The sequence below is a fragment of the Mercenaria mercenaria genome, chromosome 11, assembly GCF_021730395.1.
Source record: "Mercenaria mercenaria strain notata chromosome 11, MADL_Memer_1, whole genome shotgun sequence".
Lineage (NCBI taxonomy): Eukaryota > Metazoa > Mollusca > Bivalvia > Venerida > Veneridae > Mercenaria > Mercenaria mercenaria.
In genome coordinates, this window is record NC_069371.1 from 68,763,664 (window position 1) to 68,835,752 (window position 72,089).

The following is a 72,089-nucleotide window of genomic DNA, read 5'->3' on the forward strand; positions in this document are numbered from 1 at the left end:
GGTTTTGTTTTGTGACCACTGTTAGGTCGTGGTCACTGTTACTAAGAATAAAATATGTTCAGAAGAATTTTCGCGTCTCTTGTTCAATTCTATTTATATCCCCAATTTATATATTGCCTGCAGTTAGAAAAGACATTTAATATATGCACAATCTATCCATAAACGACATTGAGAAACTAATAGGCAGATTTTCAACTGAACCAAGTCACATCACTTTCTGATCCATAACCGGCGGTTTGCTGCAATAATGACCATTGTATTCGTCTTTAGTATGACATATCGTGCATCTGATGTCCTATGTTTTAAATTTGTTATTAACAACGTATTAATGGAATTAACATTAACGTGATTTGTTTCGTTACTTTTTTTATTTTTATTGTTTAATAAAATCGGAAAGAACATCTTTTAGAACCATAGAATGAAGCCAACTAAAGTTATAGCAAACTCAGTTTAATTGAGTATGTTCAACTGAAATAATGAAGTGGCTTTGGCGGAATTCCAGATTATAGTAAACTTAAATGTACTCGAGGATCACAAACTTTTACAGTGGTTAAATAAACCTAGTACGGGGAGACTTTTTATTGCCATCATGTAAATTCACTCCATAAATTTACTCTGTGTCATTTAAGCACAACTGTATAATGATTCAATATTCAATTTCAAAGATTTTTAACAGTGGTTGGCTTTATGTTTGCTTGTCCACGACTTAAACTGATATTAATAAAAGTTCGTCGTAATTTATTATGTTAAATGTGAGAAATACCGTGTGAAATATAAGTGTAATAGAGTTATAAATCTAGTTTCAATGCTAAGATGGCTGCACTGATAATGTTTCGATAACGTCCGTACGCTCTTTTGATGTTTTACCTTGGAATTTAAGGTCCTTGCTTATTCATCTGTCATTGATTATTGTTTGTATTTGGTTAACTAATAATGATTGATATCATAGATAATGCTTAATAATAATATGTCCAAAAAATATGAAAGTATTCTCCTGTTGTTTTCTATGATACTTGTTAATTTCACATTCAAAAGGAAGTCATAGCTACAAGAACAGGATAGGATGTTCAAACTACTGAACATAATACAGAAAATGATACACAAGGGAATACTACGCATCCACAATATAAAGTTGAAAGTACCACTTCCAGTAAAATACCAATTTTTAATGAATATCGTCAAGTTGCATTTACTTCGTATATAGTATAATTTACGTAATGTACGTTAAGAGAACAGCTTTCAAGCAAAGAATTTAATGTATATAATTCAAAACACTACATTGATGTTACATTCACCATAAATTGAATATACATTTACGGATCAAAGCACAGTATATGAAGTTAAATCCGTATAAAATGCTTAAGAGTAGACACCGAATACACAATAATAAATATTGAAAAAGACTGTATATCAAGTTTAAACAGAAGCAGAGGTGAAGAATTGATGCCCTTAAGCTTGGTGCATTATCTTCGGCCAGTCATTATGGAGAACATAATTATTAATATTATTTGATGAAAAGATTTTTTCAATAGCTTCTACATTTATCTATTTTATTTTGTTGGGTTTAACGTCGCACCGACACAATAGCTTGTACAAGTAATAGGTTAAAACTTCAGACATATAATGCTATGCATATACAAAAGCAGCATGTCATACATAGCATGGTATGTAAATATCAGAAAACATAACGTCATACATAGCATGATAATTATGACATCATGATATGTATAAACTCTATATAAAGCATGATATGTGTATCCCATGACGTCATACATAGCAATGTACGCATTCGGGTAAGAATTACATCATATATGGCTAGGTATGTATATACAAGCATGGCCTCTTACATGGCATAGTTCGTGCAGCTGTCATACATTCAAACAGACATTAATTTCTGAACATTAAAAAAATTATAGTTCAATCTTTATGTGAATTCACAAATCTTAAGTTTTCGAATGGAGTTGTCACTGATGAAAGAAAAATCCTACTGGAAAAACTGTTCAGACTGAGTGATTCATTTCCAAATAATATTCCGATACTTGTCTTTTAAGTTTTAAGCAAGCAAAGCTATACTCATGTGAAAGAACATCGTCATCTTAAAACTTCTATGATGTCTATAGACCAAACATATCCGCTAGATTTGTACCAATTTCAAAATGATACATGAAAAGTATGGAAAAATTGATCAAATAGCACAAGGTGATATATCTCTCTAACCATATTGGGTCTCTATCAATCCTTTTACCACAAATACCGTTACTATAGCGCTCCAGTATACAACATTTACTTTCAAATGTGTTATTGCAGCACCCCATTTGTTCGATGAAAACGCAGCGCCCGCACGAGCATACAGGTGGAATACCTACCTCACATCCCCACTCAAGCTCAATGCATGCGCAACAAATACACTCGTTTTTAACCTCTTCAATTGGTACTTTGACCTTTACTACACCTTCACCTTCTTTTTTCTTTTTTACCTTAACTAAACTTCCATCAGGATAGTATTTTTGTGCGGCATGGAAACAACTGGAACAAAGAACGAAAGAGAAACACGTGAAGTTTAAGCAGCCAATATCAAACGCATATAGACAGCAAACACAACCTTTTCTTTGTTTACATGTTGTTTTTCGCACAAAATTTTTCACGAAAGAACCCATCATTGACGCACGTAACTTTAGTCCGTCTAGGCCATAACGCTTACAGGTCATGGAGTATAGAAGAAGCAAAAAGTTTTTTGGAAGGTCTTCAAACAAAAGAGAATAGAAAGTTTCTTCCCAGCCGTGTAACAACTGAAATCCAAAAGATTTCTGCTTCTTTTCACTCCTAAGCGATTTATTGTCCCGAATGTGGTGTTTCTGGTTCTTCTCGCAAATTTCACGTGTGGTTTCTCCAATGATATTAAGCAACTTCACCAGGGCAAAGACAGAGCCAAAGAGTACAAAACTGCCATACAAGATCGTTAGTTTAAAGGTAGAGGAACTGCAATCTGAAAAGAAACAAATTAACATCACTTCATTCTTCTCTAAGTATAAAACATATGAAAAAAAGACACTGGTTGCTTTGCACAATATTCAGGGGGTGCAAACCTTTTCGACATGGATCCCGGGACCTGGCAAGGGATCTCAGTTGCACTGAGTTATTCTGATGATAGGCATACGACTACGCGCTAATTGTCTAATTGTGATATAAAGTTGTAAAAATAATATTCCCCTTAAATAGACAATAAAAAAAGTAAATATATAATGTTTACATGCATAAACAGGCTAAATACTTACATCGTTTTTGCAGACGCTCAAACCGGAACTGTAGTGATGCGCTCGATATTATATCCTTTTTATAAAATATAATCAAACAATCTCCTTGGCGCGTACGAGGTTTAAATACTCACCTTACGGAAAGAGACAAGTCAGAATGCAAGGAAAAGCCAAATGCAATTCAGAAATCATGTTTAAAAGAATTATATGATACTAAATAAATGTTATATTAGACTGCAAGTTACATCTCTTTTCCAAAATATTGGGGAGAGGGGGAAAAACTATAGTTCGCCCCCCATCCTAGCTTTTGGAGGTCAGGCCCCCCTGCTTCTACGCCTATATGTATTTATAACATATAGTCCATTGCATATTTTGGTACATATTTATCGTTTTATCAGATTAACAGTTTCATGACTCGTATAGTGACATTCAGTGCCATACATATTCATTTTTCTACCTATATACCAATGACTGGAATTATCCAACCTGGTTCAAAATTGTATTTATCCATTTTGCCTAGAGTATTTCTTGTAATGTAACTCAGTCAGATCATGTAATACATATTCTATACTCACTATCCGTTTCAGCTGCATTCCTGTTAAATAATCGCTCAACATTGCCAAAGGCTTGAAAAGAGAAAAAGCATTTTCTATAGTTTGCAACACTAGCGTCAGAAATAGTTGCCGTCATTACATCAGACAATGACGTCCAGTCTATCAAAACATCTCCAACGATGAGAAGCGCAGAAAACACTCGTTTAAAGCTAGTGAAGTAGGCATTCAGGGTTCCATACCCTGCGCTAGACCTATCAGATGTTGGACCTTCATCCTCGTTAATGGACGAATAGATATTTTCTTGTTCATCAATAGTGGTATATAAATTGGTATAGGCAGAATTTTCTGGTCTGACACCTGTGATCTGCGGTAGATATTCGATGGCTGTAAATACCAATATGTTAATTTTAGTCTAATAAAGCATGCAGCTGATATAAGACTATGGTTTTATAAACAAACGTCATAAAAATGGGATGATTTTTTTTCTTTTTTTGTCTGTTTGTTTGTTTGTTTGTTTGTTTCGTTGTTGTTTTTTGTTGCTGTTGTTGTTTTTCTTGTCCGGTTTTCTTTCTTTTTTTTTCTTTATTTATTTTATTTCATTGTTGTTGTTGTTGTTGTTGTTGTTTTTCTTATTGATGATTTTTTCTTTAAATTTGAATTGTTATCATTCTTTATAACTACTTTATATCTGCTGTATAGTATTTTCATTGCCCTTTAAAATTTAGTCCTCCTTTGGGTCCAAAAGCTAAAAAGCCTAGTCCAACTCGTGACGTAATCATTACTGTCATTTCATTATGCTCTCCGAGGAGGAAATTAAAGTATATATTGCTTCAACCAAACTCAAAAATCTCTTCAACGAAATCAAGTTGACATGATTTCAGTTCTAAACTTCATAAAAGAGTGTCAGTTTCGAAGAAAACGGCTCTTATTTTATACTAATTAATTACCATTGCATTTTGTAAACTTTATATTTCGAATCTGACTAGAACTTAAAAATATTTACACACAAGTTAATGAAACGAAATATTTGAAATATATGGCTCTGGAATTTTCAAATTTTTAAATTCATTCCATTTAGAAAAGAAACACACCATCACGTAAGCTATATACATTAAAAGATTAAGATAATACCTTCAGGTTCTGGCACATCCAAACGACTCATCCGGACTTCCCCAGGATGAACGCTAAAATTTAAACCACTATCCTGTGAATAATTTCTTTGAACACTATGTTGGACAACAATTCCGGTTCCTTGCTGCTGGAAGTTGGCAGAGCTTATAGATGTCATCGATTGTCGTGAATCCATTTTTAGTTATCTTGCTGTGTTTCGAACCTGATAAAATGAAATTCTTTAAACATGATAAGTTATTTAACCTATTCGAAACCGATAACAGCTGTATGGACTATATACTGGGTTTACATTTACCGATACTAGAAATAAGCTGTGATAATCTGACACCACTTGCAGTCTTAAGGTGTGTCACATGGTTTTCTAAATTTTAATTTGGTAGCTACATTTACAGAACAGGCTCTACAGATTTTGGCTTATACTGCAGAAAACATAGATGAGTCAAAAGTAAAAGAAACGAAACTGTATCAATACGGGTAATATACCAGAACTAGTTACAAATTTTCCATATATACTTACAACTGAAAAGTTTCTGCTGCTTTCTTTGTTTCATTGGCCTTTTCTTGCTGTCACATAACGTATTTTGAGGTCATAGCATAACTGTAGCTAAATATATGTAACAGACAATATCTTTAGTGACAGCAATGTATGTACATTCTGGGGGAAGGTTTCAGGTTTTTGTAATTTGATATATTGTTCAGGAGGATGGCCCTGTAGTACTTGACAAAAATGAGGAATTGCAGTGTACGAGGGAAGCTATAAGGTTGTTACTGCAGCTGATAAATGTAGTACATGTACATATGATTTTGGACTTATTACAACCGATTAGTAACACATAAAATTGCCATCTCCTTTCTGAATTAGCTTATTATCCTGACAGTGAGGAAAATGTGTAATACATTCTATTTCACGACGCACGGCATCCTCTAAAGGTTCATTACATAAAATAGGTAATGCTCACCTTAATTATTCTTATTTTCTAAATAAAGAAGACCAACCTGAATGTAGTATGTCAAGAGAGTATGTGTAGTTCGCTTCGCAGCGTAGTATATACTTTGAAGTTCTGTTTGTTAAAAGGAGTTGTTTGAAACAATATATGTTCGTTTGATAATATTTTATAACAAAGGCATGTTTACTACTGTTATTTTAATATTATGTATGTTTTCATATATCAAATGATATTTCAGCGATGATTCTCAATTGATTTCTTCTCTGCGATAAATGTCCTTTTTCTATCGATTCATCGTAAAACTTAACTCTTTTTTTCCTCCAAGCCAAAAAAAGGGATGAATCTTTTGTGTTCGATATGCAGATCGTATTGTCATAGCTTATCTTGACCGCATTTGATTTATCGATGGATCAAATAACTGGTTATAGACAGAAACATGGTGCTACCGACTTTTGATATATAAAGTTCATAGAAACACGTCTTATGTCTAAACTTTTGCTGCTTGATTAACAAAAAGGCTTGAAATACGATGGCAGGCCTTCGTCAGGGGAGCTCTTTGTCGCCTTTGCTATTTGATTAATTCCTTGATCCTGTGGATTGTTTTGCTATATTTTGAAAAGTTAGGTTATTTTGACAACCTATGTATCATCAAGGATTTCATTTGTATCAGTTTTCGTCCATACTTATGATATCCATCTTGAGTTTCAAATTTGCCGCCATATTTCAATTGGTACCTTCAACCAGTTGTCCTTACTAAGGCACAGAAATCAATATTTCTAATGACGGTAATAGCTTGTTCTTTATTTGTCTGAAATTCAAGTTACATAATGAAAAGTGTTATTTTCAAGCACAAACTGAGGTTTAAATCTCGTCTTTCGTTACATGTCCACGTTTTATATTGTAAATCATTTGTTAAAGATGTAGAATGTTTGTTCATATACATGCTGTGGGCATTCATTTCAACCAAAATATCAATAACACGAAGACAATGTATTTATCACGTATGAGTTGCAGTATGTAGCAAAAGTCCCTGCTACAACGAAATGCCGATTAAAATGAAAGAAAACATGAATATGAAGCTGAAATTAGAGATACTTTCATACAATCATCATCGCTTAGAAATCTCTTTACAACTGAGGGATCAGCTTTTACAAAATGCTTACTTTTGCTACGATCTACAAATGCGTTCATATGACATCGATGACGAATAAAAATCACTGCCTTACTCTTGCATGATTGTAAGAGGAGGGATACTAGCTTTGTATTTCTGTGATTTAAGAATTCCACTCTCGTACCTTTATTTTGATGTTAATAAGATATGAAATCAAAATGTTTATTCCTGTATTGGCGCCATATAACGTGTACTATGTTGGGGCGCCGTAAAACCTACATCAGCAAATCAAAATCAAACTTCTAAACCCCTAGATAACGTGTTCAAAGCACATTTCGAAGATGGTATAATATAAATTAAAACTTGGCCATTATTTTATATCCTCCTGAAAGGTGCTTATCTTTTAAATATTTGCACAAGCAAAATTGCGGAAAGGTAATCTACAAAGGATAAAATTAAGCTATAATAAAGTACTGCTGTATTTACCTACAAAAAATAAAGATTTTATCAAAATAGGTTTTATGTATGCAGTCTGTATCTGGTGTACTTTATCGAAAGGGAGAAATGTCATAATATTATGTATATAACCTAAATTATATCAGTTCATTCAAACTGGAGGTTGTAAACCAAAAACAAGCATGTTTTCACATTCTCGATGAAAACTAAGATAATCAATTTAGTAACTCAAAAGACTGACCAAAAACTATGATACTATCTCCAGTTAACTGACAGCAGGTTGTTGAAGAAGAAAGGGCCCTTTGTTTGGTAATAACGTTATCCCAAGTAATATCCTAGCTACCCATTATTCGCTAAAAAAGGGTTCATTCAGGAAGTGTTCTATCGACACCTTGTGGTGTTCATAGAATGAAAAACGTATTATTATTATAATTTTACCAGATTTATATAGCGCCCTTTTCATGATAAACACGTTCAAATGCGCTTTACATATAGCAACTGCAGCCACACATGGCGCGAAATCATCCTCTACTAGTACAGACACAGAGCGATCTAACTAAAGAGACAGAGTGAGATAAAGCCCCCAGAACAGACAGAGAGAACTTATCAGATACAGACGTGTCCGGCCAACTTAGCCTAGCTCTTTTCGAATATACAGTCTGGTTCTTTAACGTGACCGGTGTATAGCACCGATACACGCGAAGCCGTTTTTCCTGGGAAGAACCAGTACAGGCCTCTCGCTAGGTGGGAGACACTCAAGAGCATTACAAACTGTTATAAGTATGTTGGCTGATTTCTGCCATTTCGTATTTCGTGTTGGCGGGGCGAAAACACGACAACACGAAAACTCGACAAAAATCTAATTTGTCGAGTTGTCGTATCGGCGGGGCGAAAACACGAAAACTTTCACGCGAAAACTCGACGTTTAAAGGGCGCCGACAAATTTATCTGTCAAGTTTTCGTGTTGGCGGGTAGAAATATGTCGGGTCGGAGCCCTTTATTTGTCGTGTTGTCGTGTTTTCGTCCCACCGACACAAAAAATCGAGAAATTAGGTATTTGTCGTGTTTTCATGTTGTCGTTTTATCGCCTCGCCGACACAAAAAATCGAGAAATTAGGTATTTGTCGTGTTTTCATTTTGTCGTTTTATCGCCTCGCCGATACGACAACACGAAAACACGACAAATACATTACGCGAAAACTCGTGTTTCGTGCTGGCGGGTATCAATATGTCGTGTCGACGCCCTTTATTTGTCGAGTTTTCGTGTTGTCGTGTTTTCGCCCCGCCGACACGAAGACATGAAAACTCGACAAATTAGGTATTTGTCGAGTTTTCATGTTGTCGTGTTTTCACCCCGCCGACACGAAAACACGACATTTTTTTCAGGTTAACCTTCTCCTGACAGTGGAGTAACAGGGTCTTTCCCTTCTCATTTTTGAAATATAGGTATTAAATGGTTGTCCCTGCTGCATTTTATCCGAGATACGTAGGGGTCATGCCCTCCTATTTAGGGGGTCAGAGGGTATCCCCACGGACATTTTTGAAATATAGGAATGAAATGATTGCCTCTGTTGCATTTTTGGGTCTTAATTGTAAAACAAATATTAATCCTTTGCCAAAATAGTTGGGTTGGGTGCAGTTTTGACGAGTACAGGTCACTTTGGGGGTTCGGGGTGGGGGATGGCACGGTCATCGGCCCCGGCCCAGTGCCCGAGCCTGTACAAATAGAAAAATAATTACGTATTTGCATGGGCCTCAATGAAGATTAACTTATTCACACGAAATACCCCCTTTAACCCCTGTACCTCAAAACTTTGGCTCAAAAATGCAGCAGAGGCCACCAGTTTTCGTGTTGGCGGTTATCAATATGTCGTGTCGACGCCCTTTATTTCGCCCCGCCAACACGCCAACACGAAATGGCAGAAATCAGCCACCATATATAAATTACGTTATTTGAAATCAAGCAGTGAGGGGGCTGCAGATTTTATTTCCTCTCATTTAAAGACTCCATTAAATTCTACATAGTAGAATAATGTTTAAACTGAATGTGCAGCTCTACCTAATTAATGAATTAAAACATGATTTTACACGAATAGTTGACAGCTGAATGTGGTTACCGCTATTTAGAAGTAATAAAATTGAAACTATATAAAACAATAGCTTCACCTAGGGCGTGGAAAGCATAGTATACCAGACGCTTGATGTATTTAATATATACAATAAAAGTATACATGAAAAAAATATTTAGACTACCAAGACAGACAAACAGGAACACAGTGGAGCACTGCTTTACAACACACTACTGGGGACTTTAAATTGATGTTTAAATTGGAATGTTTTTTGATATAACAGTATATTTAAAAGGACACTACAACGATATAAAAGGACGCATGGTTTCTGACCTACGAAGACTTCATAAATGGAACGTGTCCATTGTTAACATGAACACTTTTTAGACATAAAATATGCATTATGTATCGGCTTGAAATAGGCGATACAACCTTACATGTTTGTAATGGATGTGGGATATTTAACTCGAGCGAGCTTTACCATGCAAAGAATGTAATGGTTATGTCCCTTTCGACTTATGTGACTGAAACTAAGCCTTGCTCAACAGACATGTACAGAAATTCTTTCTCCTATTCTTTAATTTATAACGGAAAAGCACATATTGTATTATTCGTGGTCATTCTATTTACATGCTTTTATCACATGTTTGACGTCGCGTGAGTGTTATAAAGCCATTAAATAAAAACGATAATACACTAGTGTAATAAAGCTTTGACGTCAACGTCATTTATAGTGTAGGCGACGTCGGTCAAATTGTCTTGTTTATATAGTAAAAGAAAGTCGATTTTTTGATGTTTCGATAAGAAAGGTTAACATGTGATAAAAAGAATATTACATTTGTGACTTTCCACATTGAATTTATTAAACTCGTTGAGTAAAATTGATAAAATGCACGGCAGAGCCTCGCATTTTATCATTTTATTCAACGAGTTTAATAAATTCAATATGAAAACACACTCATATAATATCCTCTATATATGTGGAGATACTACAGGAGAACTGTGCACTCCGACTTCTGAGTAGTATCATCGAAGTTTACTGGACACCTTAATCAAAGTTAGACATTTCCTTTAATGTGTTATCAAATGCACCGGTTAGTACAAAAGAACTAATGATTTTTAAAAAGGTAAACTTAAACGTTGTGTTTCTTAATCGGTACTATTTTTTGTTGGAAACCAAATGCAAAATTCAGAAGTACACTTGTTTTTAAAAGATTTATCATCAGTTATTACATGAAAACATTGAAATAGATCAGCTTAATTTGGAAAAAAATATGTTCTATCCTTTTCTTACAGATGCCGAATAAACAAACTAAATTTTGGATTTAGATGATTTTCCATGATAAAATGTTATATCTGTAAAGGTAAAGGTAAAAATGGAGGTAAATTTTGTTAACCGTTGCTTTGTGAAACAATGAACATGAGCTCTGCAGAGTGTTTTAGCGACCAGATTTCGAGCACAGCTAAAACAAATTTTACATTACCTCCAGCAATTTGCTGGTACCCATTTACAGTTAGGGCGACTAAAGCAAACGCAATAAAGTGCCTTGCACAAGGACACACCGCAATTAGAGCAGTCGGGATTGCCAATCAAATATGTTTTCAACTGTTAGAATTCATGTTCTCGAATCCCACTGAGCTACAAAAGAAATAGTTTATCAGCTAGCCTTTCCGTTTCGTGCGGAACAACAGAAAATGGTAGTATTATCGTTAGACTGAACAGCGTAGTCCTGGTGTCCGGAAACAGCAAACTCTGTATTACCCTATACTACTTAAACTATGTACCTTCTACAGTTGAAGTAAAATGTAGAGGAATAAGTATAGGTAGAATAACTTCCTGATCAGTTACATGCGCTTGATGGCTGTAAATATATAACATTGTATTCCTCTTATAGTATCATATAGTGCTCAGCTAATAATAAATGTTCTGAAAAAAAATGACGAAATATTGTAGTTTACGTGATTTGATTTCTCTATTAATTTTCTTATTTTGGTTTGATAAAATCTGATAGAAAATACATAAATACATTTGAAGCATAGAACGCAACCAAGCAAAGTAAAAGCAAACTCAGTTTAATTGAGTATGTTCATGTGAGATAATGAAAATGCTTAAGTGGAACTCCATAATTATAGTAAAATTGCCACAATACATTTGTATGGAGACCGCTTACAAACGCAACATAAAACTACTCCAGTTTTAAGTGTCTCTATCTGTGAAGTCTAGCTTTCGCTTTCAAAGTTTTTAAAGTTTTTAAACAGGGGTGGCCTTTTCATATGTTTGCTTGCCTACGATTGAAACTGATATTAAATCAAAGTAATTTATTATGTCAAATTTGAGAAAACCGTTTGTAAATATCAGTAGAAAAAAGTATAAATCTACTTTCAATTACAGCAAAACTAGGCTTAGATAGCTGCAATAATATATTTTGATCTAATATCACAAATTTACAGGTTGGCAATTTAAGGTCTTCATCTGCCATCGAATATTGTTTGTATTGGTTTGGCCAAAATAATCGCATAAATAACGCTTAGTAATATTTTATACGACTATTTTGTTACCATTGCAATTACATTATGTATATAAAAAATTCTGGAAAGTAGATCCCTGAGAAACACCGAAAACAAGGCAAACAGTGAAAATTGCAGACTCGGTTTGATTGAGTCTGTTCATGAGCAGTAATGGAAAATGCAACACTGCCCACGCCCCCTAGCACCGGCTTAAGCAGAATTCAATCTTCAAATCTAAATGAGTTGAAATCAATGATCCCGAAGGACCAGAAAATATAACAACACTGAGATAAAGTCGGGGCGACTTTTTACGGCCGCCACACAGCATTTAAGGCTAGAGTCTTAGTTACTTCAGTGGTTTTACAGTTGTATGGATGTTCTGACTTGCTGATATTGAATTATATATAAATCAGCATGGTATTATTTTTTACTTTCAAGATGACTATTTAACCTTTTAAATTTCTTATGAAAAGAAGTGGTGTGCATATTATAATATTGCCATGCCCTCATATTTGAAGAACTCCGATGATCTAGATGTTGAATTTCAAAATGCAGATGTAATACTTAATGGGTGAACCTTATTGTATGAACATGAACCTTTTAACATGAATATTATGCACGTACCTTTTTGCACGAACTTTATAATATATGTACATGGTACATATTAATTGTGTAATACTCAGTTCACTCTCATATTTCGAGTTTGCACAGCTTAGATAAGTATGGTGGCATATTTCTGCTACGAGATAGCTAGGTAGCCATCGCGATGCTTCAAAAAATTATCTTGATAAAACGAAGTTTTCTGAAAAGACTATCTAAATAGTAGAAGGTTTCCTGGAAATATTGTTGCTTTAATTTACATTATTTTCTCCGTACATTTTGTGTAAATGCCCACAACTGCCATTTATTAGATATTACCTTTCTCGATACTTTCAGAAATTATCTCGATATTTCAAACTTTTCTGAAAGGTTTATCGTAATAGCCTAAAGTGTCCTGGAAATAAAAGGCAAATCGAGAAAAAAACATTATTGCGATAATGCTTTCAGAAAAATGCACAACTTTGCTGGATACTAGTAGTTTAAAGGATTAGTGTGATAGTTACCTAGCATCTTTTGGAAGTTCCAAGCATTAACGCGAAACTTTGCGCTAAAACATTTTCAGGAAATGAATAGAAAATATCTAGAAAATATTATTTATTGCTTAAATGTTTTCAGAAAAAATGCACACATTTCCTGTAAAGTTTACAAATTATCGTGATAGCTACCTAGCTATCTCGTGGCAGAAATATGCCGCCATAGATAAGGCAGTTGTACTATCACGCTGTCAAATAGGCCATACCCGTCTCTGACTAATTCGAAAACAGATCAGCCATGTCAAGCACCACTTACATGTTCATGGTTTAATAGCTAGATTTGGGCCTGTCATTCGCAAGTTCTGATCGTTGTCTTCCTAAACCTTGGTCACTTTGGCTACATAACAAAAAATGTATATGCTATAAAACATAAAACATCGTACCGGTGACACAGCATAAGAGGTAACAAATGCAGATCACAATTAGGAATGTGTGCATGCCGAGGAAGAATAGTGGCGATATTTCATTATTATATCTTAACATTTTTATACTATTTTATCTCAAACCAATAAATTAATTAATTTCTATTCCGTTGATGAGTGCGCATAGAAATATATATAACTATATATGAGGTAGCTATTCCGAGACGCTAGCACGAAGTGCATTTACTTTTTCAACTCTTTACGTAGTTGTTTATTATTGTACATCGCCTCTGGATATGTTTTATATGTAAAAGTAGACATTTAAGTGAATAAACAGCTTTCAAGTTTCCAGTTGCTCACTACGTTCTCTTTGATGGCAGAAGAGGTCAAGGAATCCATGGCTATAACTTCTTAAATCCCACTAAGGGACAGACTGATTTCATATTTGTCTTATCCTGCGTCGTTGCTTTTACTGGTGTTTCTCCTGGAGCCAAGGCTTCCGCAAGGTTATTGCTTACATGCTTTTTGTGGCTCCGTGGGGTTTGATTAATATGTTTTTTATGTTTACAATATATCTCTGTACTTACTGTAACATATGCTAGGAATTTACTTGGAGGGAAGGAATTGTTAGTACACTGACTTAGTCTCGGATACAAATGTTAAGAACGATTAAGCCCAACAACATTCTTAATAATGAATACATTATACAAATAATATGGGCGATTATTTCATCTTTGTTATTTCAATAAGATATAAGTATTGTCTATTATTGCTATATAACCGTGTGAAAAGTATCCTGCCATACAATCCTATGTGTGTTGTTTTCGGTGGTGCTTTTTCTACTTTCACAATTAACTAACTAACATAATATAGTTTGATCAAGGAAGAGCACCGCATATAATGTTGCAAGAACAGAACATGATATTCGAATGGCATATTACAGAAACATCATACACTGGCGAAAGCACCGCATACATAACATAGAGTTAAAAGCATAACATCCAGTAAATATTTACGCTAGGTTGCATTTACTTCATAAATGGTATAAATAGTAAAGTCGTAAAAGATGTTTGTTTCCGGTATACTACACTAAATTTTTGGCCCGACACTGGTTGCAACACTGTACTTTCTATGTTTTAAACACGGTCAGTGATGTTAATAGAAAAGGCATAACCGCCTTATTTGTATTCATTTTTGGCAAAAAAAAATTTCCAAAAAGTCTCACTTCAAAACATTAAAAAAAATCAATTTCCGACCTACCTTCCCTAATTTTTTAGCTTGTTACCGGAAACAAAGAATTTTTGAGGGAAAACGTCAAACGGACAGCTTTCCATAAATAGCTTAGTATGCTTATACCAGTAAGCATAACGTTTTCTATAGCCAAAATAAACACCTCTTTCCGTAGAAAATATATGACGAATGTAAATATATACCTGTAAGCATAATGTTTAACATAGCATCATATGTACATACGTACATGTAAGCATAGCATAATACAAAGCATGGTACGTGTATACAAGAAAGGAACATGTCATACAACAATAAGTTCTAAACATGAAAAGCTACAGTACAATCTTTAGTTGAATTCACAAATATCTAAAATTATTGGACTGGTGTTATTACTAACGACAAATTCTAAATAAAGAAACTGGTCGCAGTGATTTCAAAGTTCTTTTAATTTTGAAACGAGCAGAGCTGTAGTCACTTAAAATTAACCTTTTATGCTGTCTATAAACCAAACATATCAGCCAGATTTGTACCAAGAACATGCAAGATAAATATTGCAATGTTGATCAGATAACATAAGGTTATGTATTTCTGTAACCATATTGGGTCTTTATCGATCCTTTTACCACAACAACCGTTCCTACAGCACTCCAGTTCACAGCATTTACTTTCAAATTTGTTATTACAGCACCCCATTTGTTCGATTAAAACGCAGCGCCCACACGAGCAAACAGGTGGAAAATCTACCTCACACCCCCACTCAAGCTCAACACATTCGCAACACCTAAAATGATCTTCAGCATCTTCAATTCGCCATTTTTCCTCCTTGACCTTAACTAAACTTCCATCTGGATAGTAATTGTTTGCGGACGAACAACAGGAACAAACAACGCAAGCTAAGCAAGTGAAGTTCATGCAGCCAATATCGAAAGCATATAGACAGCAAACGCAGCCAGTTTTTTGTTTACATGTTGATTTTCGAAAGACATTTTTCACAAAAGAACCTATCATGGACGCAAATGTCTTTGTTTTGTTTAAGGCATTACTCTTACAGGACATCGAGTATAGGAGAAGCAAGAAGTTTTGTGGGAGATCTTCAAACAAAAGAGCAAAGAATGTTTCTACCCAGCCATGTAACAACTGAAATCCAAATGATTTTTGTTTTTTCTTTTCATTCTTTTGTGATTTATTGTCACGTTTATCGTACTTTGGGTTTTTCTCGCAAATTTCACGCCTGGTTTCTCCAACGATGTTCAGCAATTTCACTAGGGCAAAGACAGAGCCAAAAATGACAAAACCGCCGTACGAGATCGTTAGTTTAAAGGTAGAGGAGCCACAATCTGAAATGAAAAAGAAAATAACTTTTATCCATTCTGATTTACGTAGGAGCACATGAGAACAATATGCTGATTGCATTACACAATAAAACTAAGAAATGTTCACATTTTTCATAATTTACCGTATATTCTTTGTTCATCGGTAACGCAGTGAAACAGGTAAAATTTTTGAGTCCTCAAAAACGGGCCATTCTTTACAGTGAATGCCTATAACGCTTTTAAACGGGGCAAATGTTTCTATCCTCAAAACCTGATCCCTTTTAGCGTAAGAACCCTGAAACTTTTATTTTTTATTTTTAATTCCTTAAATTGAAACATTTATTACTTCTATGCTTCTAAAAAGCGGACTTAAAATTTTCTTTCACTGTCTTAATATTCTACCTGTTAAATTCATGATAAATATTTTTTTCGGAATGTCTTTATTTAAAATACCTATTTTTATCGATATAAATCAATCAACTGTCAAATTTGCATAATTTAAGCATTCTTGAGAAAAACCCTGATCTATTTAAATTCCAGCCACGCATAATAAGCCTTATAAGACAAACATAAGACTTATGTAGATTTGGAGGCAATATATGGATTATCTCGATTATAAAAGTGATCAATAAAAATCGATCTTAATGGTAATATCGATCATTATTGATTATTTTTAAAATACGTATTTGCACGTTGTGGGCATGTTGGCGAAAGTTAGAACTCTTCATCCGATAACATACACAACCGTATTTATTACGTTTATCGACATTCAACTTGTTACTAAAACACAACACAGATGACAATATTTGTTTGAACGTGAATACACAATACGATGGTTCACATACATGTTTTATAATACTGCCTACTTTATTTATACTATATAATTATAACAAATAATACGTGGATTGCCTGTAGCATATATAAGTGGTTTCTGTGTAAACAGCTTTTGCAATACCCGAAAGCACTGTATCGTTGAAGAACGTATATGTGGTTCTTAATTTAAAGAGCACTCTATCGTTGAAAAACGTATATATGGTTATTTATTCGCTTTTATACGGTAAATGAAGTCATTGTAATGAAAATCTGCTCCTGAGCTGAAGAAACAGCTGCAACCGAGAATTACGTATTCGGATTCATTTTCACGTTGTTAAAAGTATATTTATTTCAAAATACGCCAAAAAACCACGGTCCGGTTTTAAAACCTCAAAAAGGCACCCGTCTTATAACGTAACAGGCAATCGCTGAACATTAAGATTGGCCAGGCGCGCAAAGGATATATCACACAGTTTACTTTTAGGTCTATTGCCTTTTATGGTACATATAGTAATTATGGTTTATCAGTTATCATTCATACAATGGCATTTAATGCAATACTTTGTTTTTGTATATCCAAATAATGACTTGCATTATCCAAAACTTCATGTAATTATCTCAGGTCATGGAATTCTTATCTATTCACTTACTATCTGTTTCCGCTGAACTGCTGTTTAATGCAGCATCGTCGAACGCTGGAAAGGAGAACGTGAACTGTTCATTCTTTGTAAGTGTGCTTTCATTCGAAACCGTTCCCTTGATGACATCGGCCAATGATGTCCAGTCGATCAATACATCTCCAATGATGAGAAGTGCTGAGAACACACGTTTGAATACAGTGAAGCAGTTATTCTGGATTCCACAGCCTGCGCTTGGACTATTAGATGTTGGAACTTCATCCTCGTCTTGGGGAATACCCAAAGGTGAGCTCGGACAGACATTTTGTCGTGAATTTACATTCTTGGGTAAGTTGGCCAAAGCAGCACTTTCACGTCCGAAACCTCTAATTTGCGGTTGAATTTCGATGTCTGTAAATATTATGTGTATTTTATTTTAGTCTCATATTGCATGCAGCCAATATCCGTCTAAATATTTATCAACAAACGTCATGAATGTTTGTTTTTTTTTGTCCTTCAAACTGGTTTGTTCACATTCTTTATAACTACTTCATATTTTCTATTTTAAGCATAACAGTTTGTTTATCTGCAAAGATCTAGCTGCACATTAAGTCAATATTTGCTTTCAAAGCTTTTCAACTTAGGGTTGGTTATTTTCCCATATTTTGCACATGTTCGTATGTTTGCTTATCTATCACTCTAGCTGATATTACAAACTAAATATATTAATTGTGAGAAACTTATTTTATAAATATCAATGTAATAAAACTATAAATCTAGTTTCAAGGCATGCTAAGCTATCTTGACTGCAATAACAGACACTGATTCGTCAATTTCATCTGCTATAATACAAACAATAAAATAAAGAAATAATGCGAAAAACACTGATATACTTCCAAATTGGCAATTTAAAGCTCTTGTTTGTAGTAAAACCACATTATCTGCTATCGAATATTTTGTAACGGTTAAACCATAGATAATAACATCATAAATAATGCTTCCCGAATGTCAGCGTAATTACATAAGCTTGATACATTTTCACATGAATTATAAATGTGTTTTCGGACATCGAAACTGTTGGTTCGATAATTCGCCAAGGGTGTAGAATTTCTTTCATGTGACAAATCCATCCATCTGGTTCTCAAGGTTCCCAAATGCCTGCCCATGCCTTAAACAATGCATGGAGAGGCACCTAGGGTCTTCCGCGGCCCCAAAAATCTTAAAGGTCGCCTAGTTCAACTTATTATCTTCATTTTATAATACTCTCCGAAAATAGGAAGCATATACTAAGTAGTAGTTTTAAATTCGGAATTAATGAAAACTTCACAGGAAAATTCTCTTTCAATAGGAAACGCGCCTATTATTCTCCGGTTCACTACTCAACTATAGCGCCATCCTTGTCCGGTGTATTTCTCAGTAAACGCTAGCTAGCATTCAGCAAAAAAGCATAGAAAGCTTAACTGTCAATAGAAGATGCGCATATTGTTGTGAACGAAACGTCAGAGGAAGGAAGTAACTAGAGTCACTGACTGGAACTACGAAATCACCAAATGGTTTATAATTGTGTCGGTGTACAGTTACATATTTGTCCAAGTGTGGTCGTATTGGTCCAACATGACTGCCTGCCAGAGGACATTTAAAGTCACATTATTAATGATAATCTTATTAATCAACTTCGTATTGGTCGTAACAATGGCAGAATCCCGTATTTTCTTTTTATGTTTTTTTTTTTTTTTTTTTTTTTGTGGTGGTTTTTTTTTTTTGTCATATTGGTTCGGATCAGTTTTGTTTTGTTTTGTATTTGCACAGTCTGTTACATATGATATGCATAATATATCTAATATCTTGACCGAAGTATTGTATAGCTGAATAATAATATGATGTTATAATTCAAAAGATTTCATATCGGCCTTGTTATTTTTCAATGGGTCGTATTAGCACATGATATTATTCAACACCTTACTTATAAAATGCTTGAATCTCGTAGATAATTTCATTATTTTTTTTCAACCTCATCTAATTTATCTTAGATCGAAAATGAATGAAGTATTGCTATTCAATACAAAGTCAAGTCCCCTACTGGCCCCGCTTTCACTAACGTTCTCAAGTCAAAATCTCAGCTCAAGTCTGAGAAAAATCTCAACTTTGATTCTCAGCTTGAGATCTTTCTCAGATTGGCCTTCACTAAAAATCTCTCAGTAAAATCTCAACTTCCGCGCTGAGATTTTTCTCAGTTTTCATTAAGTCAAGGGTTGGGCTGTCTCAGTGCTTTTCTCAAAGAAACAAAATGGCGACTTTTCGACGATACAATATACGCCGCCGCCGTAGTCGGTGCCAGTTTCACGTTGAGTTCACCAGCATGACATAGATGACAACAAACTTCGTCAGAGACGGTAATTTCTTAATTTCAAGGGAAGTAATCCAAGTAAAACTAAAATGGCCGGTTGTTGCTAGGGACACTGTTTACTCTTTTAAAACACTTGCAGCAATTAATTTACCACAAGAACAACATTTTCAAGCCTTTTTACTGTTTCTAAATTGTTTCTTTCTCGTCTTGAATGCTACACAACTTTGAACACAATATTTATTAAGTATGGTTGACGTTTTACTGTGCCTATGTTTCGTACCAAAAACGCTCGTACCGAGATATATTGACTTGTGCAGTAACGTCCCTAGAAGTCCTTATTCTTAGCGCACAACAAAATTGTGAAATTTCGTTTCACAACTTAGGGGTTATTATCAAGGGGTGATAAAAATGAGCAGTTAGTGGTTGGCTCAAAGCAGGGACCCCTTGTTTACAGGGTGTGCGCACTATCAACTGAACTAACCAGCTGCTGAAACAATTTCCCCTTTGTGGTAATAAAGTCCTATACCATAATAAACTCCCCTGCTATATAAATGTCGTCCTCTAGTTTATAAAACAGTCGCAGTCAAATGCTGCGCACCTAGTTAATTGAACAGATTGAATAAAATATGTCAGTCTACTGTAGGGCTCAATCTTTGGGACCCTCTCATACAGGACTAGTACGTACTCTACCAACTAAGCTAACCTACTGCTTAAACAAAATCTCCACTTTGTAGTAATCAAGTCCTGTTGCCTCATAGGCCTCAATAGCTAAGTGGTAGATGGTCCACCACGTCAGTGGGATATTGTAGGTTCAGTCTCTAGCCATGTCAAGTGATAAAAGTTATTACATAATGGCATGATGTTACATACGGCTCTATACACCAGCTTGTTTATAAATAATCACTCATTAATAAGCATTTGGAAATATTTTGTTCTGCATTTTGCAGTGCTGTTAACTATTAACATCTATACTTTAGATATATCACATTTAGCAAGTGGCAAATATTATGATGTAATTGAATAAGCAGAAAAACTGATGGACACAAAGACAATGAAAAATATTTAATTTCTAATAATTTATTAAAGTTAACAGAATTTTTTATAAGTTGACAACAGTTTTATTCATTTATAAATAAATATGGCATTTCATAATTTGATCTAAAATACTGGTTGAACATTTAAAGTACAATGTTTTTCAAATCTTTCCAAAAATATCAGAAAATCTTAACTCTATGCTATTGATAAAATTTATATTACCAGTAAGTTGTCAGATTTCAGTATGATTTACAACAATAATTTTAAGTAAAATTTTATATTTCACTGTCATTGTCTTCTCAGATAAATTTGATTGTTTTTAAAAGAACTATGAAATGCCAAAGTGTACAGGTTTTCATTTCTTTTATAATTTTCATTTACTGTTCCAGTTCACTATGTTCCTTTGAAAATGTTTATAATTAATTTCTGTTCACATGTTAAAAGTTATGTTGTTGACTCAAGTTGATGGTGTTTCTCTTACTGATGAGTCCTGGAAACACTGTATGGGTCACAAAATTAAATTGGGACGAAACACACCTGACAACAGATGATGATAAAAACAATCAGTTGCATTTATAACCAACTGAAGATAAAAACAAGAAAATGTTATAACTTAAGTCCAAAAACATTTTTAAAACTTTGCATGTATTTTCAAATTTATCTGATTTTCAGGTGTGTCTAAGGCTATTTTCATTCAAATGACATAGTTTAATAATTAGTTTAATAGTTAAATGTGCTATTGCCTCCCTATTCCCATAAAGGAGTGCATTGTGATGAAACAATGTTTAAATGCTCACTATTCCAATAATTAGTTAACCAATAATAGTAGATGGTTTTGTAGTTAACAAGAACTGCCACTCAGGGTTAATTAAAAGAGAAATCATTAGAAATGACTTAATTACATAAGAAATTATCAAAAATACAAGGTGGTTTTTAAAGTAAACAGCTTAAAGGCCTACACCATGTAAATTTCATACAAAAAAAAACCTCCTTTAACTTTATGCAACAAACTTTCCAAAAATAGAATGTTTATCAGTTGGTTAGAAAAGTACTACATATACTTTCAATGATGCACATGACTTTATACTGCACAAGCCAAAAAAGGAGTTAATCAATAAAAACTGATTTAATATTTTCAGTAACATTTTCACCCATGCCAATCTTTGACACATAAATGCGATAATTAAAATTCAAAAACAAGAAATTAATGTGTCTTATGTTCCTAACAAACAACGTGGCAGCCACATTTAAATTTAATGTAAACAAAGATAATGCCTTCAACAAAGTATATCTATCGGCTATATTTTTTTTTTTTAATAATTAAGCTTTTTCTTCTCTCTCACCTTATTTTAATTCAGTTCAGTTTTATAAAGTGTTTTGGGGCAAATTACATATATCCAATCAATGTAGTCAACAAATGTTTGCAATTTCTGCTGAATGGCTCAAGCAGTTTTAACCCTTATCATGCTGTACATGGTTGGTCCTACCTTTGCAACAAGTGTAGATCATGATCAGCCTGCACATCTGTGCAGTCTGATATTGATCTGCACTGTTCGCCATTCAGTCAGTATCTTTTGGTTAGCACCCCTTTTAACACTTAATAAAACTGTCCAAATTGTAAAACGGTCAAGTTCATTATAGAAATTTAGCAAGGGCCTAAGGGTTAAAGTTGTATTGAATTATATAGCTAATTGTGTCCCCTGTGCACCCAAAAAGGTGTGACAATTACAACATGTTGGCTAGTTTTCAACAGTGTGTTTTTTTTAATCAAGCTTTACTGTTACAGCTTTAATTTTTTATGTAACTTAAAGTCTGCATATTTAAAGCAAAATACTTTTTTTCATAAACTACATCTCATTCTTACCAATATGTAACATCTTGTGATGGAACCCTCTTCACAAAATGTAGTGAAAATAAAACAAAAAAAAATAAATGTTGAACACTATAGTTTCATAACCCCATTACTTTTATTGAGTCCTAATGTTTTCCTAAGATCTTAATCTTTTTAGCTTTGAAGACACAATATGGCTATTTTTGTTTAATAAATCAATTTTCTCAGAATCTTGATGAAAGTCTATACACACAAAAATATCCCCTATGCACCTTTTCAGTAGTTTAGTGTCAGATTTCTTATATTCTTTAAATAAAATGTTTTTTTACATAGGCCCCCACTTCAACAGTATATCTTGCAGCTTGTTCCTTTCACATGGCAGATATATTGTATTCAAGGAGATACATCAGGGGGAGGTACATCAATCTGAAAAGGAATTGTTTTTTCTATATTATATACAGTACACTATCACAAATTTTATTTTTGTTATGCATTTATGGAGCGAAATTTCCTTTTTTTTTGTTTTTTGTTTCAATATGATTCAATTTTGCAACAGTATTTCAGTCATGTAATGGTGTTCAGTTAACCTTTTAAGTGTTCCTGCATTCTTTACTAGAAATGACTTGTGCTCACAGACAACTTCCCATTGTAAATGAGTAAGAAATGGTGGACAAATGACTTAGACATGTTCTTCTCTCAAACTGTTAAAGATATTGCATGCATAGCCAAAGGATCAAACTTACAACTTTTCTTGATTCATAGTCTAGTGCTTTATATTCTGAGCTAGGCATGCAAATTATCATAAGTGAAAGTTTCAAACCAAACCAGTACTTGGTCAAAATCAGACTGATCCATTTCAAATGTTTGTAAATGAATTAAGTGCCTCCATTCAGGGTATCAATTTGGTTTCTGTATATGTTGCAAGCATGGTTTTATTTATTGTTCTCCTTTATTTCCTTTTGAGTAAAATTGAAATCTAGCATGGTTTGAATTATAATAAAGTTTGCAAATTTAGGAAACATTGAGACTAACTTAGTCAATACATACTATAGTCTATACTTGAAATCACAGGCCAGACACCAGTACATGTACTGCCTTCAGTTCCATCAGTGTTTTGAAACGTTGGTGAATGGTCCTAGAACAACTCGGAATGGATTATCCACTGTCATTAGCATCTTTTGAATCAGCACATAGCTCAAGCCTGACCTCTGTATAATAAGCCGAGGATCTTCATCAACAGGCTGTGACCTGATATAAATTATATAAAAATGTTTGTCTGAAAATTGCTCTGTAACCAGGTTTAAATATATAGTTTATTCCATTTATAAGAAGGAATATCATTCTTTAAATTACACAAAGATTTTGATAATATAGAAAATCTTAAACACTAAGTTGAGCCTTAGGTATACAAGATCAATGGTTATTGGGTACATAAGCTTATAATCATTAGCAACATAATTTTGATATCTACAAGAATCTTTAAGTTAATAAAATGTGTGTGTGGTGTGTATTATATAAGTCACATCATAAACCACATATAAAATATATAAACATATAAAACTAAATTGCATACTTTGAAACATATGCATTGACAATAAACATTTAAAACCGTTATCAAAATCTGTGACATTTCAGGGATGCCTTACAACTGAAACAGCTTTTTCTTTAAACAACAACATATATTAGCATTTTATTGAGGAATTTTATATTCTGTCTCTATTTAGATCTACAATATACAGAAGTGTTCAGAAAAAGAAGGAAAAGCTTTAATATACAAATATATATTCTACTGATTGAAAATTTCCCATCATAAAATGCTATTATACTGTCATACAGATTTTCAAACTTCTTCTGTTTCAAAAATATTTTGTTACCATGCTTATGTCAGAAATAGTTTTTATATAGTCCTGTCTCAAGTTATGAAATATTACAAACCTGCAACATTTAAAAACAGGAATAAGCTAGGCCTATATATGACACCTGTTGTTTGCATCTCAAGTGAGACTAATGTTTATACTATTGTCTAACATAACATATTGGCTATTTAGGAAGTATGGGGGGTGAAAGTGCTGCAAAAATGTAATTTAAAAAAATGGAACACATTTCAAACTGAAAGTGAAAGTAGAAATGAAAAGTAGAACTAGGATCATGTAAAGCCTTTGAGACCCCCTCATGTAAATTTTCATAAATGGAAATTATACCTGCCAGACCAATAATATTCATAGTACATATACACAAGTAGCAGATACTTTCTATAAAGGTCACCTTGTTTGGTTATACTTTGTATTTTGTCTTAAACACATGTACCTCTAACTGTCCACATTCTATCTTTATGAAATGTCAATCTTTTTTTTTCAACACATTTTTTTCTCTAAATTTGTTTTTTGTTGTGTGTCTAACATACTTATCTAGGTACTCTGGTTAATGAAATCTAATTAACTTATATATTTTTTTGAAATATTGCATTTTTTTTTTTCATTTTGACAGCTCTACCTACTTTCACTTTCATTTTGCATTTTCAAAAAATGTACATGGTTTGCAGCACTTTCAACTCACAGAATTAATTTATAATCATGACAGCAATGAAAAATGGTTTGGAAAAAGAAGCTAGATATCTTCTACAAAACAGAATGTGAGTATTTTGAACAAACTGTGTAGTTCAAAGTTTGAAATGCCTACAGTAGAGAATGCATAGCTATTTATAATGTCCCTTCAATCATTGATATGAATACACTAATTGCAGTAATTAATATGTGAATCAAAAAACAATATATACTTACGGCTGCATATCTGATTCCAATAAATATATGCCCGATAACATAAAATTGTCACACGCCTAGTGTAACAACATATGGCTGTGTTTACGTAATCCCATATTTGGTAAAGAAAACAGATGCAATATGACGTAGTACCCTCGACTGCGTGTTTGATTGGTTCAAAAGTGACAGGTTTGAAGCTGATTAATTATAATATTGAAAATACACTGCCATACCTTTGTACAACAGTGTACAAACATATACAATTTGGATATATCCCGAAACTCTACATGTTGTTTATGAACATTTCTCAACGCTTCATTTCGTCTCAATAAATGAATAAATCCACTGCCCCCAACTATGCACTCGTGTTCGTGGGAAAGTTCACGCGGCTCCTTGGATGTTTGGCCGCTTATGTCGTAAAAAATTACGGCTCAGCTGAGAAAAATCTCAAGACTTGAGAAAAAGTTTAGAGAAAGCCAACTTGAGAAATTTCTCAGCTGAGACAATTCTCAGACAGTTCTGAGAAAATCTTGAGCTGAGAATTTTCTCTCTTTGAGAACGTTAGTGAAAGCGGGGCCTGGAAGGCACCTAATTTCTCTATTACAGAATAACATAATGAAATGATATCTGTCAAAGATGTATAAATAATATTGTACTATATATACAATTTGTTATAACAAATCACTTGGATTAAAATTTGCATGTACTAAAACCTACAGTTGTTGATTGTTTCATAACATCTATAAATATAAACAAGAGGGTCAGAATACCACAAAATATACCGGTCACTGATAGCAAATTTCTTTACACCAGCACTTGTATTTTTCATATGGATTTTTTGCCAATTATAAAAGAAGTTATGATATAAGTTATTTATAGTAACAACAAAGGAAAGTTAATCCTAAAATAATCTATATAATATAAGTCCACAGAAAACTCAGAGATAGGTCAAAATACACCTTAATATTGGATGTAACAAGCATGTTGTACCACATAAAAGTGGTCTTGATCTTTCCCTACGGCCAGTAATAAAAAAGTTAAAGTTAAGCTATTTATAGTAACAACAAAGAAAAAACAAGGGTACCTCATGGTGTTGAACATTTGTGCCCAGTTACATCAAAATCCCTCCATGCATGAAGAAGAAATTCTCCGGACAAAGTCACTCTTGAATTTGACCTTTGACCTCTAAGTGTGACCTTCACCTGAGACCTAGGGACCTGGTTCTCGCGCTCTGACACATGGTGGTGAATATTTGTGCTAAGCAATATTAAAATCCCTTTAAGGATTGTTGAGTTATAGACTGGACAGGAAAAAAATCCCTATTGGCCTTTGACTTCCATGTGTGACCTTGACCTTTCACCTAATGGCCAGGGTTTTGCACATGACACGTTGTTTTATCCAGGGGAATATTTATGCCAACTGATATTTAAATCCTGTCTTTCATGACAAAGTTATAGACTGGACAGGAAAAAAAATTCTATTGTACATTGATCTCCAGGTGTGACCTTGACCTTTAAGCTAGTATTCTGGGTGTTGCACGTAACACATCGTCTTATCTAGGGGAACATTTCTGCCAGATAATATTGTAACCTCTTGATCGATGACAGAGTTCTGTACCAAACAGGAAAAAGCCCTATTGACATTTGACCTCCAATTGTGTCCTTGACCTTTCAGCCAGGAGTTCGAATTTCATACATGACACGTCGATTCATCATGGGGAACATTTCTGCTAAGTAATATAAAAATCCCTTCATGGATGGCAGAGTTATGGACCGGACAGGAAAAATGCCTTGTTGAACTTTCACCTTCAAGTGTGACCTTGACGTTTTAGCCAGGGGTGCAGGTTTAGCGCATGACACGTCGTCTCTTCATGGGAAACATTTGTACCAAGTAATATTAAAGGAATTCAAAAAATGCTTCATTAATATACATGTATTGCAAACATATTTCAGGATTTTTTAAATTATGTATATTATCATTTTATATGCATAATAGATAAGGGTGACAAAGAATTATGTTTTCCTTGTTACATGAAGCTTGACTGCGCTATTCCTTTACAATTTCTTTGATATGCGTTAAAGTGACATCAACGTAATTAAAAACGTGGGTGTAATGCCGTTAAAGACGGAGCTCTTAAGCGTTGCCCGTGTTGTATAATTTCGGCCACTCACATATCTTGTTTGAACTTGCCACGTTATGGTGCTTCAACGAAAATTGTTAAAAAACGCCTACCTCTAAACAAAAACAACTTGATATCGAGTTAAACAAAGAGACGCTAAATTTAAAATAGACGGTCAATTGTATAGAAAATGCCTGATCTTTTTATACTTATTGATAATAGCAGTAGATATTTTGTGAGTAGATACTTTGAATTTCGTAAAAGATTAAATTTAATGAATAATAAAATATTCGCAAATAAGTAGCTAAAATGAAAGATTTGTAATACATGAATCAGACATCTTTAAAATTGTATCCGTTTAGAAAAGAAACACACACTTATGTGAGTTATCAACGTTAAAAGAATAACAAAATACCTTCAGGTTCTGCCGCATACAAAGGATTCATCCGGATATCCCCAGGGTAAGCGCCAAAATTTAAACCACTGTCCTGTGAATAGCTTCTGTGAACACTCTGTTGGACAACAATTCCAATTCCCTGCTGTTGGAAATTGGCAGAGCTTATAGATGTCATCGACTGTCGTGAATGCATTTTAATTTATTTCCGTGCTTTCGATCACGATAAAATGAATTTTGTATTTCAGATGTTATGTCATTTAACCTCTTCAAAACTGATAGGAGCAGGTCCAAACTAGTGTATGACAAATTTGCCTACTACTGAAAAATATTATTTACTCAATAAGTAATAACCTGGCGCAATTTATTGAATTGCATGCAAATTTATAAAGTTATGTAACATGATCTTTTTCAAATCTAACTATGTAGCTGCATTTTACATAAGAGGCTTTTCAGATTTTGGAATACACTGCAAAAATAGTTGAGTCTATAGTGAATGAAATTGCGTCAATACAAGTAAAATATTAGAAGTTGACAACAATTGTCATTATGTATTTAAACTTCATTTCTTTCAGATATCGTAGTTTAAGGTAATAATACCCATCAAATCGGACTGAGTGAAACTTGCTAACACCGGTTTAGCAAAATGTAAATAAAAAATTATTTGTCCTTTGTCATCTTTGCTATTTGATTTATTCCTTACATGTTTAACAGTTATAATGAAGACATTAAACGCAAGTAAATGTTTGAGACGAAATTTCAATCCACGACCAATTGCCTTCCTGTTGATTGTTTTGCTTCACTTTTAAAATTTTGCTTTGTGACCAAGAATCTAATAATCAATGGTAGCAGTGTGGAAGCCATCTTGAATATTAAAATGGCCGCCAGATTTCAAGCGGTATACCTTAATTTTTAAATTTGTAATTCAAGCAGTTATTAATTTTTAAGACCCAGAAATTGATATTTCTAAACGGTCAAAGATTGCTTTTATAAATTGAAGTTTTAACTAAGTCGTGAAGTTGTATACACAAAAGGTATATTTTCAAATTGCAAACTAATGTAGAAAATCTTTTATAACACATTCACATTTTCGATGGTTTTTCGTGATCATTCTTTAACAAATAGTATATTCGTTTAAATACGAGCTTAAGACATTCATTTAAATCAAAATATTAACTCAAAAGTCCCTGCCACTGGCACCAGACCAGAAAGAAAATGCCTCTGTACATGTTATACCCTACCCCCCCCCCCCCCCCCCCCCCCCCGCCCGTATACTTTAAGAACCATGGTCATTAACGGGAAAATATACTAACCCATTTCAATCGCGCATTTCATACCTAAGACACTCAGTTCGGTAAATGTGTACTATGGATACTAAACAAGTGGTAATTTATCTACCATTGTGTACCGGTCATATTTCTTCAATACTTCTTATCTTAGAAAAAGAACGCGTAGTTTATAGTTCTTTCAACGTTACACAAAAAACTTGCTAGAACTTCCCTGGTGGGGTTCCGGTCTAGATTACAAACTCATTCTGATTGGCTGATGTGAAAATGTATGTCAGTCGTCATTTCACAACACGTGTACGATAAATTGTGTATATGCAGCTTAAATTTGCAAAATGAATTAAATAAAACAGAACAGATGTATACCAATGTTTGAATTCAAATTAAAAATCATATCCAAGATGAATTTCATTCATCATTTCGTGTTTTATCGTAAAACTGTGAATATTTTGCATTCTGTTTTTGTTTGTTTACATTTCGCCTAGCATGTGCACACTGTCGTGACCTCTAGACCGGATATTCAATAGGGGAGTTCACGCAAGTTTTCTGTAGCGTTGACGAAAGCATAAAATATGTGGAACATCTCTGCAATATGGAATATTGAGATAATGTGACCGGTGCACGATGGAAGATAAATTATCGCTTTTTCAATATACTAGGTACCCGTTCACCGAACTGCGCGTTTTAGATGAGAAATGTACGTTTGAATTGGATAAGTGCACTTTCCCGTTCATGACCATGGTTCTTATAGAATACCTAGGGGTAGGGTATAATATGTACAGAGGCATTTCTTTCTGGTCTGGTGCCAGTGGTCCCTGCTAGAGTCAAATACTGATTACAGTGGAAGTAATAAAAAACCTAATTATGGAATTAAAATGTTTTTCCTTACATTCAATCAACATCACTAAGAAAACTTCACGCGTTAGCTTTTCCAAAATTATTGAATTCTTACATAAACTAGAAAGGTGTCTACACTAGGAACGTATGCCCCAGTTATGTGATTTTCGGACACACAAGTAATGACAGTTCGACACTGGCGTTATAAACAGAAACTGAAGTATGGCAAAACATATTTATTTCACCTTTAAATGATGAAATACTGTAAAATGTGGTAAATAAGCGTATACGCTTATAATAACTTTAGTGACACTTTTATGCGCCTATTTTTGATAAATTATGCGCTTCTACTTAAGCCAAAACTATAGACAAGCTGTGTGCGCCCAGTTTTGATTTATTTGGAAACTTGACAGTGCTTAACTTGGTTGAGAAAACGAAAGTAAAACATGGTCATGGACGTGCGCAGTGAACTACTTCCTTTTATTGCATACAGTATTTACATAATGAAAGCATAATGATCATACATAATTTGCAAATAATGTTCAATCTCTCGGACCATTCCATTTCACAGACTTACAAAAGAATGACAAACTGTTATGACAACGCAAACAACTTTTCTGGTACTAAAACTTACTTTCATTTACTGAAAACATTTTCTATTCAAAAAGCATGATAATCATAAACAATTATCGTTTTCTCAGACAATAAACGTTAATATCTTTTAACACATCGGCTGTTCAACAGGTAAGAACACTTGTCACCTGTATTTATAATAAATAATTATCACGTTATAATACCGTTAATTACGTCTTTTTGCTACATCTGTTGTTTGCGTACCAGTGATCGGATATGCACCTACTTTCGAGATAAAATTATGGTAAAGGCATGGCATGCGCTTATTATCCCATACGGAATAACGGTAAGGCCGTATGCGCTTACTTTTGATATGCGCTTATATTCGAATATGCGCTTATTTACCAGATTCTACAGTCTTACATTGTCTTGTCCTTTTGTGTTTTGATGAAAGTTTCTACTAAGTTATTTGAATACCTTTCAATGTATAAAGAGAAGGGCGCGTTTATGGGCTTTCTACAACTGAACATACTTCTTGTAGCTTGACGTTTATTACAAACAGAAGAATAAAGAGGAGCGTCCAAGATTAATAGTGAACGGGTGTGTTAAATGACTAGAATCGTTGTGTGATAAGGTAATCTTTGCATGCACTGCTCAAGACAGTAATATGTAATTTTCTCCCAGTCAGTATTGATAATATTATGTCCGCCGTTATATGACTGAAATACTGTTGAAAACACGGTGTTAAACCCAAAACAAACAAACAAACATGTGTTTTAGCTCACTTGGGCCAAAGGCTCAAGGTAAGCTTTTGTGACCACTCGATGTCCGTCGTTCGTTGATCGTCGTGTATCAATAATTTCTAAAAGAAAATTCTTCTTCTAAACCACTAGGAAGATTTACACCAAATTTCACATGAATGATTCTTTGGTGACCCCTTTTCCCGTAAAACATACGGCCGCCAGTGGACTGGGCTTATTTTCCCAATATGGCTTTATTTTAAAGTTAAAAAATCTTCTCCTTCAAAACCACTGGGCAGATTTACACTATACTATAGAAATGATCCTTGGATGACTCCCTATCAAAATTGCCTAACAAAATTGAATTCTATGCAGAACTTTGGTTGCCATGGCAGCCGAAAGGAAAAACTTTAAAAATTGTCTTGCCCAAAACCACAGTAGCTAAGGCTTTGATACTGGTATGTGGCATCGTGTAATGGTCCTCTACCAAGTTAGTTAAAATTATTCCCCTAGGGCCAAATTGACTCCTCCTAGGGAATCACATGGTTTATATAGACTAACTTAGGGAAACACTTTGAACATTTTCTTGTCCAAAAGCACAGGGCCTAGGGCTTTGATATTTGGTATGTAGCATTATCAAGTTCTCTACCAAGTTTGTTCAAATTATCTCCCAAGGATTAAATATGGCCCCGCTCCAGGAATCGCATGATCAATACAGACTTAGATAGTGAAAATATTTGAAAATCTTCTTGTCCAAAACCGCAGGGCCTGGGGCTTTGATACTTGGCATGCAGCATTATCTATTAACCCTTTACCAAGTTTGTTCAAATTGTCCCCCTAGGGTCAAATATTGCCCCGCCAAGGCCTTAGTCATATGTTTATAAAGACTTGTATAGGTAAAACCTTAAAACATTTTCTTGTTTGAAACCACATGTTCTAGGACTTTGATATTTTGTATGTAGCATTGCCGTATGGTCTTCTACAATGATTGTTCAAATTATTTCCCTGGGTAAAAAGAGGCCCTACTCAGGGAATCCATAGTTTTACATATTCTTATATAGGAAAATCTTTTGATATTTCCTTGTCTGAAACTGCAAGGCCTAGGCTTTTGATATTTGGTATGTTGCATTGCCTAGTGGTCCTCTACCCCAAGTTTAGCTCAGTAGGCAGAGCGTTGGTCTACGGATCGCGGGGTCGTGAGTTCGATCCTCGGTCGGGGCGTATGTTCTCCGTGTTTATTTGATAAACGACATTGTGTGTAAAATCAGTAGTCCTCCACCTCTGATTCATGTAGGGAAGTTGGCATTTACTTGCGGAGAACAGGTTTGTACTGGTACAGAATCCAGGAACACTGGTTAGGTTACCTGCCCGCCGTTACATGACTGAAATACTGTTGAAAACAGGTCGTTAAACACAAACAAACAAAAACGTCTACCACGATTATTCACATAATATCCCTTATCTGAAAAGAGGTCCTACCAGGGTGTTCTTGTCTGAAAGTTCAAGGCATAGGCCTTTGATATTTGGTATGTATCATTGCCTAGTTGATTTCTAACAAGGTTCTTCGAATTATTCCCCTGGAGTGAAAGGAGGCCCAGCCCAGGGTGTCACTTATTAAATGAGTTATATAGGAAAAGTACTTCAAAACTTATCAGATCGTATCTTTTTAGATTGTTTAATTGTAATTGGTTGATGATCGCATGTGATAAGGGGTCACTTAACTGTGACCTTCACCTACTGACCTATTTTCTTGTTTTTTTTAATATCCCTTTCCTTGAATTTGGATGCCCTTTAACGGGTTTTGCTCAAAAGATATTTAACTGAAAACCTGACCAGGGGAGGGCCCTATTTCCCTTCCCAACCCTTCTTTTTTAAGAAAACCTTAAAAATTTGGATGGAAAGTCCGTTTTGCACACCGTTTTAAAAAACAAATTTTTCAGTGACCATGAATGTGACTATTTGATTTTACCTCTTGTTTTTTTTTTCAGATAAAAAGTTTCTAAAATTTTGGATGACACGTCCCTTTTTTGCATCCCGGTCTTACAACTGACTTTTTGGGAAATAAATGTGAACATTTGAGAAATTTTACTGTTTAAAGTTTAAAACCCTCTTTTTTACCTTTAAAACTTAGCCATTTTACCAGGTGAGGATCCAGGATCATTAAAAACCCTATTTTTTATCCTCTATTCCGTTATTTCCTTAAATTTGAAAAAAACCCGTCGAATAACCATTCCTAAAAAGGGGCTTTTGAGTAATTTTAATTTTTAATTTTAAACCCCAAATCCTGGAAGAATGGAGCCAAAATTCCCTTTTTTAAATCAGCAGAGAGGGGAAAAAAAACACTTCTTTAAAGTTTTTGGCATACATCAAAAAAAGTTTTTTAAAAGATACCTTTATTAAATTTAGCTTCAAACCCAAAAACCTTTGATTTCACCTTTCCCCTTAAAAATCATAAAATACTTTAAACACAAAATTTGGTAAACTATTTTTTTCTTTTTATTATTTTTAAAACTACCCAGAAATATTTTTCCCTAAAAAAATTCACGAGATTTTAAAAAGGGCACAATACATTGGGTTATATTTACCCTTGTTACCGTATGGTATCCCCGGAAATTTCTGTGCCCCGATGTTTTTCAGTGAATGCTTTTTAAATTTTGCATTTTATAAAAAATCTGCAATAATGTATTTTTGTTTATAATGAAAACACTGCATAAAAATTTTGTAAGAACAAAAAAATGATGTTCACATAAAACCGTTTAATACAAAATAAAAAGAACGTGAAGAAAAGACAATGTTTGTATAACACCAACGTGTTTATAAAAAATATAAGCCTTTTTTTTTCCCCAAAAAAAAAACATGATGAATTAAAAATATCCTTTAAAAGGTACTTTTTCCCTTTGATCGTTTTTTATAAACAGTAAGCAAGCTTTATAAAAAAACCCATGGAAATTGTATATCAAACAAGAATCATTTCTATACATGTAAAAGCTACTTTTTCAATGTTTATTAAATTCCCCAATTACCAAAAATTTTGGTTTTAATTTTGTTATTACTTACCCCAAAATCTTAAAAGAAGAAACGGGTTTTGGGTAGTGTTTCAGGTTTGTCCTGGCCCTTTTTTTTTAATTTTTTAAAACCAAGCAGAGCCCCATTCATTTTAAAAAATAAACCCTTTTTGTCTTAACCAAAACAATCAGAAAAACCTTGTCCCAAAACAACATCAAGAAAATTTTTTTCAATTTTGTCAGATAACAAAAGGTTATGTATTTTTTAACCCAAAATTTTGGGGTTTTTAAATCAAACCCTTTTTAACCAAAAACCCCCCGTTACTATACCCAACCCCCGGGTTACACCCTTTCTTTAAAAGGGTTTTAAACCCCGGGGCCCCCCATTTGTTCGATAAAAACCGCAGCGCCCACACAGAAAACAGGGGGAAAACCTACCTCACCCCCACTAAAGCTCAACGCTTTGCAAAAAAAAACAAAAATTTTTAAAACCATTTTCAATTTGGGGCCCTTTTTTCCCCCATTGTTTCTCAACAAAACCCTTCCATCAGGAAGTAATTGTTTGCGGCGAAAAACAGGAACAAAAAAACGAACAAAGAAAGGAAAATTTCATGCCCCAATATCGAAAGCATATAGACAGCAACCCGCAGCCATTTTTTTTGTTTCCCTTTTTAATTTTCAAAAGACTTTTTTCAAAAAAAAACCATCGGGGACGAAAATGTTTTTGGTTTTTTTTAAAGGAAATTACGTTTAAACGGGACTGGGAGTATAGGAGAAAAAAAAATTTTTTGTGGGGGTTTCTTCAAAAAAAAGGGCAAAAAATGTTTCTACCCACCGTGTAAAAAATTAAAATCCAAACGTTTTTTTTTTTTTCTTTTCATTCTTTTGCATTTTTTGGCCCTTTTTAAACCCTTTTTTTTTGGTTTTTTTCCCCCCTTTTTTTCCCGAAAATTTTCACGCCGGGTTTTTTTCCCAACGTTTTCCCCGCAACTTCACAAGCCGAAGACAGACCCAAAAATAAATAAACAGCCGAACGAGTCGTTTTTGTTGGTAGAGGACCACAATCTGCAAAAACCCAAAAACATTTTTAATTTTTAAAATTTTTTACCCATAAAAAAACCGGGAAACCTCCTTAGGCCTTTGCCTATTATATACTTTAATAAATATCGTTTAAAAAGTTCCCATTTAAAACAATGACATAAAATACCATAACTTATTTTTTGTAAAAACCCCCAAAAAATGACCTGCATTTCCCCCCCTAGTTCTAAATTTTTTATTCGTGTACCAAATTTTATTTCATGTTTATATCAGGTCTTAAATACACTCTATTTACCCCCACCTGTTTTCGCTGCACAACTGTAAATGCTCGCATAGATCTTTGATCGCGGAAAGGAGAACGTGAACTTTTTTCTTCTTTCTAAGTGTTTTTCCCTCAGCCCCACCTTTTCCCTTTAATGCCCCTACCAAATGTTTCCCAAACGTTTAAAAAACATCCCCCAATGATGAGAATGCTGAAAACCACGTTTAAAAACAGTAAAGCAAAAAATTCTGGATTGCACGGCCGTCCGAGTTAAACCCCTTTTGGGGAATCCCCGAAAGTTTTTTTTTGGTGGACTTTTTTGTTGGGGGAAAAATATTTCGTGGGAAAAGTTGACCGAGGCAGTTTTTTTCGGGTCCAAACCCTGTTTTTGTGGTTGAAATTTCGATCCTGAAAAAAACAATAAATGTTTTTTTCCCCAAAACATTCCTTTAAACTTTTAAATAAACGAACGTTAAAAAAACCGGTTTTTTTTGGGGTCTTAAATTTGGTTTTTATAAAAAAAAAATTCTTAATAACTACTTTATATCAGCTTTTTAAGAAAAATATTTTTTCGGGTTCCCAAAAACATTTACTGCACTTTAAAAGAAAATATTTGTTTTAAAACTTTGTCAACTACATTTTCCCGCACGTTCTCTTTTTTTTGTTTAAAATTAACCACTCAAAAGCTGATATTACACCCAATTTGTTGTAATTTACATAAATTTTAAAAAACCCTTTCTTTGAAAATAACCTGTAAAAAAACCCATAAATTTTTTCCCAAGGCAAGCTTAGAAAACTTGACTAAATATCAGGCTCTGCTTCGTCCGTCAACTGCAAAAATTACAAAAAAATTTAAAATAATGAAAAAAAGGGCGAATTACTTTTAAAATACCTATTTAACAATTGGAAATTTTAAAGCTCTTTTTTGTAAAAAACCACATTTCTGCTATCGAATTTTTTTGAAAGGGGTTTAAAACCATAGTTTAAAACATCATAAATAATGTTTCCCGGAGTCACGTATAAACATTAGCTTCTTACATTTTCACATGAATTATAAATGTGTTTTTGGACAACTAAATGGCCAACTGGTCTTTGGCTTCGAATATATTACCCCTCACTGATGTTGGTTCGAAAATTCGCTTAGGGTGTAGACTTTTTATGTGAGAAAACCATCCAGCCGGGTTACGAATGGTTGTAGTTGTACTCAAATGCCCCCCCTTGCCTAAAACATTGCAGGGAAATGCATTTGGGGATTGACCCTACCACCCAAAAGCTAAAAGGGGACGTCTGTCCCCCTCTTTAAGGTAATTAGACTTTCAATTTTAAAATTAATGCTCCCTGAAAAAGGGAAGCAAAAAGTCTTTTTTTTAATGGGAAATTGAGGGAAACCCCACAGGAAACAAAATCTCTCAAAAAGGAAATATTTTCATGTATAAAAAAAATATTTTAAGTTCGGCCCGATGCTTTTCACCGACTTATTGCCTTTTAAAATATTAAAAAAAATTAAAAACTATTTAAGGCTGTGGGTCTGACAGTTGAGGGCGTAAAAAAAAAAAAAATTTAAAAAAATTTATGGGCGACGTCCTTGCCCGGGAAATTTTTCTCAATAAACACGGAACGGGAACCCAGCGAAAATTCATGGGAAAGCTTTAGGGTCAAGAGGGATGCCTATTGTCTTTTTAAACGGCCCCAATGTTTTTAACTGAGTTATTGCCCGTTAATTATTCAGCATTCCTTTCCCCCTCTTTAATACCAAAAAGCTTCCTGGGTTTGCGATTTTTCCCGTTTTCAGTCTGATATTGGAACGTCAGGGGGGGTTAACTAGAGTCACATTTTCCACCCGGGAAATCAAAAAAGACCTAAAATTGTGTGGGCCTTTATTTGGGGTTTAAACGTTTGGGCCCAACTTAAACCTGTCAGAGGACAAAAAATCAAATCCATGAGCAATAAATAAAAAAAATTTATTAAACCTCAGTTTTGGGTTTCTAACAATTAAACCAGTAAAATGTTGTTCCTTAATTTCCAATATTCTCGTTTTGGCCCCCTTTTTCTTTTTTTTTTTTTCTTTTTTTTTTTTTTTTGTTTTTTGTTGTTTTTTCATACCCGTTTTATTTTCCCCCTTTTACTCAGAATTGTTTGGTTTTTCCACGGCCCTGTTTTTTTAAATGAAAATACTTTTTAATCTTATAAAACCCCCCAAAAGGTTTGCTTGGGTTGAATACTGAAAAAAAATTTATTTTAAAAACCCAAGGGGATTTAAAATTTGGGAACCTTGTTATCTTATTGGGCGTAAAAAATGTTTTTTTTCCTGTTTTTCCCCCAAACCAAAAAATTTTTGGCCCGACCCAAAATGTTTTTTATGGAGAATATTTTTTTAAAAAATTTTTAGCAAAATGTTTAAAAGCTTTTTTTAAATTGTTTTAAAAACCCTGGCCATGATGTTAAAATCAATTTACTGATGCTCAAAAGGGGGTATAACCCCTTATTTATTCTTTTTTGACACAAAAAAAATTTCCGAAAATTTCCCCCTTTAATAAAAAAAAAAAATTCAAAAAAAATATTTCCGCCCTACCTACCCAATTTTTTGGAAATTTCCCGAAAAAAAGAATTTTTTTTTGGGCCTTTTTTGGGGTTGAGGGTAGTCGAAATTGGCTTGATATTAATTAAACACCGAACTTTTTAAAATTTCTTGATTCCCAAAAAAGAATTGTCTTTTTTCCCCCACCTCATTTGTTTTTAAGAACAAAAACTTTAAAGAAAACCCCAAAGCAGCACCCCTTTTCTTTTTCACGTATAAGATAATCATAATTAAATGTCTAGAATTTTTTTCCAAATATAATAAAAATTTCAGCTATTCCAAAAATTTTTTGGCTGAACCTAAAAAGGAATGCGAAAAACCCCAAAAAAATTTAAAGGTAAAATTAAATTACGTTCTTCGAAAGAAAAACAAAAAATTTTGCAAAACAAAAAATAAATTAAATACGGGAGACAATAATTAAATTATGAAAAAAAATTCAAAATAAAAATACAGGGGTTTAAATAACCCCAATGGGTTTTCTTATTTACTACATGAATCCATTGAAATCTTTTTTTTCAAAAAAACATTTTTTTTGAATTTTTTGGGGGTTTATCTTTTATATGCATAATACAAAAGGGTGTAAAAAAATATTTTCCTTTTTTAAAACGAAGTTTGACTACCGCAAATTTTTTTTTTTCCCGAAAAGTTTTAAAAAAAAAGTGACGCCCAACGAAATTAAAAAACCGTGGGCAAAAAATGCCCTTTTAATGATAAATCTTTTTTAAATTTTTTCCGTGCCCTCAAATCTTTTTGAACTAGCCGAGATATTTCTTCAAAAATGCCTACCTCTAAAAAGAAAAGTTGATATCGAGTTCAATATAGCGGTGCTAAACTTAAGAAAAAGAAGGTCAACTTTGAAAAAAATGGCTGATAATTTTATACTTACTGAAAACCTTCCCCTCTGATAGCAAAAAAAATTTTTTTTTAAAAAAAAAAATCAAATTTACTTTTTAAAAAAATATTTGCACACAAGTGCTACATAAAAGTTTTGGGGAAATTTATTTTGGATCAAACATTTTAAAAAAATTCCCTTCCGTTTAAAAAAAAAACAAAATTAAAAGTTTAAAACAAAAATACCTTCAGGTTCGGGCCGCATACAAAAGGATTCACCGGGAACATCCCCAGGGTGAGGGGGCCAAAAATTTTAAAACCCACTATCCTGTAAAATAGCTTTGTGAACACTCTTTGGGAAAACCAATCCAAATTTCCCCCCCTTGCTTTTTGGAAATTGGGCAGAATTTATTGAGTCACCGACTGTCGGGGAATGCATATTTCTTTTATTTTCTGTGCTTTCGGTAGTGAAACGATAAAATAAATTTTTTTGTTAAATTGCCCTTTGCCCCTTTTAACCCTCTTAAAAACTGATAACGAAGTCGAAAGAAACTTTTGAGTTATGTCCCGGTTTTAAATTTGGGGTCTTCCCCCTGTAAAGGACTGGGAATTTAATAGGGCGTGCAAAAACTGAAACCACTTACGGTTTTACAGAAAATGTTACGGGAAATATTCGCTTTTCATTAATTAAGGCTCGACAAATATCCCTCCCAACCTGCAATTAAAATGACAAACGAAAAAATTTTTTAGTGGTATTAAAAAAATTTTAAAATCTTACCATAAATAGAAAACAAAACTGCTTTAGGACAGAACCCCTAAAACCAAAGCCAAAAAACCCAAAAAGGGGAAATTTTCCCGGGCCTCCAGATATCGGACCCCTTTTTAAACGTCCCCAATAAAAATTCGTTATCGCCGAAAATTTTATGATTAACTGATTAAAAAGCAAATTTTGGGGTTTTTTAAAGGTTAAAAAAACACTGACGCCCCTAACGTGTTATCCCCCTCAAACAATAAAATTGTAGTCGTGATTAAGACCACTTAAAGGCCCACAAACCTTTTTAAAAAAATGCAGGGTTTATCAATTTTCAAAATTTTTTGTTTATGTAGCTGATAACGTCACTTTTAAATTTCCCTTTTTCAGGGTTTTGTTTCAAAATTTCCCAATTTAAAAAAGTCAAAAGGGGTTCGTCTTTTTGCACTAAAATTAAATTTTTTAACATTGTTGTAGTAAAAAAAAAATAATTATCTAAAAAAAATTATTTTTTTCTTGAATAAAACATATTTTAAGATTTTCAGTTTCAAAGGGAATTAAACCCATTCCCCAGGGTTTTTTTGATAAAATTTTAAGGTTTAAAAAATTTAATACACCCCCGCAAATTTATGGCAGGAATGAAACCGCAAATGAGGCATTCATTGGGGGTTTTTTTTAAAAATTTTTATCAATTTCCCCGGCTAAAAAATTAAAGGTGTTTCCAAATTATATCGGTAACGTACATCATTCAAACTTTAAATTTAATTTGTGGGCAAAAAATTAAGGAGAACTTTAAAAACTAGTCCCGTTTATTTTTTAAAACAAAACGTATTCAAACATTTTAGGGGCACTGGGGAAACAAATCAGTTAAACGTTTTTTAAATTATCTGGGTTAATGAGCACAGGGAATACTGGACCTTGAAAAATCCCCGGCAGGAGAGCTATTATTTGGGAGGTTTGGCCTTTTTTCCTTCGTTTTGGGCTAAAAATTTTAATTTTAAAAAATTTTTTCCCCCAAACGCGAAAATTTACAAAAAAACTTTGGTCAGGGGCAAAAAGGGTTTGGGGTCTGTCTCATTGGGTTCAAAAGACCCCATAGGGGGCCCCAGTTGGGGTCAGCCAAGTTAAAACTTTTTAAACATGAACCATTTGGTTTTATATTCATTTTTTGGGGTCGGCAGCATCCTTGAAAATCACCTCAAAAATTTAAGCTCAATTGGCCCTGTTTCCCCCCCCCTTTTTTTGGGGGCCCACCTTTCCAAAAATAAAAAAAAAGGGACATAAAGCACATCTTTTTGCAAACCCCTTTTTGAGGATTTTTTCACCAATCAGCCCGTACTTTTAAATTTTTTTTTTTTTCCCCCTTTATCCCGCTTCACTATAGCAAAAATTGAAAAAAAAAAATTCATAGATCTTCACTAAACTTGTTCCTTAGTATCTTTATATGATCCTCCCCCAAAATTTTTTTCAAAGGGGTCCCGCTTGGACATTTTTAAGGGGCTGCCCGAGCAAACATAAACAATTTCGAATGCCTTTTTTTTCTCAAAAACCCTTACCCGATCTTCACCCACATTTTTTTTGTAGGAGCCCTTATATTTTCTTCTCCTTTTTGGGTTTCCCCTTTTAAAAGGGCCCGGGGCCATGGCAAAAAAAGCATAAAAGTCTCGAAAAGCCGGTGGTACAAGCGCCCCGCTTCGGGGGGGGAAGTTTGGGGGGTTTTTGACCCCCGGCCGCGTCACCCCAAAGACGTGAAAAATGGAAACCAGTTTTCCCTTGCTTCACGTTTCATTTTTAAAAAAGGCAACTGGCTTTATTCTCCCCAAAACCTTCGTGCCCCGGGGATTCCATCGGGAATGAGGTGTAAAGAGGATTAATATATGTTTAGACCTAAAATAAATTATGTATAAATTAAACACGGAACAAATATTAAACCATGAACCACTAAATAGAGTAGAGATTCGCCAAACTAGGTCTGTAGCATCCCCTTTTAAATTTTTGGGCAAAATTTTTTGCTTACGGTTTTAAAAACCCCTAAAAAGTCCCTTTTCATAAACCACTGGGTGGACTTTTAAACAAGAATTGACCGTACCCAAATTTTTTTCGTCCTCCTGGAATTGATTTACCCCCCCCTCGTTGTACGGCCCCCGAATCGCGGGAGGGGTTGTGGGGGCACCCCGTCAAAAACCAAAGAAATTTAAAAGTGGGGACTTGTCTTTTTCAGCTTGGCGCCGGTATTGTGAAGTTTGTGCAAGGGCTGGGCAAAACCGGAGTCAGTAAAAAGGGTGACTGGGGAGGTTTTATTTCAAATTCCGTTTGGCCTCTTTAAGGTTTTTCCCAAATTTTAAAAAAAAAAATGTTTTAAAAAAAAATTCTTTTCCCCTTTAAACCCCAAATTTTCCACATTGAAACTTTACAATTTTAAATTGGAAAACCCCTTTCCCCCAAACCCGTTTTTGGGCCCTTAAATACGGCCAGAAATTTTAAAAAAGGGAAAACCCTTAAAATCTTTAATAAAATTGATTGGGGGCATCCCCGAGAATTAAAGGACTTCTTCAAATTTTTCAAAATTTTCCTGCCCTTAAAACCTTTTTTGGGGGCACCAGAGCTAAAATAGCAAAAACCCCTAAACAACTTCTTTTTTCACTAAATTTTTTTCCCTACTATGATAGCATCTTTTCATGGCCTTTTTGCGTATCATTACTCCTTTTTTTTTTCCATCCCAGCAACATAAAGAATAATAGTTTAAAAATTTTTATCACTTTTTTTAAAAACTGCTAAAAAATGTTCCCCAAAACCTTTTTTAATGTCAAAGCCCTCCTAGGTGGGCGACCCTTTGATCCACTTTTTCTCGCTAGTTGCCAAAACCCTTAAAGGGGGCCCACGAAAAAGGCCAGAAAACAGATTCAAGACCGTTTTTGCCGGTGGGTTTAAAAAAATGCTTATCATAGAGTTTCCCCCCCCCTTTTCCCCAGACACAAACAAAAGGGAAGCGTATGTCCCCAAATTAAACGGGTTGAAAACTAAACATGGGGGGATGTCCCCAAAAAAGTTGGGTTTTAAAACCCCTTTTAAAAAAAACGTTTTTAAAATTTTAAACCAAAAAACAATTTTGGGAAAAATTTCCCTGACCCAATTCCCTTTTGAAGTTTTTAAACCACCTCCCTTTTCAAACCTTTATTAATGAAAAAGTTAAAAACTGTGGGAAAGTCTTTTGGAAAACAGAAAATTTAAACCCAACACAGTAAATTTTTTTTTGGGGCCCCAGACTGTTCATGAAGGGGAATGAAATTGCAACACCCATCATCTCCCCCCCACCGCCTCCCCCCCCCCCACCCCCCCCCCCCCCCCCCCCGCCCAGGGACTTTTAGACTGCTGTTGTAAAAAACTAATAAATTCTGTTTAAAGATCTTTGAAAGCATAGCGCAAAACCAAACAACCCTAAAAAAATGGACTTTGCTTAAAAGAGTCTGTTTTGTAAAGGTAATGAAAACGCACACCTCTCTCCCCCGTCCCAGCACTGGGGTTAAAAAACCCCCCCTCCAAATAAAGGCCGGGTAGCTAAAGTCCAGCCACGGGTAAAAAGTGTATCCTTTTCGATCCGTACCTGAGGGCCCACCTTAAAGTTTTAAAACCCCTTTTCAGTCCGTACCCAAACCTACGGCCCAGGTACGGATCAATCGGGTTTTCTACGATTCTACCCCACTAAAAGTAGCTAACCGCGCCGTATATTGCCCGTGGTTTTTAAAATTAATTCTAATTTTTTTTGGAAAAAAGAGGTTCCCTAAAGAAACCCAAAGGGCCCCAAAAAACTAATAATATTAATTTTTATAAACAAGGGCAGGTTTTTTCCCGTCGAGAACCCAAAAAATCTTTTTTGGTCCTATGGCCCCCTTAAAGGGGGCTGTTTAAAACAAAAAAAAAAGTACTACTTGGTGGTTTTTTAAGAAGTAGTTCAAAAAGGGAATCCAAATTGTTGATAAAGTGGGAGTAATAAAGGCATAAAGGATTGGCAGCTTTAATTTTTTGGGTTTGTTTTAATGCTTTGTAATTTAGAAAAGATCTAGTAAAACAACTTTTTAAATTTTGATTTTCCCGCTTAAAACAAACCCAAATTTCCGCTTTTTCTCTTAAAATAAATAAAGATTTAAGCCTGCATGTGGTCATTTCCAGTGTCCGTAAAACGCTACTGTTTTGTGAGATAACGTCGGAATTTTGATAAAAAAGACAAATTAAACCAAAAGTCAGGGGGGGGGGGGTCAAAACATTCCCACTCAACAAAAACTAAAATGTTATTAGAATCGGGGTTTTAAAGAACCCAAAATTTTAAAAAAAACTCTCTGTCCCAAAAGTTTCATCGGTTAAATTTTTCTTTCCCTTAAATAGCGCAAGCAAAAAGTTTTATAAAAAAAGGGTCCTTTTCCCAAAGGGCAACCATCCCCTTTAGGGGTGGGGCCTGGCTCATGGTTATAATTCTTTTTAAAAAACGCAAATTTTTTTTTAGTAAATTTAAACTTCTAAATATGCCAAATTTTTTTTGATTTTTTAAACCAAACGTGGAACCAGGGGGAAAAAAAAAGGGCATTATTAAGAAACAGCCTGCTGGAGTTAAATCCCCCGTTAAAAAAAACTTTTTAAAAAAATATGACAGAATAAACAAGGAAAGGGAAACCATTCCCACCAGCCACCTAAAATTGGGAAAGTGCATTCATCATTTAATTTATTAAATCCCAAACTTTTTTTTTTCCAAAAAAAAAGACCCGTTTTTTAAAGGGATTCTGCACTTTTGGATTCGAAAAATTTTTTTAAAAATTTAAATTTGATTAAACTCTGATTTTTTCAAAAATTCGGAAAATACTAGAAAAAAGAGCAAATGAAAAAGATGGGGCCCCGGGGCTTGATTTTTTGGGGGTAGACGATTTGAAAAATTTTGCCCCCCCGCAAGTTTTCTAATGGGAGTCCCAAAGGGAAAAACGCAATTTTCAAAACATTTTCGCGAATAAAATATTTCAAAAATGTAATTTAAAAAAACTTCTCACATTTAAATTTAAAAAAATGGCCTATAAAATGGGGAAATAAATGGGATAGGTTTTCCCGGGGCTTATTTTTGAGATTTTGGCTACGATTAAAGTGAACCCCCCTATTTTTAAACTAAATTTTTAAAACATTTTTTGAATTAAATTTTAAAGTGTTATAGTTTTAATATCATATTTTTAAAATTTAGAAAAAAATGAACCCTGCCATTTTAATAAACCCTTTAAATCACAGGTTCCCTTAATTCAAAAATGATTTTCGTTTCCCTACCCGAAACCAGGGGATTATTCTACTTTTTCCGGATAATTGGGCGTTACCCATCACTTTCCGGTTTTTTTAAACTGGGGAAATAAATTTAAAAACCCATTTAAAAAATTACGGGCAATATCATACTAAGGCCTAAATGGGGGTACTTAAAATTTTAAATTTAAAAGGTGAAAAGTTTTTTTGGAAAATGTAAAAAACCTATAAAATTTACTTTAAAATTTTCTCGGTTTTCGGAAAATATGTATTAAAAAAAAATAAATTTAGGTGTTATCTACTGTTGCTAAAAAAAAGACGTGCCCCATAAAGGTAAAAGGCACAGTCCGAAAATGGTAAGTGTATTAAAAATTTTCAAATAACGCTTCATAAACCAAAAAATAAAATAATTAAAATTTTTCAAATGTTACTTGGGTTTGGGAAATTGATAATATAGCATGTCGTTTTATTTTTAGTGATACTCCCTTTTGGGGGGCCCCTGAAATTTTAATAATAAATTTTAAAAAAGGAAAGTTCCCTTTTTGGGGAAAACAGGGTCTCTTAAATTTCAAAAGTTGGGCCATCTGATCATGGGGCATGTCCCAAAGAAGTGCAAACCCCCAAAAATTTTGGGCCCCTAAATCTTTAAAATTTTGTTAAAAATTCCATTTTAACCTATTTTTATTGTGTAGTTGAAATTTTTCCTTTTCCCAAAAATATTTTATTTCATTTTACGTTTACTGAAAACAAAATTTTTCTTTCGTTATCCCTTTTTTTTAAACAAATGCCCCCCTTTTTTGGCCCCCATGAAAAAGTAAAAATGAGATAATTTTTTTAGCCTGGTTTTCCACCCCGAAATGATTTTTTATTTTGATTATTATCTTAATTGGGAATACAAAAAAGCCCTTGGGGGGTTTTTTTTCTTGGGCTTTCGTCAAATTTTCCAAAATCACGTTTTGTTTTACATTTAAAAAAGACGAAAATTTCCATGCTTGGAATGTTCCCTCGCCCATTTTCGGAATCGCCCCCTAATACAGGACAAAAATTTAAAGTGACCTATTCCCCAAAATTTTTTGACAAAACCAAAAACACGATCTTACGGGTTTTGTTTTCTAGACCTCAAAAATAAAGGGATATTTCAAAAGATTTATTAAAAATGGGAAAGTAAAAAAAAAAAGTTTGAAGGCAGAAAAAGGGCATTTTTTTTTTAAATTTGGGAGCCAGATCTGATAAAATTTAAACGTAAAACACAGGGAAAAAAGATAAAAACAAGAACCCCCTTTTTAGGAATACAAAAATGAGAGGGGTTTTTATGAAGCTGGCAAGAGGGGTAAAAATTTTACCATTGTAAACGTTTGGTTTTCCTTTTCATAACTGCCCGAATAGAGGAATTAGAAAAATGCCAAAAAATTGCAAAAAAGCTTAAAAAAAATTTGCAAGATAATTTAAAAATGGGGATATCGTTTTCTTTCGGGTATACTATGAATGTGTCCCCTTCGGGATAGGTTCAGTAATATAAAGCGCAAAATTTTTGTGTTTTTAATTTTTAAAGCAAATTTCAAAAATTCTGGGTTTAAATTTTTAAAAAACGTCCAAAAGAATTAGGGCACCACAGACGGTTTTTGGTATCATTTTTTGTTTGTTTTTTTGTTTTGGGTTTTTAACCCCCGTTTTTTCCCAACAGTATTTTTTAGTCATGTAACGGTGGGCAGTTTTAAACCAAAACCCGTGGGTTTCCGGGTTCTGTACCAGTAAAAAACCCGTTCTTCCCCCCAAGTAACCCGCAAACTTTCCCCCCCCGGAAACAGGGTGGGGACTAAGATTTCAGACACAAAAAAAAATTTCCCTTTATCAAATATCAAAGGAAAAAACCTACGCCCGCCCGAGATCGAACCCCCGCGGAACCCCCGCATCCGGAATTTTAATTTTTTTTGTTTTACTGAAGTGTGCAAAATACAACAAAACAGAGAAACAAAGTAAACTTTCAATCACAATTTTCAAATATTTGAAAATTACAATTTTAATTTTTTCTTTCACTCATATTATCCCAGGGGTAGCTGTATCGTATCAGGGGTTAAAAATTTCCCAATTTTGTAATCAACGTGCACTAACTTAAAATTCAAACTTAAAATTTCCCACTGATAACCATATAACACAAAAAAACTGCATTCCGATAAGGATGGTTTTTCCCAAAAGTTTTTGAAAGGGGGTTGGGTAAAAAATTTAAATTCCCTTTTTTCCTTCCTTACTTGTTATTTTTTAAACACAAAAAAAATAAAGGGAAAGATGGGAGAAGGGTTTAAAACAAATGCAAACCTATTTCTGAGATACCTCCATATAAATGTATTTCACCGATACCGCACAAAGTTCGCAAAGCCATTTCCATTGTCTTTGCGTCATTGCAGAAATTTTTTCTTTAAAGCAGGGGCCCTCAATCGGGGAAAACTGTCATCATAAAGTTTTTGCTTAATTTTGGGCTTGATTTTTCCCTTTCCCAATACTTTTTTTATAAATATTAAAAAATTTTTACATCCCTTTTCACACCTGGACAGACCCTTTAAAATTAAAAACTATTTTCCAACCCATGAAAGAATAGTTTCTTTTAAAATGACATGAAAAAGAAAAAAAATGCAGGGTTTTTGTATCTATTAAGGGGAAATTTTTTTGCTTACGTATTCCTTTTTTCTCACTGAAAAAAGGGGGGGGGGTTTTCCAGGGCCTGTCCCCCTATTAAGCGAAAATAAGAACTTGTTTCCTTTAAACCCGTTTTTGGTTAAGTGCAAAAAGGCTTTTAAATTTTGTGGAATTTTGCTATTTGGGTAAGAAACTTGCAAATTTTATCGCTGTAGAATTGATTTAGGGGAATTTGGTATGCAGAAAAAAAAATAAACCCTGCAAACGGAAAAAAAAATTAATGCAACATGTACCAAACATTTAGACAATGTTTGAAGGGCACCAAAACGGGGTCCGGGCCCCTCCGAAATCCCCGGGGAAATTACCCCATTTTATGACGAAAACAAAAAGGCGCCCCAAAATTAGTAATGTAAATTTTTCGATCTTAAACCCTTCCCCAATTTTCCCCAGCCCCAAAATTTTTTAAAACATTTCTTGGATTTTCCAAACCGGAAAATATTCTTTTTTTAAAAAGAAAAATCAAACTTATTTAAATTTTTTCGTTGTATAATAAATGTCTCCCAAGTAGGGACGTAAAAATTATATAATTTTTGTTTTTCAAAGAATTTCATAATTGAAATTTTTTTAAGGATAAAAATTTCAATTACTTTTATAATGAAGTTAAATTAAGTGGGCGTTTTTTTTTTTTTTTTTTTTTTTTTTGGGGGGGGGTTTTTTTTTTGTTGTTGTTTTTTTTTTTTGTTTTTTTTTTTGGTTTTTTTTTTTTCAGGGGTTTGGGAAAAATTTCCCCAACGAGTTCTTGCCTATATAAAAACCCCCAATCTCAAAACGACAACAGAAAAAACTTTTTATAATTTTAAAAACCCTGCTTTTTAATACAACGGACTGGGTTTTTGCAAAAACGGAGATTTTGTTTTAACATAAATTGGGGAACCAAAAAAGGAGTCATAAGGCGGTTAACAAAGGTGCCCCTTAAAATGACATGTGTTTAAAAACCTTTTTTTTCCCCTTTTTAAAGTGGGGAAATTTTTTTTTAAATTTTTTTTTAAAAGAAAAAAAAAAAATTTTCACATAAACCCAAGTGGAAAAAAGTGTGTAACCTGTCACTTTGGGGCACCCCTATTAACCCCATATTCAGTTAAACCCCCTTTTTATATCAACCCTTTAAAATTTTAAAAACCAAAATTTTTTGCAAAATTACGACAAAAAAACCATATATTCGTCCTCTTACCCAAAGTTTTATTTTAGATAAGGTCAAAGCCAAAAAAATAAGGGAAAAATTTAAAAATTTTCCCAAGGAGTTTCTTCAAAATTTCCGGTATGAAAAAAATGCATCAAATCTGTTTAAAATTTTTTTATGCCATGAAATTTTTTATCTTTTATACCGTTTTTTTTGTTTTTTTTTTTTTTTTTTTTTTTTTTTTTTCAGAAATTTTGCATTAAAAGATACAGTAAGTCCCCCTTTTAAAAAAATATTTTGGGTTATTATCAGTGGGGCTCTGTTAGGGACAATTTTGTTTCTGTATGAACTTTTTTCCTTATTCGTATGAATTTTCCGTATTAAAATTCGTTTCCTTGCTTATTGGGGCTTTTAAATAATTTCTACACAAAATCATGCATACTGAATTATAACAGTACATTAAAAGAACACAAAGATGCCCAACAAAACCCAAACCAAAAAAACGGGTTCAAGAAAAGGGGGGTCTATTCAGGCCCCCCCACCCGACCTCTAAAGACTACTGTTGTTTATATTGACTATAAAAAGAAAGATCTTTTGGGAAACATATTAAACACAACAACCCAAAATTTAAGACCGGGTGTTCATGAGAAGTAATTTCAAACGCCAAAACCTCTCAAAAGCCGTTTTAATAAAAGAAAAATTTTTTTTTTTCTCCGGCACAAAATATTATTAATCCCTAACCCCCTTTCAGAAACGCAAAGTGCAAATCCTCAAAAGGGCCCGTTTTTTTCACCGTTTTACTAAACTCCCGGGAAAAAAATCTAAAACAAAACATAACCTGCCCGAGCGCAAAACCTCAAATCCCTTATTGTTTTTCCCCCAGATTTTTCTTAATTTTTTCGGGATAAAAAAATCTACAAAAAACATAAGATCTCAGAGAGCAAGGGGCAAATCTCTCAAAAGCCCTTTTTGTTTAAAAACTATTTTACTTAAATTTCCCCCCCCAAGGATTTATACAATACATAAGATGTCAAGAGCAAAGGCAAACTTTCAAAAACCCTTTCGGGGGATTTTTTACAGATTTTCCTTTTTTTTCCGGGATAAAAATATTTTTATAATACTAAATAACAGAGCGCCCCAAAAAGCAATCTCTCGAAAACCCTTTTTTTTTTTTCAAATATTTTTCTTATTCGCTGGCATAAAACAGTATATTTGAAAAAAAAGCCCAAAAACCTATCGGCCGGTTTAAAATCTACTTTTTCTGGAAAATCTCAAAAGAAATTCAGAGTAGTAAAAGTTTTTCCCCAAAAAGAGTCTAATTTGGATAAATCCGAAAAAACGTAAGCCATAAAATTAAAAATGTTTATTTTTGGGAAAACCATCTCGAAAGAAAAACTTCAATACCTTAATTGTTTTAAAAAAAATTTTTTCATTTTTTCTTTTTATTAAAAACTGTATTTTTATGTTTAGAAATAGTTTTTAGGACAATCCCCAAAACCACTGGGTTGGTTTTTAAAAAACCATTTGAACCCCTTTTTCTGAAAACTAAAGGGCGGATCCCAAATTTTTTTGGGCAAAATTTCAATGTGAAAATTTGAGTCCAAACTATAAGGCACCCGTGCGCTTTGCTAAATTGCAAAGCGCAGACATAAAGATAACTGTACGATTTTATAAAAAAATACTTCTGAAAAACCAAATTTTTTTCCATCTCTTTTTCTAAGGGGAAGTTTGCAAAATTTCTTGCAACAAACATTAACTCTTGCACAGAAAACAAGGAAAACTGGTTTAATTAAAAGTTTGCTATAAAGTTAAAAAAAATACCGTTGCAAAAAGATGGCAAAAACCCCGAATTTAAAAATAAGACGCCCATGCAAATAAATTAAACACTTCATAATAACTTTGGAAACATTTGGAACATGGGGAAAAATTTTTTTTCAAAAAAATTGCAAAATTTGTTTTCCTTTCCCTAATGTAACAAAAATCATGTTCCAAAAAAAAATTGGGGGTTGAGATAAAGATTTTTTTAGCTCAGGAAAAGGGAAAAAAAATAAAAAACGTTTTTAAAAATGTGTTTTTATTCTTAAAAGCCTAAAAGAATTTTGAAAATAAACCCAGACATGGGAATTTTGGTCAAAACAAAATAACCCCAAAGGGACTTTGTCCCCAAAACCCATTCATAACCTGATTAAAACTAGTTTCCTTTTAAAAAATTTACCAAAAGAAATTTGGGATAGGACTTATTTGATAAGGTAGTGAGAGAATGGTTTTTTTTGACACCCCTAAGGAAAATTGGGTGGATTGAAAAATACTGAAATTTTGGGAAAAAAAATTTATCTATACAAAAACGAACAATAGTATAACACTGTTTATTATTATTTAATTATATGCTTAGAAAAAAGGTAAACCCTTTTCAAAAGTGAAGAAAAATAAGAGCTGACTTTTTATATTAGAGTCTGCTCATATCTGCTTAACACAACCCTTTACAACCCAACCTGCGCTCAATAAATATTTTCTCTAAATCAGACTAAAATGATGCACATACTTACATCTTTTCGTTCTCGTGTTCCAAGACGGAAACAAAAGTGATTACGTGTTATTGGTATTGTTTAGTTTCTAGGGCTGGGTGGTTCCAATAGCTTTGGGTATTGTATAATCACCTCTTGGATACGGTACCTGCTTTTTATTTTTCTTTTAGGCAGTTCCTGTAATATGCAGGCTCCATTACCTCACATCCCCTTTCTAAATTTCAGTTTGTTCTGTTTTGCCCATTGTTTTCTCGTTTAGGACAAACCCATTATTTTAAATGGGGACCATACACTGCTTTTCATGGAATAACACACTAGTGTATCATTGAAGGTTCAATATTCACCGCCGTATGAACGCATTTGCGGATGGTGGTTATAAGGATTGACAGTCGGACGAACGCACGAACGGACAGACAAAGATGAAAAATTAATTGATTGCATATTTACATAGTACTTTCTATCTATGCCACATACTTTAGAAGGAAAGCTCTTGCATTTCTTAATTTATGGCGTGATTATGTATATTCATAAACCTTTTCAAGTTATGGATGAATTTATTAGGCTTCTTCAGTTGACATACATATAGATATGTGTTAACAGAATACACAGCTTTTGATGGACATAAAATAAACAGATGGACGAATGGGCACAAACAGACAAACATGTAAAATAAAGATAACGTGAATATTATGGTCTTCGTCTTGTAGAACGAAATTCTTATACATTTCAAGTTGTCAGAGAAACTTCAAAACTAGGCAACAAAGGTGCGTTTTATATTGTCATATTTTAGACTATTTGTCGCCACAGCAACTAGATCTATATTTGTTGTCAAAGCAGCAACAAAATAAATGGTGTGTAGGATGCGCTTTCCCGGCAGCAGCAAAAACACGGAAAAGTCTTGTCTGGCATGCAAGAAATGGAAAAGATGGTATGTTAAAAGGAACAATGGCATGATATTCTTTGTCTGACGAGTAAAAAAAACAACATGAAATTCTATAATTCCATCGTATATCAGTAAAATAGTTATTGGTACGCCATTGAAACTTTGTGTTATATATAAGAGTTTCATTGAAATGATCAAAACTCCTTGTACAGCAAACCTGAAAGAGAGAAAAAGAGCAGAAATTGGCTTTCTTTGAATGTTAACAATTTTCTATAAATGATAATTATAAATTTGGCAAGTGTATCACAAAACGGTTCCCGACGTACTTCTATGTTAATGTATCCAGCTATAGAATCTGAATGTACACGATAAAATGATGACAGACTACAGATTTTGAAAAAAAGTACATGTCTCCCAGTGTGGCAGGGCTAATAAATGGCATAACATAAGACATGTGTTGGGAGGGACAGAATAAATGTGAAGTAGTACAGTGTTTGTATTTATATGGAATTTTTTACTAATCCAAAAGAACATAACTCACGGATCAATAGTATAACTACACCTGTACTCCGACTGGACAATGACTTTACAAGAGTAAACAGGATCAGGACAATGAAGGCGTTAGAGAATTTAAACAGTAATATATGGTATTTTCTATAATTCAAAGGCACTTAACTCTCGGCATTTTGATTTGATCTTGTCTATATTTGTACTTAAAAGTGGGTACATTGGTATACACATTTCTTTAAATACATGTATGAATAGGATTGGTTTATAAATGAGAGTGTTCAAACATCAATATAATGAAGTATGTCAGTTACTACTCCGACCTAGCTTAATGCAAATTTTAAACACGTTTTTACAAATATACGCATTCAGTATAAATATAAATATGTGTAAATACGAATAGGATTGGTGAATAAATGATGTTGCTAACGAGTAAAATAAACCTTTTCATAAGCTCCATAACTCAACAAATCTCAATGTAAAATAAGTTAGTTATACGCAAGAGCATCTCGTAATTCTCAATCTATTAAGATAATAATACATCCAGGCCACTATACAGGAGTAATCCAGACAAACGTCTTCAAAAATAGCTATAAGAAACCGCTAATCCTTTCAAAATCAAACGACAGGAATACACCACATTAATGTAAACTAATATTTGAACTAAAAGTTCCTACAAAGTTTAGTTGAAACCTCACTGGGAGTTTCAGAGAAGTAGTCCGGATAAACTTTAGTGACAAACAAACAGGCAGACGGACAAACAGACAGACAGACCGACTGAATGTCATACAGACGTATGGACGGACATACAGCGCAAAATCGATTTATCTGCCTTTCTATGAGTAGACAAAATAACTGAACGATTACGGTATTATTAAAAACCTTTTCAATATAATTATATGTTTCTATTTTATTAACACACACCATAAACGACTTTAATTATGTAATATCTTTACAGACATCACTACAGCATGCTGGATTCTCTTGGATCGCGGCTTCTTGTATCCAGATATGTCATGCATAATTAAATGGACAAAAATCCCTAGTTTCAATATTACAAATAAACTTATACAGGGTCATAAGGAAATAATCATAAACAATGGATCCAATATATGATATTCATATTCATACCTTCAAAAAATACATAGAAAACTACTGAAAATAGAATTAAGTACGAGAAACACAAAGTAAATTTTTATAACAAACATGTGGTTCCCACACTATAATCTAAGGTAAAGAGTCTTTAAGCTGATGACAAAGTTCGAACATAAATCGTATAAACATACTTACCGGCAGTACACGCTGTCAAGAAGCAAGCAACATTGCCACAAACCATCGCTCGAAAAACAATTTGGACTAAATCTGCTCTTCTGGTCGGTGCTAAAGCTGTAAGAGCGCCTAACTGACTACCAATAGCGCTGAGATTTGCAAATCCACACAACGCATAGGTCACTATAACTTCAGACTTTATCCTTAAGATAAAAAAATAAATAAAAAAACGTCAACTGTTACTAGCGGAACAAAATCAATGAACATTCAATACATAATTAAAGATGCAGGAAGGGTTGAAGAAATCTATAGATGCAAAAAATTACAGAAATATATACGAGTTCACCCTATTCTGTCGTCACGGAGTATCGATTCATAAATGTACTTAAAAATATAGGCTTTCATAGTTTGTGGCGTGGTAGTTATTCTATGAAATGAAACAAAAACACACGTATAATATTGATATTGGAGTAAATATCAAAATATACACACAAGACAAAAGTAAAAACCCATCTCAGATGTTAATATCGGAATTTCGAACAGAAATCTTGTTACAAAAGTATGAGCTGTGGAATGCTTAAAGGGTACTTTTTGAAGTACAATTGCCAAAATGAATCCTGCGATAAGTGCATTATATTTATTTCTTTAAAGATCTGCAAGTATTGGAGGCAATTGAGAAGATATAAAATAAATGTACTGAATGTACTGTCTATGCGTTTTGAACAGAAGAGTAGAGATTGCCTTAACTTGACCTCTTGTCAAACGAAAGAAGATTGATTACTAATTTTTTAAAAAAGGCACAAAGAAAAACGTCAGGGCGGGATTAGAACCCGTTTTGTATGTCATTTTACAATACGATAGTTTAATACAATTGTATGCCACAGTCAACCCGAATAACTAACTACCCGTTTGAAATAATTTTGTCTAAGATTAGTGACGAACTAAATTATAAAACGTGTAGAATGCTTAAATAAAGAAAGGTTTCATTACATATATGTCTACGTTTCGTAAATGAAACGCGCATATTAATGTTTGTTTTATCAGCTAGACCCTTTTGTTTAAAATATTTCCTTCGTAAACCTTCATTAAAGCAATCTACTAGATGAGTATATTAATCCTTGCACACATATATTGAAAAATTACTAGGCCGTGGAAAGCACGTGCGAAATACATGTAGGGTATTTTGTGCGTGATAATTTTGTCTGTGGTAAACATTTACAAACAAATTTATCTTATAATGTTTAGATTCCTTAGCCAGAAACCCATTTAAATTAAAAATAAAATTCATTACTGACCATTCACACGCAAGCCCAATTACTTAGAATAGCCCAGTTCGAATATTTACATAGAAAATAACAATTACAATCAAGGTTTTACGCTAGAATAAATAAACACATGCTCACTGTTATAACACCACCCTTCAAAACTTCGCCAGTTATGTTAAAGACAACGTTGTCGTCATTCCAGTACCAATCAGAAGTATTATAAACACTTGTGTAGTTCTCTAACGAGTGTCGATTTGCTATTAGATCTTTTAGTCTACTGTAAGCAACGAATTCGTTTGTAAACGTTTTAACCCCTGAAATGTTGTAGTGCGTAAAATATTTTTGTTCAGGGCTGCTCGAGTTGAGATTTTATGCAAGAGTATTTATATAAAATAAAAGATATTGAAACATTTTAATCATTGAAAAAATGAATAAATTGATGATTTTCAGCTGAACTGATTTGTTCATCTTTTAGAGTAAGCTACAATGCGCACCAAAGATTCTGCTCCTGCTTCTTTGCATCACGACAATATCAGTACACATTTAAATATTAATAGTGCCACAGCTAGAAAATAAAAGGTTGTACTTAAAAGTTTCTTTCATATACTTTGCGTTATGACAGCTAATATTGTTAGATTGGTTAAAACGATAGAGGTCATACTATTTATTGTCGTGTTGATTGTATATCCATCTGCCAGAAATATGAAATAAACGAAACGAAAAGTTCATTTGAATGCTTGACATGTCTTGTACCTCACTGCTACCAATTCACATACCTATAAGCTCAGCAACCTTCCGACAATCGGACGTTTCAATGCCCATGAAAAATGCCACTGGATAAAACACGTATGAAGTAATAAGCTGAAAAATGTAAAAGATATGAGCTGAAAAGTAAGGATAAAGACCAAAAAGAGCTGATAAAATTAGAAAATCATGTCATAATATGACTGGAAAAAAACTTACTCACTGTTACTTGAAGTTCAATAATCTTTGTTAAGGAGTTCAAATAAATGAAATAACAAAAATGGTGCGATTATGTAATCATGTGTTAAGGAAGAAGCATAACATGTGACACTGTTTCATATTTATTCAAACTCCTCAACTTATTTCATTTGTAATACATGTATGAATTCAATTCACCACAACAACTTTTTAAACAAGACTATTTACGAGTAATAATATCTAAATAATACCTAACATAAATGGAAACTTGAAATATTCAAACTGTTCACCTTATTTTAAAGGCCATTATTTCATATTTTGCTCCCGTCTATCTGCCTCATAAATCGGTCATGGCTTTATCCTTCCACAACTTATTTTCATTAATTCCTTAAGTAATGTACTACTTTGGTCAACTTTGTCAGACAACATTCAAAACAACATTTCAATTCTATTTGAGTCATTCAAAATAATGTAGATTGCTAAAAGCGCGTAACGGTTAATATTCAGGAACATTATTAACGTAGGGCAGTATCCAGTCTGACTATAGTACATTTCCAATTAATGCTGCGCACACTGGATCTGAAGACGTGCTATTGGTGACCCTTCCGCTAGCCAATCAGAGCCTTACTTACAACGTTTTGTATGTGAAAGTATAAGTTTAAAAAGTCTATGTTTAGCCTGGGTTTTTCATATCCTCAATTCTTATGCCGACCACACCGCGACTACGCCCTCGTCTCATATGTCATGGTACGAACTTTATCGCGTAAGGTGTCAGAGAGCCGGTTACCTCATTCGGTAGGGCACTCGCCCCGTAAGCGAGGGTCCTGGGTTCGAGCCCCGGACTGACTGTTAATTTTTCTCACCCTTTGACATTCGACACTATTTTGATGGTTCAGCCAAATGCTTGTTGAAACAAGTCGTCTGATTGGTTAAAAAATTGATCTGCGAAAATAAAAATAGCAATATCGGAAATCCAAAATATACAGAAGACGAATGTGAATGAGTCATTCTCAGATCTTTGTTGAGAAGATATAGTACTTTAGTCAGACTGGGGCAGTATCTCAAATGTAACGTGTTTTGTAAAATTTCAGTGAATATTTAAATGTTTTAAATTCATAGAATATCATGAAACTGAGGACAAGCTGTAAAAATAATATGAATGAAATAAATATATGTACAGGGAAATTACACGAATTTAGTGTTTCAATGTTTGAATAAGCCCGACTGAGACCGACGGGATTTTTTGTGTATAAACGTCTGCAGAAACCTGCGTAATTTTTAGTGACCGAGACTGAAAGTCGGGGTCACCAACATATCCCAAGCACTTCTGTAGACGTTAACACACCAAAAAGTGTGTTGTCGCTATTCTGGCATAAAAGTATGACACGATGACTGAAAATGTATTGCTTTTATTTAAATAAAGTATCAACCCAAAGCACATTTTATATGAAATCATGTGACCATGACTAGTAGTTAAGCCACAAGCAACTAAATATGGATTGAAAGTTGAAGTAAATATACCACTGAGGAATGTTATACAAAGAGACGCTGTACCTCAAACGTTAGATTTTCCACACCGACTCTGTCTCCAAACCATGTGAGAGTCGCATTGATAAAGGCAAGCATTGACATAAAAGCAATTACATTCGCAGCAATAGCGCCAACAATCTTCAGACTAGCCAGTGCTCCGTTAGAGGCTGCATCAATCAGGTTTCTTTCGTTTCTGTAAATAAAAAAAAACTTAAACACTTAACTTTGTCTTTTCAATAAAACAGCTTGTTAATTTCGAAAAGACAAGTCTCTATTCAGTTATTTAATATACAGGCACCTAAACTAGAAGTTACTCTCAAATATACCAGCAATGATACTTTTGTTTAGAAGAACAACTGAAAATATGTTTCAAAACAGATATATAAGCCAGATGTATTATACAACAATCGTATATCTGTTCAGAAATGACGCGGTATCATTAAACTTTTTTGTGATCATTCAAATTTAAAAGAAATCAGTAAATATATAAGTAATTCAAATATCTACCATTTTATTTGAAAATCTGCATGTGAAGAATCACGAAACAACTGACATTATATTATCAAACCATTACGGCAATCATTGCTCACATTATGTTCATCCTTATACTAGTATGTCCAGATGACGACTAGAACATCAGAATCAAAACATGTCTCAGCGTATAACTGATGTCTAAAGTCCTATTACAGTTCGAAACTTGTGTCAGCCGGACTTACAGAGGAACCGATGGTTGTTGATCCACTCGGATTTTTTTGTCAACTGATCTTACATATTATGTAACATTACTTCCTTTAACAATGTACCGAATGAGAATTGATACTGCACTTACTTGAAGAAATGCTAGAGTTTTTGTCTTAAACACTGCATCTCACTACCATCTCTCGTGATCACAACTTTCTCTTAACTTCTCTTTAGTAGTTGCGAGGTCATTATTAAGGAAAAGTTATGTACAAAACGGGAGATAATATAAAAAAAAGTCAAGCAGATATATCATTCTTGTGCGCTGCCCGCTCCTGATAATACATATCTACATATCAAATTTCATTGAAATGTATAAGTGTATTATCGGTGGTTTTGGATTTATGCTCTGGACAACGAAAATCTAAGCCCGAAAAGGTAAAAAATTGAAAATATCTAAACCTGAGTTTTGGTTCTTGGTTACTTATTTATATATATCTATAGTTTGAGTTTCATGGAAATGTTTTCACTACTTCTAGAATTATGCCCCGGACAAGGAAAAATCAACTAAAAAAGGGAGATAAGTTGACGAATGCTCAGTATAGTAATTTTTTCCTGTGCACTGCACCCTATGTAATAGGTATCCTTATAAAATTCAAGTTTCACTGCAATGTTTAATTTTGTTTGCAGAGTTTAAGTAGTTATGCTTCCGACAAATATAATATAATTTAAGTAAAAAAATAGGAAATAGTTTGAAAAATATCCCGAACTGAGTTCTAGCTCTTTGTGCACTTCACTCCCCCGAAATAGTATTTCAGCACTTTTGGAATTATGCTTAAAAAAGATAAACGAAAAACAAAGAAGAAGATAAATTAAAAACAACTTAATTTAATAAGGGAGATAATTAATTAAGTAAATCAGGTGCAGTTATGCTTCCTGTACACTGTACTTCCTCTCAATATAATCTTTTGATGTGAAAATTGAACAAAATTCATCCTATTTTCCAGTTCTTTTCCGGACAAAAGCGTTATGAATAAATTCAATAAATGGAGATTATTCAAATTGCATAATGTAAGGATGGTAGACTTATGGTCATTGCACTTTGCGTTTTCCCTTTCTATGTAACTTCTTCGTAAGTATAATGAATAAATTCTCCCCAAAATTGTTTGGGAGTTATGGCTTTGACAGCGAAATATAATAAAGGAGGATTATTAAAAAGTACTCAAATAAGAGTAATGGTTTTACAGTTTCATTAAATGATTTCTGCCAAATATGGATCTTATCTTTATTACAGTTGCACACTTACGAAGATTCCAATCTTGAAAAATCATCGGCATCTTTTCTTCGTTCTGTTTCCGGGTAAGACAATTTCGATAAAGCAAGAGCTGCTGGAGCACTCATGACACTGGCAGACAGTAAATGATTTGCAGGAACCTGAGAAAACAATTTACAGCAGAACATGTTTCTTGGTTGACACTCCTGACTGATAACGGCAAGGTAGCCAAATATGCAGAAATAAAAAATAAAATATCGGCCAAGTATTCTATAGCATTCGCGATATATGCTAGTTATTTACACAATTGGTACAATAAAGAAAAAAATAAACTGCAATATCAGAGTTTGTTTCAATAATCAATTCTGCCATCCAAGCGCTAACGATATTCAAGGGCAAAAAGCTCGTCTTTTCTTTCGGATCAAAAGTAGCGCAATTAATGTTTTAACAAATATAAGGATTACTACGTTTCTGAAGAGATCAAAACGTCGTGTTGCTCGTGCTATATTTCAATTCATTTGCACCATAGATTGACTGTTTAATGAATGGTGCAGTCTTAAATAAAAAACACTAAATATATAAGAAAAAGGTTTCAAAAGATTTGCAAAAGATTGATGATAAGCAATTAAACCAAAATGTACACCAATGTAAAAGTAGGTTAAGTTCAGAGCATCCGCCTTCAGAGCATTCGCCTTGATAAATATAAAGCTTTTGAAATAACACTTATATGTCTTAATAAATTAATTGCGCTACTTTTGTGACCTATTGATTATGCCACAGAAAATTAAAATGTATAATGAGTTTACCCCAAAGCTGATATATGCTCCTAACACACTACCAGCAATAGTAGAAAATCCACCTGTCATAACAGCATGCAGTTCGGATCTTGTCATTGTCTTAAGGTATGGTCGAACTATCAAACATGCACCTTGCTGTAAAAAAAATCTTGTACAAATATCCACAGTTAACATTAATAAAAAGAAGCTTTATGATTAAATTATGGTTATAAACAAACATGAGCTGCTATGTAAGAAAAAAATAACTTCTTATAAAACATCTAGTTAAAACATTAAATGTAGTAAGATTACAACGTGCTTACCATATCAACAAAAATATTTGCTGCAGCGTTGATCGATTCAGCCGCCGTCGTGCCAAGACAGAATGCCAGAAATCTTCCAAGCACTTTTATGATGGCTTGCATGACACCGAGATAATATAATATATTGATGAATGAGAAGAAGAAAATGATGGTGGAAAGAACCTGAAAACCAATTTAATTGTTTATGTAAAACTATATACACGTACATAGTGGTTAAGAACATGTAAACATTAATACAAATGAATGCAATAATAACATAGAAGTAACAAAGACCAACTTATATGGAGAAAAACAAAGGTACCACCATTTAGCTCTCCCTGGCAAAAAGACACTGGGAAGTTTAAACTAGTTTACTGGCGCCAAATATCTCATTTACATTTACACCTCCTATTCTCCTATTACAAGAGAGTGTAAATACATTTACTCGCCGCCAAATTAATCCCTTACTCACGAGATAACCGTACATGGTAAAACTCAAAATATGCTTATCAAAATAATATATGCCGTAATTAATGTACCCAATGATTTTACAAAGGCAAGATCACAAAATGAACCCCATTACGGGCAAGACGAAGCAGGACAATGGACTAACATCAAAACTAATCGTCGCAACTCGATATGATAACAACTAAGTGGAACTCTACGAGGTCTAAACCATTTTTTTAAATATATAATGCTAACTTTCAGTTACAAAGCAGAGATAACTGATATCACTTCATATGATTTTTCATTGACAAACTAATAGCCTGAAGTGAAATTCAAGCATCTTATGAATATTTAATTAAATCTGCTTTCAGACTAAGCAGTCAAATATGTTTAGGAATCCGTTATTATACAAATGCATTTTATATACAAAGGGCCATAAATCTTGTTTTACTCAGGCAGTCTGACTGACACTTGGATGGTGACAATTCCTTAAAGCAGTCAACATTTGAAACGAGTCTTATTCAAATACTCTAAACCCTGTCTTACAAAAAATCTTTAAACAGACAACCGGACGCACGGAGGGACGGACAACGCCACAATATAACCCACTGCCTTCCACGGAGTATAAATGTACTTTAGACATTATTTTACATTGTATCGTTAAACGTGGATTAAAAAAAACCCTGAAAATCGTAAACGCTGTCAGCTGAATTATCATTACTTTTCCTTTTTTATCCCCAAATGTTTTACGTTCCCTAACCTCTCCATTCTATATCTTGTTAATTTAGTTGACATTATGTTAAAATGTTTATAATTGCTGACTTAAAAGAAATGTCGATTTACCTAGATTATTCCCACTATGTAAAACTCGATGCTGTTCTATTTTCCTCTATCAGAACTATGTTTTCAGAGAGGGTTAGAACAATGACTGCCGGCAAACAATAATCTTAGCATACATTCTTTCTTAAATAAACAGAGTGCCTTTCGTGTTTTGGGCTCACCTTGTATACAAATGTCTTACAATATTTAAAAGAAAACAAATCTAAGTTTTACACATAGTCTTACAATGAAATTATTTGTGTACAATGGTTAAACGGTCGAATATAATAGATACAGAATTGAATGGTATTTTCTGTTTTATTTATGTAGTGTCTCAATCAATTTATTAAATAAATAGCTAAATCTCAAAAGTTTAGCACAACTTTATGAACAATTCTCAAATTTCCCTGTTCGAATTAAATATAAAAAACAGTTTTATTATTAAAGAGTGCGCCGATAACAAATATAAAAAGATATATTTTAGAAATTCTCTAAATCACCCTTCCATAAAACATATGAGCCGTGCCATGAGAAAACCAACATAGTGGCTTTGCGACCAGCATGGATCCTGACCAGACTGCGCATCCGCGCAGTCTGGTCAGGATCCATGCTGTTCGCTAACAGTTTCTCCGATTCCAATAGGCTTTAAAAGCGAACAGCATGGATCCTGACCAGACTGCGCGGATGCGCAGGCTGGTCTGGATCCATGCTGGTCGCAAAGCCACTATGTTGGTTTTCTCATGACACGGCTCATATTATTGTTATTACACTTTCATATCTCACCTTCATTGCGAAATAATGATCCTCATACGATTGACCGAAAACAAACTCAGCTCCAGCGACTACATATTCAAGGAATTCGGTCGCACGATCTCCGAGCCACTTGAATATATTATATCCCCATACCGTTCTCAGAATCATGAGAGCGAAAATGTACTGCAGCGCTATGCCCCAGAAAACTGCGTGCCAATTCACCTGTTTTAAATAAAGTGATATTTAATTTTTGTCCGATAAGTTGTTCAATAAAATATAATCTTGCGACACCCCTAATAGTAATGTTTAAAAAATGGCATTTGCTTGGTATATTCTTAAAGTTGACCGTGTTTCACATTGTGTTGCAGTATTTAAACAACTTTTAACGTGCCTTTTTTTAAAAATTTTGTATAATGGTATTTCCTCAAGCTCAAGTAGAGAAAATTTGGCCACTGACCAGAACGTTTGCAGGTTATTCATTATACCATTAATTTTGATAAAAAATATCAAACTATTGGTAAACAATAATAAAACACAAAATAAAATAATCAATATCATTTTTTTCTAGGGTGCATCAAGTAAACGAATTTAATGAGACATACTTGTAACTCAAACATTGAAAAAATGAGGTCGAGTCCTGTTAGACTGTTTTCATTAAAAAATTACCTTAGGGCAGAAGTAAAACCTCTTTCACAGGTAAATTAACAGCAAGAAATCGCTTATCAAATGAAAGATTTCCACTTTTGTACAATAAATCAATAACAAGTCTGGACAGTTAAAACATACTAGAAAAGGTGAAAATAAGGAGAAAATATTGGTCGCAGTGGGGCATAAACGAACGTCTCCCTTCAAACATTTCAGTCGAAGTAGGTTTATGAAAGGAACTGAATACTCTTCAAAAGGAGGTACTCTATTACGGGTCTTATTCTTTAAACCGCTCTTACATTTTCGTTCCAATATATGAAAAATATATTAAGCTAATACATAAAAACAGCGATTATCATATTAAGTGTGTAAAAAAAAAAAACAATCATGTGACCAGTAGCTACGTGGATATCCTTACGCAATGCCTAAAACTGTATTTTGGAATGAATTGTGCATACAAATGTGATCAGTTATACATTTACATTGACTGCTGATGGCTTATCTCAATGACATGACTTTACTAGGTAAATGTACAAAGTATTGCAATTTGGTTAGCAAAAATTTCCTACAAAAGAAAACTTAAGAGTTTTCATTACATCGTCTATAATCTCACACAGGAGAATACATGTTCATATAGGGAAAACTTTATTTAATTTCCTTGGTATTTTTTAGCAGTTCCTGGATCTGCAATGTTGCGCCTCGACTGGATTTTATCATACATGGATCACATGAGGTGCTTGACAGCCGGACGCATCAATGCAGATCAAGTTACAGTTGTAATAACCACATTAAATGTATTTCCATAAATAGGGTTTTGCATTCGTTAGTGAAAATTAAGTTGTATACCGGACCGAAAATGTGCATGTATATAATAAAAATCACACCTTTAAGTAAAATGAAGAGCAATATCTAGGGATATATTACAGATAAATTCTGCTTTACTAGGTAAGTGAGGAAATAGAATTTTTCCGGACTTCTTTTTTTTATTTTCAAAACGACAGCATCTTGATTTTGAGAACAATTTCTAAAGACATATTTGTGCAAAAATTGAGCCTCAACCATTTTAATAAACATGTTTTTATTTATGTACTTGAGACCGGCACGAATTATGCATACGAGGGGTGTTCAAATATGAATGCAACTAGGCCAATATCACGCTTTTAATTACAATTTGCACGAAATAGGTACATGTATCGCACAGAGGGTTGTGTAAGCTCTCCATTGATACACTACATGTTTAAATCTGTTCAGTCTAGCTTGCTTTGACAATAGCTCGATTAACACTATCTACTCGTGTACACTAAAGCTAAAATGGTTGGAAAAATGTCTCCTTTCACTGACCAAATACGGTCCTATATCAAGAACTGCTGTGTTCTTGGTATACATGCGAAAGACAAATTTTAAAATTAATGAAATATGTCGTGTTAATGGGAACACTGGACTTTCTTTTTTTATCCGTCACACGGTGGTGTAAGAAATTTAAAAGTGCTATAGATTCAGTAAAAGATGCGCCTCATGCACGCCGTCCGAAAACTGCTATTTTTCCAAAAATAGTTGAAAAAGGAAAGGATTTGATTGCTATCGATGCAATATGTACAACTAGGCATATGGCTAAATGCGTTGGTATCTCAGTAGGAGTTGCTCATAGAATTCTCAGACGTGATTTGAAAATGAGAAGGATAAGTGCCAGACGGATACCCCATCTCCTTACAAAAGAGCAAAAACTTGCTCGGGTAAGAATCGCCAAACAATTGTTGAAACAGTTCCCTAAATACAACAATCGATCTTTCGCAAATATCATCACTGGCGATGAGACATGGGTTCACTTTTATGAGCCCAAGCGAAAGATACAAAACATAATATTGGCAACCAAAGAAAGCCAAAGACCTTGCATAGCAAAACGCACCATGAGCGTCAAAAAGGTAATGTATGTAATTTTCTTTACAAATCAAGGTCCTGCTATTCAAATTGCCGTACGAAAGGGTAAATCTGTAAATGCCAAGTTTTACAAAGGCAAGGTCTTTCATAAATTAAAGAAATATTTCGCAAACCGTCGACCAGCAACTGGTCTCCGTGGTGTCAGGTTGTTTGCATGAACATGCTTCGTCACACAGAGCGGCCATTGTATCTGAAACAGGAAAAGTTATCGAGCTTCTTCCTCGCCCTCCTTATTCGCCAGATCTTGCCCCTTGTGACTTTTTCCTATTTCCGAAGCTCAAAAAACACCTTGCTGGAAGAAAATATCAAAAGCCCAAAAAATCGGTTCGGCTATTTTCCCGTGTCTGAACAGTATACCTCAAAAAGATTATGAAAACGCCATTAAAAATTGGATTATAAGACTGAAGTATTGTAAATAACATGAAGGTGAGTATTTTTAAGGATTGAGATAATTATTTTGGCACTGTTTGTTAAGCATTTCTGAAAATTGGCCTAGTTGCATTCATATTTGAACACCCCTCGTATTTGCAACTGCCACAAAAGATGATTTTAAAACGCTCAAGGAAACCAAGGAATAGTAAGCTGAGAGATCATCGAAGAATTTTACAATTCTGAATTTAAATCAATGAATATTGCAATTTGGAAAGAAATGCTACTGAGTCATATCGACGAGGAAACTGCTACACGTTTTGTTTTTACTATTAAGCAGCTTTATGCCCTCACGATAAATTTAGCCAGGTCTAATGTTTGCTATACCCTATTTATGGAAACTTGCAACTGAACTTCGGATAAAACTTCACTTGACAAAGTAATGTTAATCGGTAAATTGTATTTTGTTAGAGCTTTTTCTAATTCAAATTGGCAAAGATGATATGTAGACTGACGACCGCATATATTCGTGGCGTATTAGTTTTAAATAAAGTTGGTCCAGGTAGACACGGTAGTATAGATTTGAATTGGTTTTAAATCCGAAAATAGAATATCAAACAGATCATTAAGTTACTGCAGTTAAGTTAATAAATTTCGATATTTTATAGGTTCGTCTACGAAAACCTGACAGTCGCGGCTACAGCCTCGACTTCATATTTTAATAAATTTAGATTAATAAGGCAGTAACCTAAAATTCTCAATGTCATTAGCAGTAAATATTCTATTTACCTTTGCAGGATTGGCAGATGTGATGAAAAACAGAAGTATGTATATCAGAAGACCAGCAACACACACAAGATTTTGGGGTTGATCCAAAGCGACGTCAATAACAATGTATACAATAAGGAAAATAAGTACTCCAAGACGCAGAACCCTAGATAACACAACCACATAAAAATAATCGAAAATGTAGTGTAAGATGACTTATTTACAGTCTATAAAATGTATTCGTATTTTCTGTTGTTGTAAAAAAATCATTTGTTTTTAGAATAGGCTTCTACTTAAAGTATTATATTTAGAGAAAAGAAATGCTATAATGCAAATGGTAAATTTATATTTCGGAATATACTAGTATACCTTTGATGAATGTAAATGCCATAGTAATTCTTGGTTTGCACACACATTTGTTACTATTAGCTGCGCAATGACACCCATAATGTTACTCATATCTGTGTAAATAGTTTAGTTTTGTCATAGAAAACAAGATTGACTTTCAATTTTACCTAGTCAAAACTGTTTGTTATAGGGCTTTAAGTTGCCTGTACAATGAATAAAATCTTATAAGAAGGTCTTCGTGAAACATAGACACAATCAAGCACAGTAGCAGCAGAATTAGTTTGACTGAGTCTGTATGCTAGAGGTAATGAAACGTGCAACACCATTGCGCCCCTACCACCAGTTGAAGCGGATTTTATTTGATCGAAAGTATGGTAAGATCCCAAACGGTTAGAAAAAAGAGAACAATGTTATATAGCTACTTCCGTCTGATTGTTTTGCCATGTATCCAGTTGCACTTCCGTGGACGATATTATGACTTACTGAAAACCAATACCTCGTTTTTCTTTTACATTAAGGAAATATATATGAATTTTACATTACCAAGCAATGACGGTTCCAAATATCCTCGTACAGTTATTGTCCATGTATCCCTTCTTACGAGCAAGCCATCTGAGAATATCACTTTCATAATGGCGATACAATTTCATGATGACGATCAGCGCAATTCCAAACACTGAGAATCCAAGAAGACGCCATGAGCCCTCATCGCCGAAGCTTAAATATTACAAATATTTATATTGTACATTCTGAGGCGCATAAACAAACGACTTATCAAGAAAAGGTGCGTGTCATTCAGACCAGACTCAATGTATGCATTTCAGCTTCGCAGATAAGTGAATCTCTCTCTCTCTCTCTCTCTCTCTCTATATATATATATATATATATATATATATATATATATATAACACGCACACATGCACGCAGAGTATCACATATTACACAACCTTACCGGAAGTACAATGCATAACTTAGGTATGCACAATATGCCAGTAGTAGTAATATATAAATTGTGGTCCAAATGATCTTGCTATGTCTTTTGTAAGACGTCCCGACAGATTCTTGTATGCTTAGTATGACTTTTTGATATGCTTGCATCTCTTCTTCTACGGCGATTTCTTTTATTTTTAGCTCCTCATCCAAGATATCGGTAACCGTCTGCAAGATGAGAATAATTAATAAAATAGACTAAAAATTTGATATATCTTTATAATTTAAACCACATATAAGTAACATTCCAGTCACCTAGTCAGCAATGTGGTTGAAATATACAACACTTGTTCGGACGGGGCTAGTGTTCATTGTTGCATAGACACATTTTAAAGCATTTCAATACTGTCTAGTAGTACGTGTTTTATCTCTACAGCTGGAACCATTTCAAATGACGTATCAATAAAATGGACTCGGTGTTTTTATAATAATCGTAGAATTCATTAGCGGTTCTGGATGTTATAGTTCCAATTAAATCGGTACTAGGCGAAAGACAGATGTTGCAATTTCATCACTTCTTTAACAATCAAACCTAGTCTGCTAGTATTTTGCTTCGTTTATTCCTTGTTTCCTAAGGGACTTCTAACAGCATGTTTATCTTCTTTGAAATTAACACTGATAAATTTTCATGCATCTGTTTTGAACCAATTAATGAACTTTCATAATAAAATACCCTTCCAAATACGAATGAAAACAAACAAAAGTTACGAAATAAAAGTACCTCTGTATCTCCATGCTCAAATCCATTGTTTTCATACACATTATTATCTGTTTCATGATCTAAACGGTGTTTAATTCCAATCATTTCAACTGACATTTTTGTTGTATTATTTCCCACAGCTGAAACTGGAGTCAAATTTGTTTTAGATATGTAAAACATGAAGGTAATGTGTGTGTGTGTATGTATCTGAATGTTAGATGATGAAATTAGGTTGACAAAAAATTGGAAAATCATGTGGCATAAGCTGATAATTTATGCATTCTCAGGCAATCATTCATTTTAGATACATCCTTATTGCTCATTCAAAGTTTCATTTTGAGATATGGCGCTGATTTTGTCAATTGACTAGTCGATCTGTCAACCAATAAAACTAGAATGAAACTTTTGACTGATGTGCGTACTACAGGGATATTGTTACAAGTAAGACCGCTTTATTATAAGCTCAGATACAGTATGAACGTTACCAACGTTACTGACACTGGACACTGTTTGACTGGGCCGAATTATTCTACAATATAAAAGTCCATAGAAGTGTTTTTGTTCGAAAAATAAAATATCGTTCCTGTTAAATATGCTACGTGCAATATATAAAATGTGGCCTCTGGAGTGTTAACAAGCTTTTTGAACGGGTGACCTTGGTTTAGTTTCAATATAATCAAGTTTCAAACTTGGCCAAGGAATAATCAAGATTAATATTCTGACCATGGGCGTTAAGTTTTTCCTTTAATTTGACCTGGTGACATAAGTTTTGACCTTACGTAACCGGTTTGAACTGATCTAGAGATCATCAAGATAGACATTCTGTGAAGCAAAAATGAAAACTCTAAATGGCTGGAAGGCCCACAATAGAACATTCTGCCACTTTCAGGGACAGTAACTTTAGAACTCTTGATGGAATATAGCCGGCTTCAAAAGGAAGCGAGATCTTATTGTTGTGTGTAAGTGTGGTTAAAATCGAATGTAAAATGTTACTTCTATCATGTTCAGAATATAAAATTCAACAAAGTTTTTGGCTCTTTCACGTGTCAGTCAGTGGCCGTAACTTTGCAAGTTTGTATCAAATTAAACTATAAATGAAGCCTCTTTATGGTTACAAAATCAAACACAGTACATTTTGTCTCTTAAAGGGACCGTAGCTCTAGAAAATATTACGGAATCTGGCTTGTTTTCGAAAGGAACCGAGATATTATGCTAAAATACGTTGTGCGCAAGTTTGATTCAAATCAATTGCAAAATGGTGTCTCTACCGTGTTCGCAAGAAACTTTGACCGGACGAAGGGCGATCACATAAGCTCACCTTGTCACTACATGTGAGCTAATAAAAACGGTTAGCAATGGGTGATTATTGGGGCTTTAAATTTTGAACACATTTCCTATCAAAAAACAAATCTGCAGTTGCATGTATATTGTAACGAAACCTTTCGTTGTTGGTAATCTAAGTAGACCGACTAAGAATATTAGGTTACTGTCTTATAAATTTCAATTTATTAAGTGAGTCGAAGTAAATATAAAATCGTGGCTCTGCCAAGACTTTTATGTTTTCGTAAACGAACCTAATAAATTTAAATTCGTAAGACAGTAACCTAATGTTCTATTTATCCTACCTTCTGATCTAAAATCATTCGTAAATTAAAATTCAAAATTCACAAACAACTAGGTCTAGATCTGAGTCTGCCTTGCATAGAAATATAAAAATTAATACGCCCCACAAATTACACAAATAGGTCTTTAAAATCCCGAATATTATAAAATAGCTGAAAAACAAAGGCTAACCTTGTTTTGTTTTATACCCGACCAGTCTGTTCTGCTGACCATGAATGAGTAATTTTTATTTGCTGCCAAATGAAGTCTTGTCCGAAAATCAGTTGCAAAGCGGATACCCATTCTCACCAAGCAAACATTAGACGTGACTTATACACACGCCATAACGCCGCTTGACAAAATAAAAGGCAAACCGTTTCCTCGATGATTTAATTCAATAACATTCCAGATGCAACAAATTCCTTGATTTAAGTGCAGAAAGCTAAATTCCTGAACAAATGATTATAGGAGTAATTTTCCGTTTCTCCGAAAGTTTCCATTATAATATAAAAACTTTTTTGTGGTAATTGCAAATATGCTATGCATACCCTATACATAAGTGAGATGGTCTCACGAAAGCTTCAAGCTGATTGTAACCGCTTCCTGGAAAAACCAGTACTGATGTCATATCAGAAGTCATGGTCGTGACCCCAGTGGGGCTCGAACCCACGACCCCTGGATTGAGCGGCCGACACATTCAAAATTAGACAATTGCTCCCCTATGTTAACCTTTGTGAAAGCCTTAAACTTATTATATTTAGTACTTAGCTTTTATTTATTTCTTTATATATACGTTACCATAATTAGCGCGACACGACAGAAAACGAACGAATTTCTTAAGATTGTTTATCTTTAAATCTAAAATAAGTTCTAGTTTATTAGTTACCTTTTATTTTCATAAAAGTCTGTGTTTACCTTTTTTATTAATATTATACATATATACAGATTCATGGAGGTCTTTAATACATTTGTACGTACAGCTCTGAAGTGAAATTGCTAGATGATTTAGAATAATTTTGGACTTCTGTGAGATATACAAATGAGTAATGTCTCAATGTTATCTTTATTTGTTTTGGTTTACTTTAAATCAAATAAAAACACGACCGAGGAATCCTTATTCCCACTGATAATGATAATACCGTCATGTTATCAATGTTTCCTGTTATATTCATCCGTACATTTTTGTGTCAATTTACAAAAAAATATAATTTTATCAAGTGTTTGCTATATGAATGATGATGCGTAATTGCTGTCTTTATGCGCTCTTGAAAAGGATAAATTTCGATACATTCCGCGTTAAGGGGTCTTTTTCGGCTATTTAATATAGATGAATGACAAAATTGTATGAACTTTTAAGGTTCAGCAAAATATCACCAAACCACTGGAAAGTTTGGTCAATGAACAACATCTTTACTAATAATCTACTTCTCCAATTTTACTGTACTGTCCCATATGACTGAATACTTAAAATATTCTCAAAAAGTTGTCCTTTAAATATGAATGTCATTGGCTGAAAATCATGTTAAACGTACCTAGTATGTGGAATTTCAGCCCTGGGACATAATTGCAAATACATCAAAACGAAGACAGATTTATTGAAAATGATGAGTTTTTAAAAGCGCTGAAATTGTTTAATGGCGTTTCCTTTTACAGTCCTTTTGTGGAATTCAATATATATACCAGTAAACTGAAAATGCTTTTAAAGAGAAATATATGTGTGTTTTGTATGGTCTTCAGTTTTAATGTAAATTGTCTGAATTTCCGAAGGATGACAAAAAGACAAAAGAAAGA

The 72,089-nt window shown here is 33.7% G+C and overlaps 3 protein-coding genes and 1 long non-coding RNA gene across 4 annotated transcripts; all 4 read right to left on the reverse strand.

Annotated features, from left to right (window-relative positions):
• Positions 1 to 2,040: 2,040 nt before the first annotated feature.
• On the reverse strand, positions 2,041 to 5,071 carry LOC128546914 (uncharacterized). The gene is made up of 3 exons (XM_053518317.1): positions 4,940 to 5,071; positions 3,830 to 4,192; positions 2,041 to 2,986 (listed from the first exon to the last, which is right to left on the reverse strand). Exons 1-3 carry the CDS (start codon positions 4,968 to 4,970, stop codon positions 2,115 to 2,117), a joined length of 1,266 nt encoding a protein of 421 aa, XP_053374292.1. The 5' UTR covers positions 4,971 to 5,071; the 3' UTR covers positions 2,041 to 2,114.
• Positions 5,072 to 15,253: 10,182 nt separating this feature from the next.
• LOC123532370 (uncharacterized) lies at positions 15,254 to 28,258 on the reverse strand. Its single transcript, XM_053518173.1, has 3 exons — positions 28,005 to 28,258; positions 17,532 to 17,909; positions 15,254 to 16,092 (listed from the first exon to the last, which is right to left on the reverse strand). Exons 1-3 carry the CDS (start codon positions 28,177 to 28,179, stop codon positions 15,254 to 15,256), a joined length of 1,392 nt encoding a protein of 463 aa, XP_053374148.1. The 5' UTR covers positions 28,180 to 28,258.
• On the reverse strand, positions 20,721 to 26,035 carry LOC128546647 (uncharacterized). The gene is made up of 3 exons (XR_008366123.1): positions 25,492 to 26,035; positions 23,759 to 23,959; positions 20,721 to 23,137 (listed from the first exon to the last, which is right to left on the reverse strand). It is a non-coding gene; the product is annotated as an uncharacterized LOC128546647 (long non-coding RNA).
• Positions 28,259 to 52,467: 24,209 nt separating the features above from the next.
• On the reverse strand, positions 52,468 to 68,813 carry LOC123532866 (solute carrier family 28 member 3-like). Its single transcript, XM_045314458.2, has 13 exons — positions 68,718 to 68,813; positions 67,959 to 68,164; positions 67,550 to 67,723; positions 66,680 to 66,824; positions 62,969 to 63,160; positions 60,941 to 61,102; positions 60,648 to 60,773; positions 59,875 to 60,002; positions 57,915 to 58,083; positions 56,195 to 56,279; positions 55,557 to 55,732; positions 54,175 to 54,355; positions 52,468 to 52,594 (listed from the first exon to the last, which is right to left on the reverse strand). Exons 1-13 carry the CDS (start codon positions 68,811 to 68,813, stop codon positions 52,572 to 52,574), a joined length of 1,863 nt encoding a protein of 620 aa, XP_045170393.2. The 3' UTR covers positions 52,468 to 52,571.
• Positions 68,814 to 72,089: the final 3,276 nt, after the last annotated feature.

Bases quoted from the DNA above. Each gene is read 5' to 3' on its own strand.
- LOC123532866 (XM_045314458.2), bottom strand. From the start codon at position 68,813: ATGTCAGTTGAAATGATTGGAATTAAACACCGTTTAGATCATGAAACA. The intron at 60,774-60,940 runs GTAAGCACGTTG...TTTTTTTTACAG, and splicing joins CAAATATTTTTGTTGATATG to CAAGGTGCATGTTTGATAGT. The intron at 54,356-55,556 runs GTGAGCATGTGT...TTTATCTTAAGG, and splicing joins TGAAGGGTGGTGTTATAACA to ATAAAGTCTGAAGTTATAGT.
- LOC123532370 (XM_053518173.1), bottom strand. From the start codon at position 28,179: ATGCATTCACGACAGTCGATGACATCTATAAGCTCTGCCAATTTCCAA. The intron at 17,910-28,004 runs GTATTTTGTTAT...TAATATTTACAG, and splicing joins GTATGCGGCAGAACCTGAAG to ACATCGAAATTCAACCGCAA. The intron at 16,093-17,531 runs GTAAGTGAATAG...TTTTCATTTCAG, and splicing joins CAGTTCAGCGGAAACAGATA to ATTGTGGCTCCTCTACCTTT.
- LOC128546914 (XM_053518317.1), bottom strand. From the start codon at position 4,970: ATGAGTCGTTTGGATGTGCCAGAACCTGAAG. The intron at 4,193-4,939 runs GTATTATCTTAA...TGGTATTTACAG, and splicing joins GGATGTGCCAGAACCTGAAG to CCATCGAATATCTACCGCAG. The intron at 2,987-3,829 runs GTGAGTATAGAA...GTTTCTTTTCAG, and splicing joins GAATGCAGCTGAAACGGATA to ATTGCAGTTCCTCTACCTTT.